The 61,301-nt window shown below is 38.6% G+C and overlaps 2 protein-coding genes and 1 non-coding gene across 3 annotated transcripts in view; 2 read left to right on the top strand and 1 right to left on the bottom strand.

Moving 5' to 3' along the window:
• Window positions 1-1,112: 1,112 nt before the first annotated feature.
• LOC136156563 (U4 spliceosomal RNA) lies at window positions 1,113-1,253 on the bottom strand. The gene has a single exon (XR_010661075.1). It is a non-coding gene; the product is annotated as a U4 spliceosomal RNA (small nuclear RNA).
• Window positions 1,254-3,756: 2,503 nt separating this feature from the next.
• LOC136168607 (hepatitis A virus cellular receptor 1-like) lies at window positions 3,757-23,013 on the top strand. The gene is made up of 10 exons (XM_065936279.1): window positions 3,757-3,869; window positions 4,277-4,331; window positions 6,407-6,739; window positions 9,178-9,262; window positions 9,440-9,669; window positions 10,693-10,788; window positions 13,898-13,953; window positions 18,501-18,615; window positions 19,498-19,534; window positions 22,100-23,013. Exons 2-10 carry the CDS (start codon window positions 4,289-4,291, stop codon window positions 22,149-22,151), a joined length of 1,047 nt encoding a protein of 348 aa, XP_065792351.1. The 5' UTR covers window positions 3,757-3,869; window positions 4,277-4,288; the 3' UTR covers window positions 22,152-23,013.
• Window positions 23,014-53,816: 30,803 nt separating this feature from the next.
• The window catches only part of LOC136168591 (mucin-2-like), a 17,373-nt gene continuing 9,888 nt past the window's right edge, over window positions 53,817-61,301 (top strand). Inside the window, exons 1-3 of the mRNA XM_065936246.1 lie at window positions 53,817-54,046; window positions 56,533-58,836; window positions 59,875-59,970. Coding sequence (XP_065792318.1) covers window positions 56,748-58,836; window positions 59,875-59,970 — 2,185 coding nt within the window. The 5' untranslated portion in view covers window positions 53,817-54,046; window positions 56,533-56,747. The remainder of the gene's footprint in view (window positions 54,047-56,532; window positions 58,837-59,874; window positions 59,971-61,301) is intronic.

The raw sequence follows: 61,301 nt of genomic DNA, 5'->3' as shown, positions 1-61,301 counted from the left end.
GAAAGCAGCTTTGTATGCAAATAAGAAGATATATGAAATAAAAATGCATTTTATTAAGGAAAACAAAAATAATTTTGTTCTAATGCTAGTTATTTCTAAATAAGAAAGAAGACACAGATAATTATAAGTATAGAAATGTGTTGGTTTGAGAGGAAAAAAGAAACTTTAGAAAAGATTTTATGTTTGGGCAGAACTAAGGTTAGAATTAATTTAATTGGGCAAATGAATTTCAATATTAAAGGTAAAATGGCACAAAACCTGAATTTGGTTTCTCTCTATTAAGAGGGAAGAGTTTTCTTAAGAATATTGATCTACTTTTTGTAACAGATTGTTAATTTTCTTTGTATTTTAAGTAATTTTTTAAAACTTTCTCTATTTGCCTTTGAAATATTTTATTATTTCTTGGTTAAGTGATTAAGTATTGTTTCATAGTGATCTCTGATGCCACCTGACCAAGTGTTTTTTAAAAGCCTTTCAATATTTTTGGCAAACTTGTGAGAGATCAAATTCTACTTGAAGCTCGTTTGATCTTTAGCTTACTTTGAGATTTTCCAGAAGGTCCTGAAACACCTGAGGGAATTGTTTTCTCTATATATCAAAGATGAAAATATTAAACTAACTAGGCCTATAGAGTATGTTAAATTGCATGGGAAGCATTTCAAAGGAATGGTGATAAACGTCATCTTTAGGCTATATTGGACAGGAAAATGTTTTAGATACTCTAGAAATTATTGGAATTCCTAAGAATCTGGTATGTCTTAGTAAAATGTTATCAGTCTTAATTCTGATTGTTATCTTAAAGCATTCTGTCACAGGAGTAAAAAATTTGCCAATTGCATTACAATCGGATCTTTAACAATGTCTTTAAAAATCTTTGTTGTTCACAGACAGTTATTGTTTGATCCTGATACCTTTGCAAAAATGCTTCATTTTCAAGAATATTCACAGAAAGGATTTTTGACAAGTGCAGGCTTTAAAAAGCTTTTAAACTGTTAACAAAAGATAAAGAATTAGTTACGTAGGACTGAGTGAACTGATGAACTTTGTTACAGATTTTATGGTTTTTCTGGTCTGAGATATTACTGCTTGTTATTTATTTATTATTTTTTTAGTCTCCGTAGAGACTGTCAAAAATTGCCAATGCCAACTATATTTCAAGTCGTCACGGCGGGGTATTGGGAAAAGTTTTCAATTAGCAATAATCGCGCCTCGGATAAACCTCATTGGCTACGATACTGCCACTGCGCAAAGCTTTACTGCTTGTTAATTTGTTTTCCAGATATAAGGAAACCTTTCCCCTTAAACTAATTATGACTTCCAGCAATTTGGTTAGTGATACTTTTGTAAGCAAAATTGAAACATTTATCTTTTCTTCTTACCTGATCCCTCCAAAATTGTAAACCCTTAGGTTGCTAGCAGACTTATCAAGTATATAAGAAAGTCCACCACCTGATAGTTGTAAGAATCTGAAGATACTCTAGAACACTGAGAAGAGAGAAATTAATCCAGATCTATAGGTATCACAGGTAGGATCTGATGGCTTGCCCTTGGGATGACTTTTCTCGCCTTAAGAAAGAAGCCTTTTAAAAATTCAATCTGAGATTCTTTATTAATGTTCAACTTAAACCAATTTTTAAAAGGATTGTATGATCAATTACACTTATATAAGTAATCAGGCCAAGTTTACTGAAAGCAGACTTATTTTTGCAAAAAAATTACTCTTAATTTGCCTATATTTGATAAATGTCAGCATAATTTTAGACAGAAAAATTACATATATGGATATTAAATTCTAGTATTGTTAATTTTGGTCTGTATTTACTGCCCAAGACTCACTTCGGAGATAGACCCCTGTTGTTAGTTTACATTATTGTAAAGTTTACTTGAATTATTAAAAGGATACTGTAGGTTTGTTTTTGAATCTTATCACGGTAATTTGTCTATGAATATTAGATGCCCCATGAGCTATAACCAGAAAATTATGCATTTTGGAAAGGCATAATTTAAAGGACTGTCTCCAACCTCGATCAAAGGACACTTGTTAGATACTCTTGATTAGCTCATGAACAGAACAAACGAAAGAAATTGACTTTTGGATTTGTATTTTCTACTTAGGATGATTTCTTGCACTGGAGTCCTTAGACTCACCTTAAAACAAAGTTCAAACAGAGGAGAAACTACACTCACACCAAGACAAAGAGAAGATAACATCAGAAGTGGACAGTTATCCCTAGATTCCGAATCTGACCTGTATGATTAGTTACAGTGTTTTCAGCATAATAGTTACATTAGATAATAATGTCATATTATATAATTATAGAAATATTGATATAATTATATATTATAATTATTTTTGATAATTTCTTGTACCTTTTCATAAATGCATGTTGTTGTTTTTTTTTATCATGGTGTAAGTCTTACACAGAGTTTAAAAATTAATCCAACTGTTAGGCTTATGATCAGTTATCTAATCTAGTACTTCTGGGTTACCTTGGTGGATTTCTCCTCTCCACAGGTCTAATTGGATGACCCTTAGGAAGTTTATTCCAGAAGAAAGCTATAGTTCTGTTTGGGCAACTATTGATATTCCAGACAGGACTCCCTCACTTGGCCAATCAGTGGTGCCAAGCTCAATAACAACAAACTAAATTTCAGTCAGCAAATATAACTTCCGATTATTAGGAGGGACCCTCCTTCAGTTACAGGGTGGATTTATATGATTCCCACCAGATTATTTAAATCATTTAAGTTTAAAAGCTGCCTTACTTTGAGAACGGTTAAACTAAGGATAATCAACCTAATAACACTAGGGAATTAGGCTGGATGCCTTGTGAACAATACAAGTATTTCATTCCCTTTAAGACAGTGATTTGTACAGGACAGATTGAGTCAGATGAGCTGGTAATATACTGGATCACACCTATTGAAACTCTTGGCCTGAATATTTACTTATGACCCTAGTGCTGCTACGAGCTCTGTTACTTGCATTTGGCCTATTTTACAAGATTGTGATTTCTTGCATTACTAAATGTGTGACTAAGCCTCAGATAAAAATGATGACTAGGCAACTTGGATATATACATTTGTTTAAGAGCTATACATGTGTATATTTATTTATGAACTCAAGATTATAATAGTGTAGCTCTACATACAGGAAGAAGCAACATGGGATTCTGCTTGAACCAAAACAGATTTGAAAGACATGTGGTCCAAAGTCCTTTGTCTACTCTTAGCAGTGCCTAGTCCAGTAATACCACACTGAAGATCATCAGAATACTGGCCTGAGAAAAGGTATTCTCTGCACTATGGGATAGAGTGGCCATGAACTGCCTCCTAAATCATGGTTGAATTTATGACCATGAGGGGGCACTGGCAGCTAAGGAGTGTCCCTAGCCATCTGGTTCTGTAAGAATTAAGTCACTAGCCCCTGTAGTCACTGATACTCAATATAACCTGAAAGGAATTCAGTGCAGTGATCCAAAAAGAAGTCCTCTGTGCTCTGGGAAAACTGGTAAAACAAGCCTTCAGATAGTTAGATGTTTGCAGGAGAAACTTTTATGAATCCAAGTTTCATCTTCCTGTACTTAGAAAAATGCTAAAGGCATTAATTGAGGTATTTGTTTCTTGTACCTAGTGGCAACCTTCTACTGAGATGTTTGATTGTTCTCCAAAATCACTTATAAGCTTATCTCTCCACCCCTCTTGGGCGTGGCTCCTCAGAGCTATCTGAGAGGCAGTCTCCTGAGCCATAAGTGAAAATCACAACTCTGAGTTCTTAGCTCAGTGGACATTTGATGGTTTGACTAAGGCTGGGGACTAGCCATTGTGACCACAAAGGAAGAAGTACCCTCCTCTCGCCAGAAAGCCAGGTGACTCATCTTCAAGGCTAAGGATAAGTGTAGCTTTGCCATGGGAAGTCTGGGCTTGCTCTGGTGTTCCTGCTGAGCCTTCCTCTCCTTTCCTTTGTGTTTGCTCCCTTGTCTCCTCTGTCAGCACCTAGAGTCAGCGTGGGCTCTAAGTGCAGGAAAGGAGCTGTGTAAGTAGGGATGTTTCAGAGGGCAGCTGTGCTTGTCTGTTGGAAGGGGCAGAGCTCTCAGCCACCTGGAGCAGACAGAGAGTGGAAGCATTTGCAAGTGTGGTCTTGCTTCCAGCAGGCAGGCTTATGGGATTCACCCTGTAAGGGTGAAAGGAGAAGGTGCCATCTGAGAATTAAGACTTGTTCTGATCCCATCTGATTGAGGGCCACACCAAGCAGTCTGCTTTCTCTTTCCTTCAGGCCAATAGCATCATGCATCCTTGGGTAGCCATCCTGGGCCTCCTACTCCTGCCAGGTAAGTGAATAAGTGGATTGTGCTCTGGAACCCCAAGGATGTAGGGGGTGGTGTAGGGGTTGTGTGAGTGTGGTGGAGGAAAGTAGATGTTAACACCTAGGACTTTGCCGAAGGTAATGGGATCCACTAGTGAGCAAAGAACCAAGCTGAAAACTTAAGCCTAAGAAATTGCTTAATGCTAAGAATTTAAAAATCTATGGGTAGGTGAATAAGGCATGCTGCAGTACAGTACAGCTTATGTTGCCGTTTGTGTTTAAAATTAAAAAAAAGAGTAGGTAGATGGTTGTGTATGTATGAACTACTCAAGTATATGTAAGAAAGCGTAACTGTGAACGAGGGTAGGAAGACGAAATGGGGATGGGTGGGAAGAAGACAAGTCCTTTATTGTACCTTTTGTATTTTTTGATTTTTTTAACCATGTGTAACTGTTTCTTTTAAAAAGAAACAGTATTTGAACTTCCCTGGTTTTCCAGTGGTTAAAACTTCCTGTTTCCAATGCAAGAAGCACGAGTTCTATCCCTGGTGGGGGAACTAAGATCCTACGTGCGGTGCCGTGTGGCCAAAAATTTTTTTTTAATGAATAAACAAAAAAATTTAATTTTTAATAAACACAATTATTTATCTCATGTCTTAACATTCTGTGAGATAGGGGAAATTTTTAGGAATAACCATAATCATTAAAAAAAATCTCTAGAGGTAGGAATATGAGGAAAAGTACATTTTAAAATTATATTCTGTAACAAATTTCTATAATCAGCATAAATTACCTTTATAATTAAAAAATGATATTAAGCAAAATTAAATATAATCAGAATTATGGTAATGAAAACTATACTTATTTTATATAACAATGAATGTTTTATTCCCAGAGCATTTCCCAGACTTACAACCCAGTTCTAACTATGACTGGTTGTTGAATCTCAGATTTCTTTTAAGGACCACTCAGACTTCATTTGGCAATACAGTGTTTTAAAACACTACTGCAGGAGAGAGTTTTCTTGCCTGTTTGTGTTTAAGAGGTGAAGTTTACTGTTTGATTGAATATTGTCCAATTGTTTGATTTCCCCTGGCTAACTGGACAGTGCTCCATTGCAGGACAGTCATCAACTCATGAGACGGGATCCCTGCTTGAATGCTTTTTAATCATCCTAAATCCCATGCTGGGCTTCCCAGGTGGCTCAGTGGTAAAGAATCCACCTACCAATGCAGGAGACATGGGCTTGATCCCAGAGTTGGGAAGATCCCCTGGAGAAGGAAATGGCAACCCACTCCAGTATTCTTGCCTGGGAAATTCCATGAACAAAGCTGTCTGGCGGACTACAGCCCATGGGGTGGTAAAGAGTCCAATACAACTTAGCAACTAAACAAAACTAACAAAGCCCATTATAAGCCTCCGTTCCTTCTGAGAGTATTATAAACCTTTTTTTCTAAAAACTGATTTCTAAAGAATTTACTCAGCTTCTGCCTTCTAGCCAATGATGCTGTAAGTAGAATATTCACTGTTTTTTCTTTAACTTAGAGAAGATTTGTGAGGTGAACTTTTTTGCATAGCCATTTAAAAAATTGCTATGAAATTGAAAATCAAAATTTTAAAAGCTATACAGTTTTTAAATCAGATTTCAACTGAGACAGTGATTGAATCTAGAGGAGAGGAAAAGCCACCTGTATGTATTAAAATTTAGTAAGCAGATACCTGCCAAACACAGGATGAAATGCACACACACTGACGCATTACTAGAGCATTGTTTGTTTCATACCTTTTGGAGAGGAATTGGAATCATATTCACCAAAAGACTGAACATATTTATCCTGATACTTTCTCTCATAAATCTGTCCTATTAGGAAGTAATCCTGAATACAGAAAAATATTCATATTATGTTTCATCCTCAAATATATCTGGTTAACAATAACACTGCTAAAGAATATGTTTACAAGAAAAATGCATATATTAAACTCAAAAACTCAAAATATGGTTAGATAATTTCAAACCACATAAGCTATATAAAGAACAAACTGAAAATAAAATTAAAGTTAAAATTTTGAGATGCATGCTCTGGTGTCTCTTTATTTACAGATGCTGTAATCTCTTACCACCGAGTGACTGCAGTGGCGGGTCAGTCTGTCACTCTACCCTGCTACTATAATGGTGAAGTCACAAGCATGTGCTGGGGCCGAGGAGCATGTCCTTGGCTTAATTGCGGAACTAACATCATCTGGACTGATGGCTACAGAGTCACCTATCGGAGGGATGGACGTTACCAGCTAAATGGACATATTGGTGGAAGAGATGTGTCTTTGACCATAAACAATGCTGCCCTGTCTGACAGTGGCTTGTATTGTTGCCGAATTGAGGTGAGAGGGTGGTTCAATGACATAAAAACCACCCGAGAGTTGAGGGTAAATCCAGGTGAGCTTATCTTCCTACTTCTTTGATCGCTTCCTGTGGGTTCCCGGAGATAAGAGTTTTCTGTTTGAAATTAACTTTTCCTTTAGTAGGGAAAGAAAAGTTTCCTATGATCTTGTTTTCTAATAACTCTTCAACTGAATATCTTGTATTTGTGTAGAGTGAAGTGTTAAGACTAACCTTGATTCAAGACCATAGGCTAGAGGTTCTTCCCAGTCAGCAAACTGTCTCCTGAAGCAGTGCTTCAGGAATAGTAGTTGGTTCATGAAAAAGCATTCACTGTTCCACACTGAGATATAGTGAGTATTTTTATGGAGCTGAATTTCTTCTTCTTGAAAATCTGACCTTTTCTCTGAGGTCATTTCTTCAGAGAATTTTCAAATGTTCTTTCTTAACATGTTAAGACTCATAGACAGTTTCACACATACAAAACAGGTAATATAAGGTCCTGTCAAATAGATGTATCATTTGGTTTTGACAATTGTCAATGTGATTTTGTTGCATATACATTGAAAGAGCCTATATAGTTTCATCCCCTTCCTCTGCCCTTGGATTTTTTGAAGCACAATTCATACCACATCATGGCTCAGCAGGTAAAGAATCAGCCTGCAATGTGGGAGATCTGGGTTCGATCCCTGAGTTGGGAAGATCTCCTAGAGAAGGGAGTGGCTACCCACTGCAGTATTATGGCCTGGAGAATCCCATGAACTGTATAGGCCATGGGGTCACAAAGAGTTGCACCCAACTGTGTGACTTTCACTTTCACTCACATCATATCACTAAATGGCTTGTTTAAAAATTAAAATCGCCCTATTGCAATATGAGAATATTTTCATCTCATGAGTTGTTCACTTTTGGCTTTTAAGAATTTTGTGAAACCCAAAAGTCTGGGAAGTTTATGTTTTTCTATGTTGATGTAGACATTTTAATTTTTCTTACCACTTGGTGAAAGGAGCAGGTTCTAAAGGATTTCCTGGTTTCTGGTGCTCTTTGATAGTAAGTATTCTCCCACTAAAGTTTCTAATGAAAACAGAACTCAATACTCAGAGCCTTTATAAGCTAGGTCTCTTTTTTAATTTAAATGAAATTGATATTTCAACTTCATAATTTTTCCTATCTTCATCAAGGACACGTAGGTTATTTGATGAAGGCAAGTAAAAGAAGGTCAATTCTGATGCAGAAAATAGCTGACTCTGGGGAAACATCTTGGAGTCAATTTAAGAAAGCCAAAAGAAGCTGGTGCTATACACATGTGGCAGAAAGCTGTGTGTGGAGAAGAGATTGTTTTTGGAGTTGTGAAATTATATGATTGGTCTGGCCGAAGAAAGAAATTAATAGGGGACATTTATAATGCTTATAAATTCTTTAATAGATGAATATTTGCAAAGTTACTGCTCTGTCCAGTGGGAAACGGATTCCTAACTGAGCCAAAATGACTCTCTGCCTCCAACCCAATACTTTACTTAAGTTTTCTTGCACTTTTCACAGAGTGCGCTTACTTTCAACCTCTCCTAGGGCTCTTCCTCAGCAGCTTTTCCTAGCTTTAGTTTCCTACCTTCTTCCTTAGGAAATATTTACTCCTGAGCAAGACACGTTAGTGAAACAAACTGATTAAATTTCCTCCTTGTTATACTCCTTTGATCAGGTTTTTTTCTTGCTTCTTCTTTTTTTTTAGCTTTCATTTCAAACTGAAGGGAGGGGATGGAGACTGCACAGTTCGTCAAAATCTTTAACTACACTATTAGACCCAGGTCAGCAAACAATAGTCATAGGACCAGATCAGATTATAAAATAAGCTCACCAACATTTTTTTTTTTAATAAATCAAGTTTTATTAGAACACAGCCCTATCCATTCATGTATATACTATCTATGACTGTTTTCAGGGCTTCCCAGGTGGCAAATGGCATCTGTGTTATCTAGCATATGTTAATGATGTGGATTAATCCACATTTAGGATGCAGATATGTTGGGAGGGTACCCATAGAACTGACAGAAGCGAATGCTATTTATTTGGTCAATATTCTGGTTCTTGAGAACTACTATTGTGTTCTAGTCATGTACTGCTGAGGGGACAAAGATAACTTCATGCTCTAGACAATTTTTCTCTCCCTTATAGATGTTTATGAAGATATGTAAATCTGATATGTATGACTAGTCTTTACAAAGTGCTTCAACACAAATCCCGTGTGTCCTTTTTTTTTTCAACACCTCCCGCAATATCATCCTTTAAATGCAGCTGTTGCCTTGTTGTGACCATGTCTTCACTCCCTCCTCAGTCACAGGTTCTAGTTGACCAATGACAAGAACTTGGAGTTCATGGGAGATAAGTGCTGAGTTCTGCCTGGGGACAGCCTCCTTGGTTGTGTTGATGCACAGGCCCAGCATGAGTCTCTTGTTTCCTGCTGCTTGATGAATCCTTGCTTTCATGTTGATTTCTAGCTCCACCTACAACAACAACGACCACCACCACTACTACAACTACAACCACCACCACTACTCCAAGAACCACCACAACCACCACCACTACAAGCATTACTACTACTCCAAGAATGACTACCAGTATTCAAACAACCACCACTACTACCCACAGAACAACCACCAGGATTCCAACAACCACCACCAGATCCACCACTAGTCCAAGAGCAACCACCACTACAAGAAAGAAAAGCATTACTACTACTCCAAGAACGACTACCACTATTCCAACAACCCCCACTACTACCCCCAAAACAACAACCACCACAACTCCAACAACCAGCACCACCACTACTCCAACGACAATGGTCACCCCTGGTCCAACATCCACCACCATTGCTATGCCATCTACAATCAACAGCACTACTCCAACCATGACGGTCACCACTGTTCCAGTGACAGCGAGGTCCTCTACTTCTCTTCCAATGCCAGCAGCCACAAGGTACCTCCAGTCAGGTAAGCAAAAGTACTTCTAAGTGCAAGAGTTTTTAAAGTAGAGGATATGCTACATCCAGGGCACTATGCTAAGGCAAATGTACAATCTAGGGTTGGGATTCTTAACAGGTTTCCTAACCTGACTTCACAGAATCTGTGAACCACTTGTACCCTCTTATATTCATCTTTTGTATCTTTAAGCATTTTCAGAGTGAGAGGAATCTGTGGTTTTTATTAGATTCTCAAAGGAATCATTAATAGCAAAAAAAAAAAAAAAAAAAAGCCAGACGACTGGTCATGGACATCTACAAAGGATGGTGCATTCAGCCCAGTTTAACATAGAATTATGAAGAAAAAATAAGGATGCCAGAACAGTGAATTAGATTCTGTCTTACAAGGAGCTCTGAATAGAGAACATTTGATCCATTTTGAAGCCTAACCCAACATTTGGGGATAAGATTTCAGTGAAGTTAATGCTTACTCTGTTTCCTGTGTCAGGAAACATTGCTAACTGCTTTATGAGTATTAGGTTCCTTAATTCTTATGACAACCCCAGGACTGATGCTAAAGCTGAAGCTCCAATACCTTGGGCACCTTATGCAAAAAGCTGACTCATTGGAAAAGACCCCAATGCTGGAAAGTTTGAAGGCAAAAGGAGAAGAGGGTGGCAGAAAATGAGATGGTTAGACAGTATTGCTGACTCAATGGACATGAGTTTGAGCAAACTCCAGGAGACAGAGAAGGACAGGGAAGTCATGGGGTTGCAAAGAGTCGGACATGACTTAACAACTGAACAACAAAAGAAATATAAAAAGTGAAATAATTAATTACGTTGTTAAACTCTCAGATCATTATCTAGATCAGATTTATTCATGATAATGAAATGCCTACATAGCAGGATAATACGTCAAGGGCATCTATTAATATATTTCTAAGAGAGTCAAAGGGTAATTTCTGATTTTGCTTTGTTTGTTATTTCTGCTGGGGGTGTAAATTTTCCTCCACCAATTGAACACTATTTTTCCGTTCTTGTCATTCCTATAGCTTCTTTATCTTCTCCAACTCAGACAGCAGAAACCCAGCCTACTACCGTGTATGAAACAAACATAACCAGCTCACCATGGCACTCTTGTTCAGCAGGTAACGTCAGTTTCTTTTCTGAACACCTGGGAGCTTTCAAATTTTGATAAATGTTAGCACATTGTTAAGAGCACATATTCTGAAATAAGAGAAGTGTGATGTCAATGCCATATGACTATTCCACTCAGCTATGCATCTTAAAGAAATATCTTATTACCCTCTTTGAATCTGGTTTTATCCTTTGGAAAATTGATGGAATATCATTTATTCTTACAAGCATTATTTGAGGTAAAGATCTTGGGACATATTTACAAGGTAAGTGATAGTGTGGCCATTATGACTGTTACTTAGAATGTCCAGAAATATGTACTTTTGAGTGACATAGGCAGCTTGTATGATTTGGGACCATCCACATACATATCCACATTTTTCTAATTAAAATGAATCAGCCTTGCCTTTAAACTTATTTCTAGGCATGCTTCCCTGGACAGAGCCTTAAAACAATTAAATCCTAAGTAGTCCAGACCAAACTGGTCACCTGTTTATGCTTCCTCTAAGCCCCAGAAACTACACAGAGCCAGGAGGCTCCCCCGCTGCCTTGTCGAGCTTTCATTTCACATGGACACTTTGAGTTGGGTTGAAGACATGGACACCAGAACCAAAGAGGCAGGTTCCACTAGGATTGTGCTAATCCACTCCAAAAGTCTCCCAGTTCTCCCTTGTTTTGGAAAGTCCATATTCTATATTCTTTTGAGATGTAAGATTAGTCTGTTTTTCCTATAATGGGGAAAGATGATATTGAATTGTCATCTTTCCCAGCTAACTCTGTTACCCATGGTGGCAAATTTAGAGAGTGCCACATGTGACCCCTTTGTAATGCAGAACGGGCTTATTTGTCCATGAACCTGTGAAACATCCAAACAAGGTCAGACTTTGTAAGACCTGTGGGTATGATTTATCATGCCCAGGAGTTGCTAATCTGTAGCAGACACCCAGGGTGGCCATCTTTGCCAATCAGTCAAGGAAGCTCTTAATTGAAAAATGGACATGCAGCAGGACTCAAAGAGGGACCAATTTAATTGGGATTAGCTAATAGTGACATTTGGTTTTGAAAGTGGAATCCTTGGTATGAACTGTTTCTGGGCACAAAAACAAAGAGAAAGCAGATAAAAATACATGTTAGAGCAGGTGGAGCAATAGTACCCCTCCTCTTTTAGGCTAAGAGGAAGAACAAAGTAGGAAATGGGAAATTGTTCTCTAAAATATGTCACTAAAATCTGGTCAAGGTAGACTTGCCAGCATGAAACAGACATTGGAGCAGCTGTGTCCCCATGACTTCTGTGACCACTGCTGTCTTGGCAGCATCTCTGAGGCTCTTCAGCCAAATCCTCACAGTGCCCGAGTCACACTTCAGTGGGTTAAAGCCTCACAAAGCAAAGAATGTTAGTCCAGAAGGAGTTTTGGTTTCATATGGCCTGCACCTACCTTTTCAGATGCATGTGCCAGCAAATTGTTGTATAGTATCTTATTTAATTATCTCAGGGCAGGTTTATTTCTTGCTATTGTTAGACTGATGAGGACATATAGTTCTACTTTGGAGACAAACAGCTTCCACTTCAACTATCCGCCCATGGGCAGTTTCAAGCTGCATGCCCATGGACAAGTTGTTTCATTCCTCACTACATGTTTGTAAGGAATGAAGGACATGATATTTGCAAAATCCATTGCATGGTGTCCCTTCCCCATTGCTCCTATTGTTATATAGCAACATAATTGTGATACCTGATATTTGTTTAATATGGTGTTAAGCACCTTACATACATCATCTAATGTGACAACATTATGAGACGCGTGCTATCAACAGCTTGTAGTTCAAGGTTACCCCAGCTAGAAATATAAAACATACATTTACATGCATATATATATAATGTGTATGTAAATGATATTGATCAAGGTCACATTGGTAAGCGACATGTCAGTACTGAAGTCAAGTTTTATCTGACTCAAGTCCTTGCTATTTTTTTTACTCCATCACTCTTCTATAGCTTAAGGATTTAAGGTTATAACATAAATCATACCCATAGGCTAGACTGTAGGTACTGTCTTTATCTCTTGATGAAGTAGTGTTGGAATGTTTAAATTGTGGATACAGTAATGTAAAGTTTGAGAACTTAGGGGGATGTGGTTAGTTCATTTTCACTACCATTAGAAAATGATGGTATTATAACTCTGTCAGTAGTATGGGAATCTCTGAGACCTGCAGTATTTTCATTGAATGGGAATATAATGTGTGCGGTGGTTATGAGCTGAGGCTCTTGTCTTTTAGTAGAGTTGGAAACTTCAACCATTTCAGCACCTCATCTAAAATTTTGGATTAAGAAAATTGGTATAAGGATGTAAAGTGCTTGTCTATAATAGATACTCGGTAAAGCGAGAATCCTGTATTTGACCTATATTTGCTTAGAAGGGACAACAGTATATGTTCTGTGTGACAAAAGAGATATTTCAAAACACTATTAAAATTTGGACATTCAAAACTTTAAGGCATAATATCCTTTTATATTGGGATTTTAGGTATACTGGTGTTGGGAGTGATGTAACGTATTTTCTAAAGCAGATTTGGATCAGTTTCTGGGCACACTGGCATATAATGTAGGAGTTGGATGCCACCTGTTTGAGGTATCTTAGTGGATTTCACTCACATTTTGAGTATAAAACCAATGTAATGTTCATTTTGAACAGAGTGGTTCTGCTCTTTGGATGTGTAATGACCTCTGAGCACTCACTGGAAGTTTCTGAGCTTCCATGAAAATATTGATTATTTATCTGTAATTGGTAATTTTTAACCTAGTTCTGAGAATGGGTCACTCTGAATTGTCTAAAATTTCAGTAAATTTTCTGTGAGCATGCATTTTTTTTTTCCATAGGGAGAAAAAAAAAGGGTTCATTTTCAAAGGGTCCATGACAAAATGGTTAAGAAGCACAACCTTACTACTTAAATTAATAAATGTTAGTAACTTGGTATTAACTTGGGATGTCTACAGCATTAGGCCATATGATTATTCAACTTTCCCTTCGTTCCCAGAAGGCAGTGTGAAAATATTTGGTGCTTGCAGGGAAGTTCAATATCTTTTTGTAATTCTTATTAATTTTCTTTCTTGTTGAGCAGATGGAAATGGCACTGTGACACAGTCTCCAGATCCCCATTGGCATAGCAATCAACCTGTAAGTATATTCCTTCCTATTTTATTGGCCTGATTCACTTATACATCTCTTCTGGAATAAAGTTACATTTAGAGATTATTATTGTCAGATTAGTCCACAGATTGATTTTTTCTAATTTAGAAAATAAAGGAAGAAAAGAATTTGACTCTTCAATAGGGATACTTTAATTAATTTAAAAAATCTATATAGATGCACTAGTTTGTTAGAAATACCTGAAAAGTGATATTTTACTCTAGACACACATATACACCCAGGACAGAGTTTCTCCTGAGCAGAAAATAAGAAAAAAGGAGTGAATTATTTCAGGCATAGTGAATTAACATTCAGTTCAGTTCAGTTCAGTCACTCAGTTGTCCGACTCTTTGCGACTCCATGAATCGCAGCACGTCAGGTCTCTCTGTCCAACACCAACTCCCAGAGTTTACTCAAACTCATGTCCATTGAGTCGGTGATGCCATCCAACCATCTCATCTTCTGTCGGCCCCCTCTCCTCCTGCCCCCAATCCCTCCCAGCATCAGGGTCTTTTTGAATGAGTCAGCTCTTCACATGAGGTGGCCAAAGTACTGGAGTTTCAGCTTCAACATCATCCTTCCAATGAAACCCAGGACTGTTCTCTTTAGGATGGACTGGTTGGATCTCCTTGCAGTCCAAGGGACTCTCAAGAGTCTTCTCCAACACCACAGTTCAAAAGCATCAATTTTTCGGCGCTCAGCTTTCTTCACAGTCCAACTCTCACATCCATACCTGAAAATGTGTATGGAAAAACCATTGGAAAAACCATAGCCTTGACTAGACGGACCTTTGTTGGCAATGTAATGTCTCTGCTTTTTAATATGCTATCTAGGTTGGTCATAACTTTCCTTCCAAGGAGTAAGCGTCTTTTAATTTCATGGCTGCAATCACCATCTACAGGGATTTTGGAGCCCCCCCAAATAAAGTCTGACACTGTTTCCACTGTTTCCCCATCTATTTCCCATGAAGTGATGGGACCAGATGCCATGATCTTAGTTTTCTGAATGTTGAGCTTTAAGCCAACTTTTTCACTCTCCTCTTTCACTTTCATTAAGACGCTTTTATGTGTTCCCTGGTGGTCTAGTGGTTAGGATTCGGCGCTCTCATTAAGACACTTTTTAGTTCCTCTTCACTTCCTGCCATAAGGGTGGTGTCATGTGCATATCTGAGCTTATTGATAGTTCTCCCAGCAATCTTGATTCCATCTTGTGCTTATTCCAGCCCAGTGTTTCTCATGATGTACTCTGCATATAAGTTAAATAAGCAGGGTGACAATAAACAGCCTTGATGTACTCCTTTTCCTATTTGGAATCAGTCTGTTGTTCCATGTCCAGTTCTAACTGTTGCTTCCTGACCTGCATACAGATTTCTCAAGAGGCAGGTCAGGTGGTCTGGTATACCCATCTCTTTCAGAGATTTCCACAGTTTATTGTGATTCACACAGTCAAAGGCTTTGGCATAGTCAATAAAGCAGAAGTAGATGTTTTTCTGGAACTCTCTTGCTTTTTTGATGATCCAGCGGATGTTGGCAATTTGATCTCTGGTTCTTCTGCCTTTTCTAAAACCAGCTTGAACATCTGGAAGTTCACGGTTTACCTACTGCTGAAGCCTGGCTTGGAGAATTTTGAGCATTACTTTACTAGCGTGTGAGATGAATGCAATATACGGTAGTTTGAACATTCTTTGGCATTGACTTTCTTAGGGATTGGAATGAAAACTGACCTTTTCCAGTCAGCTATTTCAAATCCTGAAAGATGATGCTGTGAAAGAGCAACACTCAATATGACAGAAAATTTGGAAAACTCAGGAGTGGCTACAAGACTGAATTAACATTACACACCAGGAAAGACTTAGATCATTGTTAGAGAAATAATATGCCTTGAATTGATGTAGTGGAATTGGGGCCATCCCCCCAAAAGTATATCAATGAAAGTGTGATTCCTTAAACATAAGCCTCCTAATAAACTTTTCCAACCCATTTTTCCTCCTATAGAGAAATTTTGAGGCCACTGCTGAGTCTTTCTATATATAATCCTACCCATATGATGACATATTAAGGTCCTAACGTCTTCAACAACTTTGTGATTCTATAATTTGTTCTCACACTTTTCCCGCAATTAGCTTGGGAAAAATCCAAGGGACTATAGTCTCATGATGTTAGCCTCATCTTTGTGTGTAAGTTAGAAGAATTTATTAATGAGAGTTTTACTTTTGGCTCCCTTGGGTGAAACAAGTTTTCTTTCACTATGTGCAAATAACACTTAGAAGCAAAAACTTGAACAGATTCTGGTATGAGAGTAATTTTGATTGCAAGTGGTGAGAAGTTGCAGCATGGACATTGTAAGAGAAATTCAAGTTCAAGCAAAGTGGGGTTAATGTGACATCAAATGGCCTTATATTGCATAACTTAGTGTAATGAGAACACTACCAGGTAGGAATGATATGAAAGATTAATCACTCTGATGAGATGGGTACTGATTGATCTGATGGATGTGGGCTGAATTTGTTTGTGCTTGTTAAATAGCAGAACTGCCACCATGTAAATGTCCTGTCAGTCAGACTTATGCTAGTTTAGAAAAAAGAAACAAACACTCTGAATGATAAGATTGTTTTTGACCTCAGTTACCTTCAGGACAGGTATATTTAGTAGCAATTAATCTCTTCTATATAATATAAGCAATATAGAAGCAAATTCACAATAGGTGGTAGCCCAATCCTGGGCTTTTTGTGTCTTGACTGTGAAGATATCAAGGCGTCTCCCAGGTATCTTGAAACCAAGCAGCATATATTTCCACCCAGTAGGTCAACTTCTTGAGCTGCATCTTAAGGAGAGAATGAACATATACATAAAGATGTATAAAACAAGATATACATTGCTGCTGTTTATTATCATGAAAATGTGACAAACAACCTAAACATTCCATAATAGGAGATTAATTACTTATCAGTTAAGCATGCCCATTTATTGCCATTAGCAATATTGTCACTGCAGTGTACTTACTGCCGTGAGAAGACAGTGTCAACTCTTAATTGAAAAAACTAAGTTTTCAAATAGCATTGGGACTTCCCTGACAGTCCAATGATTAAGAGTCCATGCCTCCAATGAAGTAAGTACAGGTTTCGATGGCTGATCAGGGCACTAAGATCCCACATGCCATGTAGCATTGCCAAAAATGAAAAAAAAAAAATATATATATATATATATATATATTTAGTATATATAGGTTATAGATACAAAATAAATGATGTAGACACTGTAGCATGCATTGAATATGGTAACTGTTTCTGTTAAGAAAAGTACTAGAAAGATAAAATTCTAGAAGTGTATGTAATGAAAAATGGTAATAGTAACTATTTCTGGATGTTGAAATTATGGTTGATTTTTGTTTTTCTTTCTTTATCCTGAGCTACATACTCTAAAATAATTTCCAGTTTTTATGCAGCATAATATTTTTTAAAAAGCAAGCAAAGACTGCTTCCTGTAACCCTGTGTTCTTTCTATCTGCTTTACATCTGACAAGTAAGGTGGTAACACAGCTTTTCCCTCCCAAGGCACTGAGTGTTTTCCATTTAGGCAAGGACAGCTCAGAGGCTAGGTCACCCTCCTCTGTATTCCTCACAGTGTTTATCAGGAGGTACCTGAAGTACCTTTCCCAAAACCCTATTTAATCTGTATTTGACAGAAAAAGAGGTTTGGAGAGGCTAAATAACTTGCTAGGGTCACAGAGCAACTAAATAAAAGTTAATTTGGGATTCTGACTCCAGAGATTAAACTCTTAGGCAGGAGGAGACTTGAGGCTTAATCTTTTTCTCTGATTTTCCACTTCCTTTCTGTTAAAATACCTACCTGGTGGGACATCTTTAGAATTAGAATTAAGCTATGTAAAGGAGGCAAGCATGATGGCCTGGTATGTTTTGGGTTTACTCTAGGACGTGATGATCCCTCACACTAGGAATTTTTTCCCCAATTGCACAGCATTTTAATTATTAAGCAGAGCCATGAATCTGAGCAGCCTTTCATGCCCATTTACAAGGACATAGAATCTTGAATTCTAGTTCAAAAAGGTGTTTTAATTAAAGGCCAGTTTCAGGAACTGAACACATTCAGATAGCACCACCATGGTAACTTGTATAGGGACCAAAATTGTTTTTTATTAGCATCATAAGAGGATTATTTATGAAAGGAGCTTATTATTTTTATAATATGTATAAATTATAACAATAAAGCACACTCATTTGAAGCATACAGTTTGAGTTTAACAAATCTGTACCCCTCTCTAAATACCACCGCAAGTAAGATGTAAACATTTCCACCACCGCCAAATACAGTTTGAATTTTGAGTTGTCTTAAATTTCATCATAAGGCTACAACTTTACATCGTTTGATCTTACCCCTCATGATCCAGAACTAGCCAGGGGCCAATAAACAATAATGTGTCTGGGTATATTATTTTCTGAGATGTTATCTGCTTATAACTCTAACAAGATGGTTTTATTTTTCTGTTTTGTGTTTGATCTGCTGATGTTTCTGTAGCCTGCGGCGCTGGCACAAGAAACACGGATGAGCACCAACAAGGGAGTCTACATTGGAATCTCTGTTACCATTTTGGCATTGTTGCTCATGTTTGTGGCTTTCTGGATTAGGAGAAGTAAGTCACCTCAGGACTGAAATATTGAGGAATATTCTTGAGCCCATAGGAGTATTCTTGAGCCAAATGCATGTAGCTGTACATTCCATATGATATCAGTTTCACGTAACTTTCTTGGTTCTTACCTTGTTCTTTCCTTATTTTTTATTTATCTTAAATTGATTCTTCCATAAACATGATATTTAAGTTATTCATAGGAGAAATTAAATATGGAGAAATAAGCACTGGTTGTGTAAAGCTGATTTTGGAAGTCAAACACCACTGTAATATACAAAATTTGTCCCTCCCATTTTGTTCTTTTCCAATTCCCTCAATAACAAATTTTTAGCCCTATGGGGGTTAAAACTGTTGATGGTTTTATAACACCCACTTAATAGAAGAAGCACAAGAGACATTTAGGAGGGTACATGATTTCAGTGCTAGGAGAAGAAAAAGGGTTTCAGATGACAGTTATCCAATACCTCCTGGTCTCCTTCCACTAGTTGTGTGTATGTGTGTGTAAAACCTGTCATCTATGAGAGAAGTGCAATATTCAGATTTTTTTCAGTGAAATATAATGGCATAAATGTAAGCTAGGGCATGTAGGTCAATACACTAAACCTGCGAATCACAAGATACTTTATACCAAGGGGCTTACTTGGCTCCTGGAGATTCAAGAGAAACTACCTGGAATTATCAGGTTAGGGTCCAGATTGATTTTTTTTTCTCCTTCTTTTTAAAAATTTTCTTTCTTGTAAATGACATTTTTTTTTAGACTCTGTGAGCTGCACTGATTTTGCTCATATTAAAGTAATAATCGTAATAATATATTGGTTCGAAAAAAAATTCATGAACTCTTTGGCCTGCATGTTTAATTTTCTCTTCATTTCCCCCTCAATTTAGGATATTTTTGCCTGGGTAGCAAAGTGGAGCTACTACGGTAAGTTTGAAATGGTTTGTGTTAGTAATACCTTTTGATGTTCTTACTCTAGTAAACATAAGGAAAATTTCTCTGTCCCTCTCCTCTTTTCCTTCTTAGTTCTCCATTTTATACTCTGGATCCTGAAAAATCTAGTATATAGAACACCTCCATTGCTGTTCAACCTTCCAGTGATGATTTTAGCATCTCTATGGTGCTGCTGCTGCTAAGTCGCTTCAGTTGTGTTCGACTCTGTACAACCCCATAGACGGCAGCCCACCAGGCTCCTCTGTCCCTGGGATTCTCCAGGCAAGAATACTGGAGTGGGTTGCCATTTCCTTCTCCAAGCATCTCTATATTTCCCTGGAATTGTGTCATAACTACTATAGAAATAACACCTCAAACCTTATCTCTTATAGCACGTGAACTAAATTGCAGATATTGTTTCAGGGATCATTTGAATGGGTTGTTTAGTTCAGTGCTTCATTTATTGCATGTCTATTGAATCTATTATATTCAGAAAAGACGAGCAGAACAGACAGGAGACATATAAATGAATAAGCAGGGCCTTATAGAACTTCCAGAGAAATATCATGGGGAATACAGGAGCAGGGCAGTAGGCTATGTGAGTGAGCTCCAAAGAAGCAGAAGGCAGCTCTGCAAAAATCTAGAGGAAGACACCTGCAGGCTGAAGACCTGGTAAGGCAGGGGGAAGGGACATGCCTCCAGTTCCCCACGGTTCCCACCTCCCCTATTGTTCCATAACCAGCCTGCTCTGTTCTTTTTTGTTAGCTGTCTGGCCTCACAGGCATTTCAATTTACAGTTTTTGCAAATCTACCCCTTCACGCAATAAAAAATTAAATCTTCTTTGTAAGCATCCCTGGAGTCATTTTCCCAAACATCTGTAAAGGTAGGAAACCACTCCCTACTTCCAACCATATAAACTGTTTCATCTGGTCCATCTTGGGCTTTAAGCTAAGTTTTTCTTTGATTCTGAATTCGTCCCTCTTTAACTGCCATCCATTATTCTTAGTTCTCTTTCATTGGATGTTTGTACCCAATCTTTCCTACATCTGAGTTAATCACATGAAGCAAGTAAGTAAGTACAGTCACTCAGTGGTGTCCAACTCTTTGCGACCCCATGAACTGTAGCCTACCAGGCTCCTCTGTTCATGGAATTTTCCAGGCAAGAGTACTGGAGTGGGTTGCCATTTCCTTCTCCAGGGGATCTTCCCAACCCACAGATTGAACCCAGGTCTCCAGCATTGAAGACAGACGCTTTACCGTCTGAGCCATCAGGGAGGCCCTAATCACATGAGGCAGTACACAAAATACGCCTTGAATAATCTCCAGCAATAGCAAGTGTTCCATAGACGCTGGATTTTATATTGCAGACATGCCCTTCACAGTAATAAACCTGTGACACAGGCACTAGTATTATTCTCAGTTTACAAATTAAAAAACATTTTTCGAGCTGTTAAGTGGCATCCAAGGTCACATCACACAGCAGGTCTCTTAGAGTCCAAAACCAGACTTTTAGGAGTTTTTGACTGTCGGCTTCCAAGACTGGAAAAAACATAAATACACCCTACAAACAAAAGCATGAATGATAATATACTATTAGTTCATTTTTATTCTTTCAATGTTTACTTCCTTAAAGTTTCAGTTTTTAATCATCTAATTAGAAAAGAAAATATTTATTGTAGAAGATGCTGTATAATATAGAAAAGCAAACAAAACCGAAACAAAAAGGTATATTTCCTCATGATGTTACTTTTCGGGCACTATATCAAGTTGACTCATTTTGAGCTGCTGACACCTAAGTGGTTTCCACACATATATGACTAATCTGTTTAAAGATCAGAGCTGAGTGAAGATTCAGTGCATTTCATATCATTTCTGGACAGGCTTAGGTAATAAAAATAGTGACTACAGGCAACTTCTATAAAAGCATTGATATCAAAACTCCACAAATGACCTTTGTGTACACTTGATGTGTGAGCATTCATGTTATAAAACTCACCTAACCCATGGCTTTCTAATTTTGACTGTTAAGGCAGACTGTGAGTTTTGATTCTGATCTAGAACACAGTTAGGTGAAGCAATAGTATTTTACTACATCTGATATGCTCTGATATTTTGTATACTTATATATATTTATCTTAAATACAGGATACATACCACTAAATGACATTTGCTAAAGGGTCACATTCCTTAGCTAGAAAAGTACCAGCCAAACCATTTCCTGTCCATCTTTGAGACTGTGCATCCTGGTTTAGTACTTCAGTTTGATGTGTGGTATTTGTCTTCTTGGATTATAAATTTTTGTGTTCTATTGCACGAGTGTCTTGAAAGAGACCAGTGTGAGTTTTTTGAAACGAAAAGGTGTGACTTTCTATCTCCTTATAAAAAATAATTTCCTGTAACTTCATATTCACAATTCTGGAACTTCTATTCATTTCATAGGATGTTTGAATGGGGCTCTGAGAAATGCACATACCCAGGCTTGACTGAACATAAACAAATATGCTGCTCATACTTGAGAAGTGGTCTTCTTTTCTCTTACTCATGTTATTCTTTTACAGCGTGATTCCATTGAAAGATTCTCACATTGGAGCTTTGAAAATGCAGCTCTGAAGCCTATCCAAGCAGAAGACAATGTGTACATTATTGATGACTATCACTAAGTCCTGGATCCAGATTCTAAGGTGTTATGCCCTTGTCTGTAGAAGACAGTGACCAGATACCATGTCAGAGTCCATTCAATCAGCTGCACAATTTCACAGTCAGTTTCCCATGGCATTGCTATGAGTTAGGGACACTGGGTAGAGTGATGCTAGCTCAACTGTGTAAAGTCAACCTCTGTCACAGAGTCCTAATTTTTATACTAAATTGGCTCCAACTTTCTGATCATTGCAGAGGTCTCTTCAAAAGATTAAACATACTTCTTAGAATTGTACATTCTCTTTAGATCTCATGAATCTGTCCATCGTGAATTCTCATTGGGAAGATAGAAAAAAAAAAAAAAAAAACACTTCTACCTCAGTTACCAAGGCTGTCAAGAATATCTGAATTCAACTTAGAATCAGAACATATAGTCTGAGACTTAAAGAATGTAAGATGCAAGCATTTCATGATTGTCCATTTTTCTTTCTTTAAAATCCAAATGTGATAGTCCTCATGGTCCCAAAGGTTTCAATTCATGATGTGTACAGATTTTTGTTTACCCAATAGAAAGTGGAGGTGAGTGTGATTTTGCCATTATAGACAAATTTGGTTTCTCAGGGTTTTGAAATACAGGGCATTAAATGCTTTCTTTGGGGGGAGGATGGTATTTGAGCAGTTTGAAGAAGCAATGGTATTAAGGAGACCATGAAGACACCAGGAGAAGAAAATCAATAGTCATATAATTTATGATATTTTGCTACATCAGTGCCACATTTCTAGGTGTTTATGTTGACAACTGGCAGGCTCTGGTTTTTAGAATGAGGCAGGGCAGAAATAAATACAAGGAAAAAAGAGAGGGAGGGAGTAGCAAAACAAGCTTTCTGTTTTAGAAAATAGAGTTTGCAAGTATAATAATATTGTTTGAGAGTGTTACCAGTGTCTACAAAATGCTAAACTGTCCTGAAACCACTTTGATTTTTAAAATTGTTTTGGAAGGATAAAAGGTCTCTTTCATATTGAATCAATACCTGTGTTATATTTCTTTCTCACAACTCAATTAAATTTTGGTTTTCCCAGAAGTATTAGACAAAGGCTAAATGTAAGGATAATTTTAATCATGTAGAAGCATTTCTACATGAGCAGTTAAAAGACTGGAGATTAATTTCACTTTGAGTAAACCCTGAAATAACTCATGCTTGAGTAGCTTGGGGGACATTCAGAGCTACTCACACCAAAGTGGTCCATGAGGGCTGGATGCTTGTTTATTTTTTCCTAAATATAAATTTACTTATTTTAATTGGAGGCCAACATTAAAAAGAATGCATTTGAATCAGTTCTAATGAGATGTATGAAACTGGAGCCCATTATACAGAGTGAAATAAGGCAGAAAGATAAAGACCAATACAGTATACCAATGCATATATATGGAATTTAAAAAGATGGTAACAGTAACCCTATATGCAAAACAGAAAAAGAGACACAGATATACAGAACAGACTTTGGGACTCTGGGAGAAGGCAAGGGTAGGATGTTCTGAAAGAATAACATTGAAACAAGTATACTATCATGGGTGAAACAGATCACCAGCCCAGATTGGATGCATAAGACAAATGCTCAGCGCTGGTGCACTGGGAAGACCCAGAGGGATGGGATGGAGAGGGAGGCGGGAGAGGGGATCAGGATGGGGAACACATGTAAATCCATGGCTGATTCATGTCAATGTATGGTGAAACCCACTACAATATTGGAAAGTAATTAGCCTCCAACTAATAAAAATAATTTTTGAAAAAGTATTCCTTTATAAACAATAAAAGAAAATAATTGGAGGCTAATTACATTACAATATTGTAGTGGTTTTGCTATACATTGACATGAATCCGCCACGGGTGTACATGTGTTCCCCATCCTGAACCCCCCTCCCACCTTCCTCCCCATCCCATCCCTCTGGGTCATCCCAGTGCACCAGCCCAGAGCACCCTGTCTCATGCATTGAACCTGGACTGGCAATTCACTTCACATATGATAGTATACATGTTTCAATGCCATTCTCCCAAATCATCCCACCCTTGCCCTCTCCCACAGAGTCCAAAAAACTGTTCTATACATCTGTGTCTCTTTTGCTGCCTTGCATATAGGGTTTTTGTTACCATCTTTCTAAATTCCATATATTTGCATTAGTATACTGTAGTGGTGTTTTTCTTTCTGGCTTACTTCACTCTGTATAATGGGCTCCAGTTTCAGCCACCTCATTAGAACTTATTCAAATTGTATTCCTTTTAGTGGCTAAGAAATATTCCATTGTGTATATGTACCACAGCTTTCTTATCCATTTGTCTCCTGATCTAGGACATCTAGGTTGCTTTCATGTCCTGGCTATTATAAACAGTGCTGCAATTAACATTGGGGTACACGTGTCTCTTTCATTCTGGTTTCCTCGGTGTGTATGCCCAGCAGTGGGATTGCTGGTCATATGGTAATTCTAGTTCCAATTTTTAAAGGAATCTCCACACTGTTCTCCATAGTGACTGTACTAGTTTGCATTCCCACCAACAGCGTAAGAGGGTTCCCTTTTCTGCACACCCTCTCCAGCATTTATTGCTTGTAGACTTTTGGATAGCAGCCATTCTGACTGGCGAGAGATGGATGGTACCTCTTTGTGGTTTTGATTTGCATTTCTCTGATAATGAGTGATGTTGAGCATCTTTTCATGTTTGTTAGCCATCTGTATATCTTTTTTGGAGAAATATCTGTTTAGTTCTTTGGCCCACTTTTTGATTGGGTCGTTTATTTTTTTGGAATTGAGCTGCAGGAGTTGCTTGTGTATATTTGAGATTAATTCTTTGTCAGTTGCTTAAATTGCTATTATTTCTCCCATTCTGAGGGCTATCTTTTCACCTTGCTTATAGTTTCCTTTGTTGTGCAAAAGCTTTTAAGTTTCATTAGGTCCCATTTGTTTATTTTTGCCTTTATACTAGTACTCTGGGAGGTGAGTCATAGAGGATCCTGCTGTGATTTATGTCAGAGAGTCTTTTGCCTATGTTCTCCTCTAAGAGTTTTATAGTTTCTGGTCTTACATTTAGATCTTTAATCCATTTTGAGTTTATTTTTGTGTATGATGTTAGAAAGTGTTCTAATTTCATTCTCTTACAAGTGGTTGACCAGTTTTCCCAGCACCACTTGTTAAAGAGATTGTCTTTTCTCCATTGTATTCTTGCCCCCTTTGTCAAAGATAAGGTGTCCATAGGTGCGTGGGTTTATCTCTGGGCTTTCTGTTTTGTTCCATTGATCTATATTTGTGTCTTTGTGCCAGTACCATACTGTCTTGATGACTGTAGCTTTGTAGTAGAGCCTGAAGTCAGGCAGACTGATTCCTCCAGTTCCATTCTCCTTTCTCAAGATTGCTTTGGATATTTGAGGTTTTTTTGTATTTCCATACAAACTGTGAAATTATTTGTTCTCGTTCTATGAAAAGTACCACTGGTAGCTTGATAGGGATTGCCTTCAATCAATAGATTGCTTTGGGTACTATACTCATTTTCACCATATTGATTCTTCTGATCCATGAACACGGTATATTTCTCCATCTATTTGTGTCCTCTTTGATTTATTTAACCAGCATTTATAGTTTTCTAAATATAGGTCTTTTGTTTCTTTAGGTAGATATAGTCCTAAGTATTTTATTCTTTTCATTGCGATGGTAAATGGAATTGTTTCCTTAATTTCTCTTTCTGTTTTCTTATTGTTAGTATATAGGAATGCAAGGGATTTCTGTGTGTTGATTTTATAGCCTGCAACTTTACTATATTCATTAATTAGGTCTAGTAATTTTTGGTGGAATCTTTAGGGTTTTCTATGTAGAGAATCATGTCATCTTCAAACAGTGAGAGTTTTACTTCCTTTTCCAGCCTGGATTCCTTTTATTTCTGATTCTGCTCTGATTGCTTTGGCCAAAACTTCCAAAACTATGTTGAATAGTAGTGGTGAGAGTGGGCACCCTTGTCTTATTCCTGACTTAAGGGGAAATGCTTTCAATTTTTCCCCATTGAGGATGCTGTTTGATGTGGGTTTGTCATATATAGCTTTTATTATGTTGAGGTATGTTCCTTCTATTCCTGCTTTCTGGAGGGTTTTATCATAAATGGGTGTTGGATTTTGTCAAATGGTTTCTCTTTATCTATTGAGATAATCATATGGTTTTTATCTTTTAATTTGTTAATGTGGTGTATTACATCGATTGATTTGTAGATATTGAAGAAAGCTTGCATCCTTGGGATAAAGCCCACTTGGTCATGATGTATGATCTTTTTAATATGTTGTTGGATTCTGTTTGCTAGAATTTTGTTAAGGATTTTTGCATCTATATTCATCAGTTATATTGGTCTGTGATTTTCTTTTTTTTTTTTAATCATTAATATTTGTGTATTTATTTTTTAAAAATTAATTAATTTTAATTGGAGACTAATTACTTTACAATATTGTAGTGGTTTTTGCCATACATTCACATGAATCAGCCATGGGTGTACATGTGTCCCCCATCCTGAACCCCCCTCCCACCTTCCTCCCCATCTTATCCCTCAGGGTCATCCCAGTGCTCTGGCCTTGAGTACCCTGTCTCATACATTGAGCTTGGACTGGTGATCTATTTCACATACGGTAATATACATGTTTCAGTGCTATTCTCTCAAATCATCCCACCCTCGCCTTCTCCCACAGAGTCCAAAAGTCTGTTCTTTACATCTGTGTCTCTTTTGCTGTCTCGCATATAGAGTCATCATTACCATCTTTCTAAATTCTATATATATGTGTTAATATACTGTATTGGTGTTTTTCTTTCTGACTGACTTCACTCTGTATAGCAGGCTCCAGTTTCATCCACCTCATTAGAACTGATTTAAATACATTCTTTTTAATGGCTGAGTAATATCCCATTGTGTATATGTACCACAGCTTTCTTACCATTCGTCTGCCGATGGACATCAAGGTTGCTTCCATGTCCTAGCTATCATAAACAGTGTTGCGATGAACATTGGGGTATGGGTGTCTCTTTCAGTTCTGGTTTCCTTGGTGTGTATATGCAGCAATGGGGTTTCTGGGTCGTGTGGCAGTTCTATTTCCAGTTTTTTTTTTTTTTTTTCTTTCAGATTTTTAAGGAATCTCCACACTGTTCTCCATAGTGGCTGTACTAGTTTGCATTCCCACCAACAGTGTAAAAGGGTTCCCTTTTCATTTTCTTTTTTTGTGGCATCTTTATTTGGTTTTGGTATTAGGGTGATGGTGGCCTCATAGAATAAGTTTGAAAGTTTACCTTCCTCTGCAATTTTCTGGAAGAATTTGAGCAGGATGGGTGTTAGCTCTTCTCAAGGTTTTTGGTAGAATTCAGCTGTGAAGCCATCTGGTCCTGGACTTTTGTTTGCTGGAAGATTTCTGATTACAGTTTCAATTTCTGGGTTTGTTATGGGTCTTTAAGATTTTGTATTTCTTCCTGGTTCAGTTTTGGAAGGTTGTACTTTTCTAAGAATTTGTCCATTTCTTCCAAGTTGTCCATTTTATTGGCATATAGTTGCTGATAGTAGTCTTTTATGATCCTTTGTATTTCTGTGTTGTCTGTTGGGATCTCTCCATTTTCATTTCTAATTTTGTTGATTTGATTCTTCTCCCTTTGTTTCTTGATGAGTCTGGCTAATGGTTTGTCAATTTTATTTATCTTCTCATAGAACCTTGCTATGGTCTCTTTTGTTTCTTTTGCATTTATTTCTGCCCTAATTTTTAAGATTTCTTTCCTGCTACTAACCCTGGGGTTCTTCATTTCTTCCTTTTCTAGTTGCTTTAGGTGTAGAGTTAGGTTATTATTTGACTTTTTTCTTGTTTCTTGAAGTAAGCCTGTATTTTATGAACTTTCCCCTTAGCCCTGCTTTCATAGTGTCCCATAGGTTTGGGGTTGCTGTGTTTTCATTTTCATTCGTTTCTGTGCATTTAATTTTTGATTTCTTCTGTGATTTGTTGGTTATTCAGCAGCATGTTGTTCAGCTTCCATGTATTGGAATTTTTAATAGGTTTTCTCCTTAACTGGTATCTAATCTTACTGCATTGTGGTCAGAAAAGATGCTTGGAATGATTTCAGTTTTTTCTAATTTACCAAGGCTATATTTATGGCCCAGGATGTGATCTTTCCTGGAGAAGGTTCCATGTGCACTTGAGAAAAAGGTGAAATTCACTATTTTGGGGTGAAATGTTCTATATATATCAGTTAGGTCTAACTGGTCTATTGTATCATTTAAAGTTTGTGTTTCCTTGTTAATTTTCTGTTTAGTTGATCTATCCATAGGTGTGAATGAGGTATTAAAGTCTCCCACTATTATTGTGTTACTGTTAATTTCCCTTTTCATACTTGTTAGCATTTGTCTTACATATTGTGGTGCTCCTATGTTGGGTGAATATATATTTATAATTGTTACCTCTTCTTGGATTGATATCTGATCATTATGTAGTGTCCTTCTTTGTCTCTTTTCACAGTCTTTGTTTAAAGTCTATTTTATCTGATATGAGTATTGCTACTCCTGCTTTCTTTTGATCTCTATTTGCATGGAGTCTCTTTTTCCAGCCCTTCACTTTCAGTCTGTATGTTTCCCTTGTTTCAAGGTGGGTCTCTTTATAGATAACATATATAGGGTCTTGTTTTTGTATAAATTCAGCCAGTCTTTTTTGTTGTTGTTGTTTTTGGGGCTTTCAACCCATTTCCATTTAAGGCAATTATTCGTAAGTATGATCCCGTTGCCATTTAATTTGTTGTTTTGTGTTCGAGTTTATAGACCCTTTCTGTGTTTCCTGTTTGGAGAAGATCCTTTAGCATTTGTTGAAGAGCTGGTTTGGTGGTGCTGAATTCTCTCAGTTTTTGCTTGTCTGTAAAGCTTTTGAATTCTCCTTCATATCTGAATGAGATCCTTGCTGGGTGCAGTAATCTGGGCTGTAGGCTATTTTCTTCCATCACTTTAAGTATGTCCTGCCATCCCCTCCTGGCCTGGAGAGTTTCTATTGAAAGATCAGCTGTTATCCTTATGGGAATCGCCTTGTGTGTTATTTGTTGTTTCTCCCTTCCTGCTTTTAATATTTGTTGTTTGTGTTTGATCCTTGTTAATTTGATTAATATATGTCTTGGGGTGTTTTGCCTTGGGTTTATCCTGTTTGGGACTCTCTGGGTTTCTTGGACTTGGGTGACTATTTCCTTCCCCATTTTAGGGAAGTGTTCAACTATTATCTCCTCAAGTATTTTCTCATGGTCTTTCTGTTTGTCTTCTTTTTCTGGGACTCCTATGATTCAAATGTTGGAGCATTTAACATTGTCTTAGAGGTCTCTGAGGTTGTCCTCATGTCTTTTAATTCTTTTTTCCTCTCTGCTTCATTTATTTCTAACATTCTATCTTCTACCTCACTAATCCTATCTTCTGCCTCCCTTATTCTACTGTTGGTTCCCTCCAAAGCTTTTCTGATCTCATTTATTGCATTATTTATTATATATTGACTCTTTTTTTATTTCTTCCAGGTCCTTGTTAAACATTTATTGCATCTTCTCAATCCTTGTCTCCAAGCTATTTATCTGAAACTCCATTTTGTTTTCAGGATTTTGGATCATTTTCACTATCATTATTTTGAATTCTTTATCAGGTAGATTCCATATCTTTTCCTCTTTGGTTTGGTTTGGTGGGCATTTATCCTGTTCCTTTACCTGCTGGGTATTTCTCTGCCATTCCATCTTGTTTATATTGCTATGTTTGGAGTGGACTTTCTGTATTCTGGCAGTTTGTGGTTCCTCTTTATTTAGAGGTTCCTCTCTGTGGGTAGGGTTGGATGGGTGGCTTGTCAAGGTTTCTTGGTTAGGGAAGCTTTTGTCAGTGTTCTGGTGGGTGGAGCTGGATTTCTTCTCTCTGGAGTGCAATGAAGTGCCAGGAGTGAGTTTTGAGATGTCAGTGGGTTTGGTGTGACTTTGGGCAGCCTGTATATTGAAGCTCAGGGCTATGTTCCTGTGTTGCTGGAGAATTTGTGGTATGTCTTGCTCTGGAACTTGTTGGCCCTTGGGTGGTGCTTGGTTTCAGTATAGGTATGAAGGTTTTTGATGAGCTCTTATTGATTAATATTCCCTTGAGTCAGGAGTTCTCTGTTGTTCTCAGGATTTGGACTTAAGCCTCCTGCCTCTGATTTTCAGTCTTATTCTTACAGTAGCCTCCAGACTTCTCCATCTATACAGTACCAATGATAAAACATCTAGGTTAATGATGAAAAGTTTCTCCACAGTGCGGGACACCCAGAGAGCTACACAGAGTTACATGGAGAAGAGAAGAGGGAGGAGAGAGATAGAGGTGACCAGGAGGAGAAGAGGGGGAATCACAAGGGGAGAGAGCAAACTAGCCTGTAATCACCTCCCTATGTGCTCTCCACAGTCTGGATCCCTCAGAGATGTTCATGGAGTCACACAGAGAAGAGAAGAGAGTAGAAGGAGACAGAGGTAGCCAGGAAGATAAAATGGGGAATCAAAAGGAAAGAGACAGATCCAGCCAGTAATCTGTTCCCTAAGTGTTCTCCACAGCTGAGAACACATAAAGAGATTCACAGAGTTGGGTAAAGAAGACAAGGGGGAGGGAGGAGATAGAGGCGACCTGGTGGAGAAAAAGGAGAGTCAAAAGGGGGAAAGAGCAATCAGGGCAGTAATCTTGCTCCCAAGTAAATATGGGTACTGAAGATTGGGTTCTTAAAGGTACAAAATTGATAACAAATACCTAAAAGCAAAGATGAAAATTCTAGAGGTTAGATTCTCAAAAATACAATATTAGAAAAACAAAAAAAGTCACACAAATTATAAAATATATATATATGAAATTTGATTTAAAAATAGGGTCTTTTTTTAAAATAGGTAATAGTAGGTTATAAAAATGAAAATTAAAGGAGTAATAGAGGACTTGAAAATTTAAAAAATTTAAGAAAATTAAAAAATGATAATAGTAAAAAAATGTATCTAGGACTTTCTCTGGAGCTGTTGTGGACAGTGTTGGGTCAGCTCATTTTCAGATGGTCTCTTGATCCGGCTTATATGTCTCAGGATCTCTAGGCCCCTTCCTATGCAGTCGGTGGTAACTACAGGGTTTTAACCTATTGCACCTGTCACTTCCAAAGCGCTTCCCTCTGTTTATTTTAGCTTCTTCTGTTTGCTAGTCTCTTCAGTGTCTAATTTCTGCCCTGACACAACGGGGCGGTGGTGGTCACTTTTTTAGGCTCATAAGTTCATTCGTGCTATGGCGAGGGAGGAAAACTGCAAACAAATATCGCTGGCCTGTGTGGGGAGTGCTCGCAGTGTCCCGCCACACTGGGTTTGCCCCTGCTCATGGCGTGTGTGATTTCCCAGTCTACGCTGCTCAGGCTCTAGATTGCTCTGCAGGGAACTGTCTGTGGCGGGCCCTGGGTTGCATGCACTTCCCAGGTCTAAGCCGCTCAGGTTCAGGTTCTGGGGTACTCCACAAGGCGCAGACTTGGTTGGGCCTGCGTTTTCTGCCCTTCCCAGGTCTGAGCAGCCCAGATGGCCAGGTGTTTGGTGAGCGGAGTTGCCCCCCCATTCGAGGCTGCGTTTTAACACCTCCCCTGTCCCAGACCCTCTGTTTTCTGGGGGTACAATGGGCGCGCCTTCTCAGGTGTGACGTGTGTCTCTTCTGGGGAGCTTATCTCTGGTTGTGACCCTCCCAGTGGATGTCGACCATCCAGAATCCCAAGAAGTCTTCGTTCACAATGAATCCTGCTTGCAGTTTGGTAGAGGATGCCTCTCTGGAGTCGCAATTGCCCCTTTCCGGCTCTGGCTGCCCTCGCCTGCCTGTTTCTGGCGCGGGGCAGGCTGGTCCACAGCAGTCTAACTCTGCTCAGTCCTTTGTTCTCTAAGCGGGCCTGGCAATGTCTTATGTTAGGACTTTTCTCGTGATAGCTATCCCACAGTCTGGGAAGCTATCTCAAAGTTAGTTCCTCAGATTGCCCTCGGGCCATGTAGGTCCAGTCTTTACCCTAAGCAATGCAGCCTGCGTCTCCCTTTCCAGCCCCTGCTTGCTAGTGGCCTATGGGAGCATCTGGGCTGTTTCTCCGCTGGGAGTTGCCATTAGGCACGTAATCTCCTTTTGAAGAAAATGGGCTGCCTTTCTGGGTTCCTGATGTCCTCTGCCAGCATTCAGAAGTTTTGTGGAATTTGCTCAGTCTTCAAATGTTCTTTTGATGAATTTATGGAGTGGAAAGTGGTCTCCCATCCTATTCCTCTGCCATCTTAGGACCATCCCCAAAATGTTTTTTCCTGGCTCTGATTCTTATCTCTGGTGGTTACATTTCTCAAATGTTAAGTATTTGATGGTGCGTCTCTCTCGCTATGATAAGGAACTGTTAATATAGGAACCAACCCAAAACTAGGTATTATAATTATTAGATTGTATCGATTAGAATGAATACTCTTTATTGCTTTCAAACCACAGGATTCATAATAGCTCATTTTTAATCAGTGCTTACTATGTCACGTTCATGTTTTTATATTTATCATCGTCACCATCTTATAAGGTAGGTAGTACTCTTTTCCCCATTTTTCACAGCAGAGGAGAGTAACACTCACAGACGGTAAACTTTCAAGGTTTTCTCAAGGTTTCAGAATCAGTAAGTGGCAAAGCTGGAATTCAGATTCAGGCAGATTGATTCTAGTACCTGTTTTCTTATTTTGTAAAGAAGATAAATTTTTTTAAATTCATGAATCAGCAATCACTTCCTTCTATGCATTTTCTATCTTATTTATTTCTTAAGTGTGGTTCTTTAAAGAGGAGTAGTAGGTTCCTTTAACACTGGTTCCTGGTCAAGTTTGCAGCATTTGCTATTTTCCTCCATTGTGACACTCAGTAAACGTTTTACTTCTCAGTTACTTATGTTTATTTTAAAAAAATAAGTATAATTTATATGCAATAAACTGTATATTTAAAATGTGTCCAACTTAATGAATTTTTGTAGATGATTTCACTCAGGAAACCATCACCACAATCAATGACCAAACACTTCCGTCACTCCAAAACCCTCACGTAGTTTAATAATGTGATATATTCTCTTCTCTTTGGGGCAGAGGCCAAGGCCTTATACCTAGTAGCATTTTCCTTCGTAAATTCTTAGTCAAGCTCCTTCTGCTTATGGTGTGACTCTTTTTCCAGAGAAAGTAGTGATGTTTAAAAAAATTTTTTGAGCCATGCAGGTGTGGTTGTGGTGGTAGAATGTCTGTTTAAATAGCCACATTATTTTTTAACATAATTGTTTTTTGGGTGGGTTACCTTTGGAAAATATTTTGTTAGAGCTTTATAGTCTATACTTAACAACATGCCTCATGACAATCTGATATGTTGTCCTTTGTAATTTCTACATTTCATGCCTTTTAAACCTACCTCATGTAAAATAAAATAGTTTACACTCCAATTCAGTGTTTAAATTTATGTTCATTTGGCTAGTTCTGAAATAACCATATATCTATATATCTATATCAAATCTGTTTTTAATTTTGTTATCCAGTTTTACCTGCCATTCCTACTCATTTGAATGCTGAATTTAGTTCTTATTCTGGAAATCTTTAAGTAGAAAGTAACACCTGTATAAATATAAGTGAAGGTTGTTATGCTAATAATATTGATTTTTGATTCATGTTTTTAATCTCAAAGTTCACGATGGCATCTTAGCAAAAATGTCTTGACCTTAGTGTTGCTTTAGTCTGAGGGCTGAGGCAAGGAGCCGATGAGGCAGCAAGGAGCAAGTGAAGGGGCTTTGAAAGCTTCTAGCTGCCCAGGCCTCAGTGAAGTCTTTGCAGAGTGGGCACCATTCCTGTTCTCTGAGCAAGCCTCCTACTCCAGCAACAATTCCTGGTACCTAAGCAGCAGCCAGACAGCTTCTAATCACCAAGGGAGAAAGGAGTTTCGGAATTGATGGAATTTCAGGTGGGAGCTAAGGAATATGATATTTTGTAACCTTAGTTGCCTTATTTGAAGCAAATGTGTTTACAAGGAACTGTGGGTAGGCAAGTTTCTTTATAATAAGTGCTTTGAGACTCTAAGTAAGAATCTCTAAGCAGAAGATACATCTTGTTAGAGTGCTTGTTTCCCTCATTATTTTTTTTTTTTAGATTTTATTTTGAAATAAATTGAGATTTGCAGAAAAATTACAATGATAGTACAGAATTCCTGATCTCAGCAGATTTTTTTAGGTTGTTGTTAACAGCTTACATCACCATGGTACCACTTGTCAAAACTAAGAAATTAAGATTGACACATAATATTAACTAAAGTATAAATTTTGCTTGGATTCCTTCTCTGATTTTTAAAATTTTAAATTAAGTGCTTTCTGAAAAATAATTAAAGGTGGAAATTCCTATTTCCTGTCCTTTCCATCAAAGTATTTCTCCAGTCTCACTCCCCAGGAACAGTCGTAGGTCAGCACTGTCCAGTAGAAATGCAGTGTTTTTGTTTTCTTTCTTATTTTTGTTTTTGTTTTTTTCTTCATTTTAAGTCTTCACAGTTCAGTGAGTATTTTCCATTTAGAGGACATCTCCATTCTGACTAGTCACTTTTTAAGGCACATGTGGCTAGTGGCTCTAGATTTAGGAAAGTTCTGGGCTATTCTCTTAATTTCTCTCTCTCTCTTTCACTCATACACAAACACAGTAACCTAATTTTTTTTCACTACTTACAGAAGCTCATCATTCCCTGTGAGAATGGAACAGCCTTTACTTAGACAGCTATGTGGTATTAAGTAGGACAAAGGTGCTGAATCTATTAAATCACTTCCCTACACATAGATGTTTAGTTCCCCCCCCCCATTTCAAATATACAAAAAACCTATGTGCATTTGTACATTTCCAATATTTATGATTCTGGACATGGAATTGCTGTGTCAAAGAATGTGATTATATTTGAAGTATCATGACAATAGAACAACAGCATATTTTTAAAGAAATATACCATTCAGTATATGTCTAAATGTATGTTTTTTCTGAAGGCAGTCATTTTAGAAAGCAATTTATTTCAATAGTGTTCCTTTCACTTGAAATAATTCATTTTCTATTTTTGACGTTTGAGGTTTTGAAATTTTAAAATGGTGACATTCTTTAGAAACATAGCTAATTAACAAACAGGATTCTGTTGTCAGTGTGGTAACTCCCAATGTTCACTACAAATACAGTGCCTTGACAAAACTTTTGACAAAGCTCAGTATACATTTTGAATAAATTCTACTAGCTCAGGAGTTCAACTGGTGTCCAAGTCTTGCAGTGGGCTTGGTTTGGAAGAGTACTGAGTCCTTCAGAAAATTCCCTTAACCTTATCTGATGACAGCCCAGTGCTATCATGTTTCTTTTGTTTTCTGACCCACCCATCTTCCCTAATGGATGCAGAGGAAATGACTTGCAATCATGGATAATGCAGCAAGGCTCAAAGATAAAAGTGAAAGTTTTCACCCCTAAACAAATCTCTGATGTCAGTGTTTTTAAGTAGAAAAGGTTGTTTGGGTTTTGGGGAGGAATGAAAAGGACCCACCGTCTCATAATTTGGGGAGATGTTCTGTTTGAAACTAGGCAGCGCCTCTAGCTGTGTGAGCAGGAGCTCACTCAGCTCACATTCCATTTTCTGACGTCCTCTCACTCACAACTTCAAAACCTGGGACATCAGTGGACATGGTATTAATATGTGAGAGAGGCTTGGGGCACAGTGTAACTCGACTCCTGTATTTTAAATTGAAGTACAGTTGATTTACAGTATTATGTTAGTTTCAGGTTTATAGCAAAGTGATTCACATGTATATGTGTGGATGTATTTCAGATTCTTTTCCATTATAGTTTATTGCAAGACAATGAATATATTTCCCTATCGTGTGAAATGTAAGTCACTCAGTCATGTCTGACTCTTTGCAGCTCCATGGACTGTGGCTTGCCAGGCTCTTCTGTCCATGGGAAGAATACTGTGAATGGGTAGCCATTCCCTTCTCCAGGGAATCTTCCCAACCCAAGGATCTAACCTGACTCTCTTGCTTGCAGGCAAATTCTTTACCATCTGACTCACCAGTTTCCTATGCTATACAGTAAATTTTGTTGCTTGTCTATTTTATGTATAATAGTGTGTATCTGTTAACTGTATACTCCTACTGTAACTCCCAGCTTCCCCTTTGGTAACCATAAGCCTGTTTCCTATGATGACTTCATTCATACTGAAAGTGGTGGCTTGTTTTCCTAAACTTTTAAGGGTGGAGACTGTGGATTTGCTTTATCTACTTAAAATGTTCCACTGGTTAGTATGGGATGCTTGATGAATATTTGGTGAAATAAATGGAAATTCCCTGGTAGTTCACTGGTTAAGACTCTTAACTTTGATTGCAGAGGCTGTGGCTTTATATCCCTTGTTGGGGAATTAAGATCCCACAAGCTGAGTGGGGTGAACAACAACAACAACAAAAAACATTGGTGAAATAATGTTAGTTGAGGAAGAGGAACAGTGGAGTAGGGGTAGGTAAACCTGGCTTTCACTTCTGCATTGGTCCCGAATGACTTCTGTTGGTCCTCTCCTCTATTTCTCTCTGGTCTTCAGTTTATTCACATACAAATCAAGAGGTTTGGTCCCAGGTAGTTAAAGTCCCTTCTTGTTTAAACAGTCACAAAATTCATATGACTTTTCAGGCCTAAATTCTGACCCTAAATCAAGACCTGGACTGAATCTTTTTAAATCATCCTACCTCAAAAAGAAGAAAATCCTAGAATAAAACTGCCTACAGAGGTGAAGGACTTGTACTTGGAAAACAACTGAAGATAATACAGATGGAAAGTTATATCATGATCTTGGATTGGAAGAATTAATATTGTTAAAATGTTCATACTACCCAAGGCAACAACATATGCAACAACATACTACCCATTGGCAACAACAGCTTGGGTGTATTTGGAGGGTATTATGCTTAGTGAAACAAGTCAGAGAAAGACAAATACTGTATTACTGAAATCACTTATATGTGAAATCTAAAAGACAAAACAGAGTAGTCAATATAATTGAAGAGGAAACAGACTCACGAATATAGAGAAGAAACTAGTGATTACCAGTGGGAGAGGGAATGGGGGAGAGGAAACAATGGCAGGGGGTTAAAAGATATTAACCACTAGGTACGAAATAAGCTACAAGGATATATTGTACAACATGTATTGTACAACAGCCAATACTTTATAATAGTTGTAAATGGAGCATAACCTTTAAAAATTGTGAATCACTATGTTATACACCTCTAACTTATATAATATTGTACATCCACTCTACTTCAATTAAAAAATAAAAGCAGTCTAGCAGAGAGCAAATTCTATACCAGCTCACTAAAATCTCCCGGTAATCTACTTAGTGACTGGATCAAATCTAGCAAAAAACCTGGCAGAGTAGAGAAGTTTAACTTCTAAAGATACTCCCCAATATTCTCTGGAAAGGTGTGGCAAGGAGATAAGGACTAACAAGAATTCCATCTTTATCCATAAGGAGAAAAGAGACAGAATCAGTGACAGACCACCAGAGAAGCTGGAAAGCTACCTCCTAACTCACCTGTAAGTACAATCCTCTGGAAAGTACTGTACTTCTCTTCACAGAGCAAAGGGATGTATTGACTGAGTCACACAGCTTTTGTTTGTTTTTATGGTCCCCCTGCATGGCTTGTGGGATTTCCCAATCACAGATCGAATCCAAGTACATTGATGGATGTACTTACATCCACCTGTAAGTACAATCTTGTCTTACACTGAAGAGAAAACTGGAACTTTGTTGCTTGAACTTTCTCTGTAAAATATGGAATCTTAATACAATGAAGAATGAACCAATAGAAATTGGGTAGTTCATATAAAATGGATTTGTATCTCTTGAGAGAGGAATCCTCATTTAAATAGAATCATGGACTTACACATTGGAATTGTTTAAGCTTTTCCTGGGCAACATCAGTGAGGAAAAGAGAGAGGAAAAGAAACCTGAGCAGAAATGTGTGGTACCTTTGGAGGAAGGAATACTCATTGAGGCTCACTTGAAAGCTGTGTGAGAAATTCCATGAGAGTTTAGCGGTAGGACTCAGAGGTTCCACTGCAGGGGGTGTGGATTGGCTCTGTGATTGGGAAACTAAAATCCCACAAGGCAGGCAAGGGGAACAAACAAACAAACAAAAACTGTGTGAGTTAGAGTCAGTACATCCCTTTGCTGAGTCTCTCCTTATCTGTTAGATGGGTGTTATATAGTATAAAGGAAATGTGAAGGAGTATGTGTATCTCTGTGAATAATTTTGTTCATCAGTATCTGTGGTTTGTAAAGTTAAAATATTTCTAAAATGTAAAGGAGAAGACTGATATTTGCTTCTGACTTTTGCAGGTTTAATAGTATTCTTGTATGTGTTAGAAACTTGATCTTGCAAAGATTAGCAAGTACAAGTTTGCCTTGGAGTTTTGTTAGGCTTGGGATAGAAGGAAGGGTGTGGCTAGCTAGGGAAGCTTTTTTTGGGCAGCTTTTAGAGTTTCAGCTTTGGTCTTAGGAAAGGCCTGAATGCTTTAAGATGGGGAAGATAAATGATGGGATTATTTGAATACTGGAGAAGATTTAAAAAATAGCTATCCCCTGATGTGGATTCTTCCTCATGGTGGGCAACTGCAGAGAGCTGGAGAGCATTGGCCTCCTGGGCTGGTCTTGCTTTCATGACCCCTTGCTTCCAGAGGCACCTCAGCACTTCCAAATGGTCATGTTTGAGTCCCTCGTCCATTTGCTCTTGAAGATGTGCTATCCCCAGTCATCTCTAAGTAGAATCCCCTAATTGGACAGTGAATTCCGTCCCTCTATTGCTCCATGCATTTTTTCCTTGCCTAAATCAATTCTTCCACTCAGTCATCTCCAGATCATAAAAATATGCTGTTATTTTTATCATCTTTCTCTTAACCCTACTCCAAACTACCCCTTCCTTTTATTTTTTGTCACAAATTTCCTTGAAAGAGTTCCCTGGCTTCAATTTTTAGTTCTCTTTTGATTTTCCCTTTCCTTGTAAGCGCTTTTTCTGAGATGTACCATAGATTGTGAAAGTGAACAGTCATTCAACTATTCTTTACTGAAAGTGCTTTTATGAAGGTCATTAATGATCTCCAGCTTGCTCTGTCCTATACACAAATCTCATTTCTTTCCTCTGTGGCATTTGATTCATAATCATTGCCTCTTTGTTAATGCATTTGTTTCCCTTGGCTGCAGTAGAATCCCATTTACTTTTAAGATTTCCTCCTGCTTCATTGGCTTGTTTCTATGTGTGTGGTGGTGCCTCTTCCACCTCCACGTTTGCACAAGGCCCCAGGTCCTAGTACCTAAGCCAAGGACATTCCCTGAGCATCAACTCTGGTTCATGGCTTTAAAATCCTATTTCTATGCTGATGTCTCTCAAATAAATATTTTCAGCCCAGATCCTCTCCCCTGAACAGTTTTCACTTGGGTGTCTGAGAAATCTCAAACTCAGCATGTCTGAAGTCCACATTATTTCCTCCCAAACTTTTACACACAGCTACCCTGATCTCATTTGATGGTACCTCCAGTCTTTCCAGGGCTTCCCTGGTGGCTTAGAGGGTTAAGCGTCCGCTTGCAATGTAGGAAACGCAGGTTCAAGCCCTGAGTTGGGAAGATCTCCTGCTGAAGGAAATGGCAACCCACTCAGTATTCTTGCCTGGAAAATCCCATGGACGGAGGAGCCTGGGAGGCTGCATCCATAGGGTCACAAAGAGTTGGATGTGACTAAGTGACTTCACTTTCAGATCACATCACTTGAAGTAATCTTTCAGCTGTTACTCCACACTCTGCAGAAAGTCCTGCTGGTCCTGTGTTGAAACAACCAGGGCTTGAGCTGCTCTCCCTCCTCTCTTCTGTTAAAAACATAATCATACCTCTTGGTTTTATGGAAGGGTTGATTTTTAGCAAGTAGTTCAGGGCACAGCATGTGTGAAGGCTCATCAACAGGAGGAAGCTTGTGTTCAAGTAGGTCGAGGAAGCTCTAAGACGTTGGCCTCCTCCAACCAAGGCCTTCTTCAGACTGAAGCACCCCCAGACAGAAATATTGCAGTAGATTTCAGACAGGTCCTCATGCTTCTCACCATAGTGGCCCCTGCATTCCTTCTCAAAGGTGAGTCTGATCCTCTCATTCTCTGTGCCTGCACTGGGGCTTCATTGCCTATGGAGTAAGCAGCTAGAAATTCATGTCTGCTGCCTGAGCCTTATATCTCAACTGGGACGTATCTTCAAGGGGTCACAAAGTTGATTCTAGAGTAGCAACTGTTGGATAGCTCAAATTGAAAAATCCATTGTGCTGTTTGGGAGCCTTGAGGACATACCAGGGGCTCCCGGGGGAGAGAGCTTGTCTGAAAATTCAGTCCTATGGAATTGTACACTTACTGCACATCACAGAGCCTTGGTTCTATGTCCCTGTCTTGGCTCTTACTCATCATTTCTTCCACTTAAAACATCCTTTGCCTATTTCCCATTCTCCAGTTGTGAAGCTCTTATGGCACATTTTGAAGAGACTTCCCCCCATCCAAACCCCCAGCCCCTGCCAATGAACAGCCTCTCTCTGTGCCATTGTACTTTCATACTTTATTCAGCCAATACCTGTTGAATCCCTAACAAGTGTTCAGGGATAGAGAATGAAAGGGGGAGGCCTATATTGAAGGGATTTATTTATAGTCTATGTCGAGTGCCATCCAACATAGCAGCCATGTTTGTCTATTTAAACTTAAATATAAATCACATTAAATGGAAAAAATAATTAATTCTTTGATTGTAGTGGCCAAAGTACAAGTGCTTGCACAACACTCATAGAGCTTCAGCATCATAGAAAGTTCTATTGGATATTAGTGTACAAGAGGGAGGAGAGATCGATTTCTCTCTCTCTCTGTCTCTCTCACTCACACACAAATACATCATAGGAAACAAGGTAAATAAATGTAGAGAACTGAATAAAAGGCATTGACTGGTTGGCTACTTTAGATAGAAGACCAAGGGACTGTCTGAGAAGGTGAGATTTAAGCAGGGATCATAATGAATAGAAGCAATTTGAAAATGATGTGGTGAAAGAATAGGGATCTAGGGAGAAGCACCAGTCGGGAAAAGGTCCCAAAGTAGGGATACACTTGAAGGAACTCCAGTTGTTGGAGTCCTGTGGGCAACGAGAGAGTGGTAAAAGAAATCGGAGAGATTGGCGGGGGCTAGGGCTTTGTAAATCTGAGTAAGGAGTTAGATTTTTTTTTTCCCTGAAAGGACCATAGGAGGGTTGTAAGTCAGGTAGTGATGTAGTCCAATTATAAGTTTATCATTTTTATCATTCTGCCCAATTTTATTAGTTGCTTCCTTATCCCTGTCTCTGCCTGATTGTACAATTCTGGATATTTTTCTTCCTTGAGGAAATGAATCATGCCGTGTTACTGTCAATATATTATTAATAAGAGTGTTAGAATTGAATTAAATTAGAACATTTTTATCACTGATATACTGGACTTTGGTCATGTCTCCCAGATAAATAAGGCATGGCCTACTTTTGTATGAGGCCTTTCAGATTTCCCCCCCTAGCCTTTGGTGCTGATTGAAGTGGGGTCAAGAGTGTCTGAAAAAGAGGAAAGCGTGTATCCAGAAATAGGTACTCCTTGGCAGAACGCCGCTCGTCACCTCCTTGAATTCCCGTGTGTAGCACCATGAAGCTGCGCTGTGCTTAGTTGCTCGGCTGTGTCCAACTTTTTGTGACCCCTCGCAGGACTATTATAGACATATAATCATACCTCTTGGTTTTGTGGGAGAGTTGACTTTTAGCAAGTAGTTCAGGGCACAGCATGTGAAGGCTCAGCAACAGGAGGGAGCTTGTGCTCAAGTAGGACGAGGAAGCTTTGAGACTTGGACCTCCTCCAACCAAGGCCTTCTTCAGACTGAAGCACCCCCAGCCAGGGCTCCCACAGCCTTGTTTCTCATAATAAAAGTTCTTATGAACTTTTATAAAGTAGAGATAGAGCAAGTATTTTCAGTGCTATTCTCCAAATGAGGAAATCTAGTGACAGGGCTGTGATCTGAACCTGTCTAGTCCAGACTCTGCTTCCTGAAACATTCTCCTGATATCACTCAGTAAGATGTGGCCTGAGACATCCTGTGGAATGAATGGATAGGCATAATTATTTGCATTTTTGCTTAATTCTTGTGGCTTCTAAAGAATGTTGCTCCCCACTTGGCTCTACCAGGATTGAATCTGTAGCCACGACAATAGCTGACTTTCAACACACCCTGAAAGGAGTTCAGGGCAGAGATCAGGAATGAGGCATTCTGTGCTCTGGGAAAACTGGCGGAATAGGCCTTCAGATGATATTTTCAAGAGAAAATGTTATGAATCCAAATTTCTTTCATCTTTCCATCCTTAGAAAAACCCTAAAATCAGTTAACTGAGATGTCTGTTCCTTGTGACTAGCAACCTTCTACTGTGTGCCCTTGACGGCACAGCTTCAATATCACAGACATGCCGACAACCCCTCCCTCCACCCGAGGCCATCTCCTTGTACTCAGTAAGTCTCCAAATAAAACAGAAACTCACAGGTACACTGTGCATTATTATTTCAGTTGACCGTTTTGGGGACCATGAAAAGACACAGACCAGACTTTCCTTTGCTTGAACTTTATGAGGATCAAGAGCCCTTGGTACTTCTAAGACCAGCAGGGTCTCCTGTGTCTGTCTTCATCCTCGACGAGTCCAGATGAATCTGAGTAGACCTTTCTTGGTTCTCACGTCTCCTGATTATTGACTGATGATCCTGAGTTTTATTTGGCAGTGTATAATTGATAGCTGCTCCCCTCTCCCCCACCTCCCCAAAGTTGGAACGCATTGGGAGTTTGGTTGAAAGAGACTGGAGAAATCTGGATTGGCTGATTAGGTGGGAAGTTGGACTTGATTCTCCTAGGAGAAGTTTGCATTTCTCTTCTGGTGCCTTGAGATGTAAAGACTTTACCAGGGCCCTCAGGAACTAGTATCTAGGCCATCTCTAATTTCTGAGACTAAGAAAAGAAGGCTAAGAAACCTTTTTAAAATCTGGCAAGTAAACAACTCATTCCAACTGTTAGTTAAAATGCTATGTATTGTAATACCTGATTCATGACTAAGTTTTAAAAATGAAGCTATGAAATCTCCAGTTGTATCTGTCTGTATCTCTGTGTGAGCCTTATAGATATGATGTGTCTACCTCTGGAAAGCATTATCAAAATTAACTTGTAAATGACCTCTCTTTACTTGACTTAAAGAAAATTAAATACTTACATAGATTCTCAGAAATATAAAAGAAATTAACCTGAATGAATTTTAGGTTCATGTGAACTAAGAAATACTCAATATTTAATATTTGAAGTAAAAGTAAAAATGTGTCAGTTCAATTAATATAGACATGTTTTTAGAGCCATCAACATTAAATGTAATTCTTTTATTATACCTAGATTTACTATAATAAGATCTTATTGTCAGCAAGAAAAATAATTTGGTATGATGAAATTTTTTATAAAATATAAGTCTGTTAACTGTAAACGAGATAAGATTTTAGGTAAACTCTTTAGATATAATCATGTTTTAACAATGTCTACTTATAACTAGTCTCTCTAAATATTTGGCAACTTCTAACTTTAGCATTTTCCTACATTGAGTTGAATGATGAAAGTTTATTAAATATCAAGTTCCCTTCCAAATAAAACAAGGTAGCTGAAACATTAATTACTGAATGTAAACATCATTTTGTAAAGAAACTAAAGGATCAGGACTATTAATAAATGCATTTGGTGCCACATTGAGACATTTCTCTAAGAAAGCACATGTATTTTAGAAATTATGTTCTTTAGTAACTTAGTCCAACTCTTTGCAACCCCATGACTTCAGGACATCATGTTTCCCTTTTCTTCACTGTCTCCTGAAGTTTGCTAAAATTCATGTCCGTTGAGTTGGTGATGCTATCTAACCATCTCGTCCTCTGCTGCCTTCTTCTCCTTTTGTCTTCAATCTTTCCCAGCATCATGATCTTTCCAATGAGTCAGCTCTTCGCATCAGGTGGCCAAAGTATTGGAGATTCAGCTTCATCATCAGTCCTTCAATGAATATTCAGGGTTGATTTCCCTTAGGTTTGACTGGTTTGATCTTCCTGCAGTCCAGGGGACTCTCCAGAGTCTTTTCCAGCACTACCATGTGAATGCATCAGTTCTTCAGTGTTCAGCCTTCTTTATGGTCCAATTCTCACATGACTACTGGAAAAACCACAGCTTTGACTATATGGACCTTTGACCTCAAAGGGATGTCTCTGCTTTTTAATACACTGTCTAGGTTGGTCATCTTCAAGGATGGATTCTCCTGCTATCTTCTAAATAAAACAGAGCTGTAACACTGATTTGTCTAAGAGGTATGACACGGTTTGTCCAAGACCCAAGAGCTGTGATGTTCAAGGTCTTTAACTTCCATTGCTCCATATTATTGTTGTGACGAGACAAGAACTGAGGAACATACACTTGCCTGACATCTATGGTGCTGTGACTTGGGTTTAACCTGGCTGAAACAACCTCTGTGCAGAAGAGGCCAACAGCAGGAGCCCAACTCAGTGAAGCTCCTGTGGTAGAAGCAGGACACGAAGAAATCCCAGAGCAAGGGAAGTGACAAGAGGCCCATCGTGCTGGAAATTGGGACAGCGAAAAACGAACTCAGCAGAAAGCTCATGCGGCTCAGCCTCAGATTCCAGAACTCCGGTTAAGGTAGAAGGTCCTCACTCCTATGGTTGGAGGGATATGCCTAACAAAATCTTAATTCCTTTACAATCTCTCGTGTCTTGTTTCCTTGAACCCCTCGTGAACAGGCATGTAGCAGTGGGTGCAATTGAGGGACTCTGGAGAGGCTACTCTTTGGCATGTCCCAAAGGCACTATCTGCTGGTCCCCAGTAGCTGTTACCCAAGTCTGTGGGGGTACTTCTGTCCTTACTCTTCTCTGTGCCAAGAATCAGGCCAATGAAAACTGTGAGCACTGGTCAGATATTTAGCAAATTTTCTGGCAGGCTATGGAGGGGATTCCTTGGCACGTTTTTCCCACTGCTTTTTTGTTCTGTCATTCAGCTTTATCCCAGGACTCCAGCCCAGTCAAAAAGTAAGAGGTAGATTTGTTAAGATTCAGAGAGAAGCCATGCTTCAGGGTGTGGGCTATTGCAGAGGGGAAGGGCTCAGGCCATGGAATGTGGTCTGGATACGTTTTGCAAGTGCATTCATATGCTAATGAGTGGGAGGATCATCTAGGCCATTGGGGAACCACCCACCCCTCCCTCTTTTGGCAGTGCCCAGCAGCAGGGCTTCCCTGGTGGCTAAGAGGGTAAAGCGTCTGCCTGCAATGCTGGAGACCAGGGTTCGATCCCTGGGTTGGGAAGAGCCCCTGGAGAAGGAAATGGCAACCCACTCCAGTACTCTTGCCTGGAGAACCCCATAGACAGAGGAGCCTGGTAGGCTACATACAGTCCATGGGGTTGCAAAGAGTTGGACACGACTAAGCGATTTCAGACTTTCAGGTTGGTCACAGCTTTTCTTCCAAAGAGCAAGTGTCTTTTAATTTCATGGCTGCAGTCACCGTCCACAATGATTCTGGTACTCAAGAAAAGAAAATCTGTTACTGCTTCCACTTTGCCCCCTTCTATTTGCCATAAAGTGATGGAACTGGATACCACGATCTTCAGTTCAGTCTCTCAGTTGTGTCCGACTCTTTGCAACCTCCTGCAGCACACCAGGCTTCCCTGCCCATCACCAACTCCCAAAGCTTGCTCAAACGCGTGCCCATCCAGTCTGTGATGCCATTCAACCATCTCATCCTCTGTTGTTCCCTTCTCCTCCAGACCTCAATCTTTTCCAGCATCAGAGCCTTTTCTAATGAGTCAGTTCTTCACATCAGGTGTCCAAAGTATTGGACCTTCAGCTTCAGCATGAGTCCTTCGATTGAATATTCAGGACTGATTTCCTTTAGGATTGACTGGTTGGATCTCTTTGAAGTTCAAGGGACTCTCAAGTGACTTCTCCAACGCTACAGTTCAAAAGCATCAATTCTTTGGCACTCAACTTTCTTAATGGTCCAACTCTCACATCCATACTTGACTAGAGGAAAAGCCATAGCTTTCACTAGATGGACCCTTGTTGGCAAAGTAATGTCTCTGTTTTTTGAATATGCTGTCTAGGTTGGTTATAGCTTTTCTTCCAGGAACAAATGTCTTATAATTTCATGGCTGCAGTCACCATCTGCAGTGATTTTGGAGCCTAAGAAAATAAAATTTGTCACTGTTTCCACTGTTTCCCTAACTATTTGCCTTGAAGTGATTGGACCGGATGCCATGATCTTCATTGTTCGAACACTGAGTTTTAAGCCAGCTTTTTCACTCTCCTCTTTCACTTTCATCAAGAGGCTCTTTAGTTTCTCTTTGTTTTCTGCCATGAGGGTGGTGTCATCTGCATATCTGAGGTTATTGCTATTTCTTCTGGCAATCTTGATTCTGGCTTGCGCTTCATCCAGCCCAGCATTTCACATGATGTACTCTGCATGTAAGTTAAATAAGCCGGGTGACAATATACAGCCTTGATGTGCTCCTTTCCCAATTTTGAATGATCTTAGTTTTTTCATGTTGAGTTATTATAAACAGTATTTCAAGTTTACCAGTCTATGGGATGCTAAAGTAAAAGAAAGTATGTAATTGCTTGCTTCTCAGTTTTCACTAGAAATTAAGGTTTTTGAAAGTGGATAAATTCAGGACTTCTCTGGCGGTTCAGTGATTAAGACTGTGCTTTCAATGCAGGGGCCTGGGTTTGATCCCTGGTTAGGGAACTAGACCCCATGTGCCCCAACTAAGAGTTTGCATGCTGCAACTAAAGATCCTGCATACCCCAATGAAGACCCAATACAGTCAAATAAATAAATATTTTTTAAAATTTGAAAATTCTAAGTAATTAGACTATAATGTTAATATGGAAAACATCTTTGTATGCAAGTAAGAAGAAAATATAGGAAATTAAAATGCATTTTATTAAGGAAAAAGAAAATAATTTTGTTCTACTGCTAGTTATTTCTAAATAAGAAAGAAGACACAGATTATTATAAGTATAGAAAACTGTAGGTTTGAGAAGAAAAAAGAAACTTTAGAAAGGATTTTATGTTTGGGCAGAATTAAAGTTAGAATTAATTTAATTCTTAAATTATAAATATAATTAAATTATAATTCTTAAATTATAAATAATTAAATTAATTAATTTAATTGGGCAAATGAATTTCAGTATTAAAGGTAAAGTGGTACAAAACCTGAATTTGGTTTCTCTCTATTAAGAGGGGAGAGTTTTCTTAAGAATATTGATCTGCTTTTTGTAACAGATTGTTAATTTTCTTTGTATTTTAAGTAATTTTTTTAATAACTTTCTGTATTTGCCTTTGAAACATTTTATTGCTTCTTGGCTAAGTGAATAAGTATTGTTTCACAGTGATTTCTTATGCCACCTGACCAAGTGTTTTTTAAAAGCCTTTTGATATTTTTGGCAAACTTGCCAGAGATCAAATTCTACTTGAAGTTCACTTGACCTTTAGCTTACTTTGAGGTTTTCCAGAAGGTCCTGAAACACCTAAGGGAATTGTTTTCTCTCTTTATCAAAGATTAAAATATTAGACTAACCAGGCTCATATAGTATGTTAAATTGCATGGGAAGCATTTCAAACAGATGGTGATAAACATCCTTAGGCTATATTGTATGGGGACATGTTTTAGATACTCTAGAAATTTTTGGAATTCCTAAGAATCTGTTACGTCATAGTAAAATGTTATCAGTCTTAATTCTGATTATTATCTTAAAATGTTATGTCACAGGAGTATAAAAGTTTGTCAATTGCATCATAATCGAATCTTTAACCATGTCTTTAAAAATCTTTGTTGTTCACAGACAGTTGCTGTTTGACCCCAATGCCTTTGCAAAAATGCTTGATTTTCAAGAAAATTCACAGAAAGGATTTTTGACAAGTGCAGGCTTTTAAAATCTTTATAAAACTGTTAACAAAAGATCAAGAATTAGTTACATAGGACTGAGTGAACTGAAGAACATGGTTATAGATTTTATGGTTTTTCTGTTCTGAGATATTACTACTTGTGAATTTGTTTTCCAGATATAAGGAAACCTTTCCCCTTAAACTAATTATGACATATAGCATTTTGGTTAGTGATACCTTTGTAAGCAAAATTGAAACATTTATCTTTTCTTTCTACCTGATCCCTTTAAAATTGTAAACACTTATGTTGGAGAAGGAAATGGCAACCCACTCCAGTACTCTTGCCTGGAAAATCCCATGAATGGAAGAGCCTGGTAGGTTACAGTCCATGGGTCGCAAAGAGTCGGACACGACTGAGCGACTTCACCTTCACTAGGTTGCTAGCAGACTTATCAAGTAAATAAGAAAGTCCACCTCCTGACAGTTGTAGGAATCTGAAGACACTTTAGAACACTGAGACAAGAGAAATTAATCCAGATCTATAGGTATCACAGGTGGGATCTGATGGCATGCCCTTGGGATGACTTTTCTCGCCTTGAGAAAGAAGCCTTTTAAAAATTCAATCTGAGATTCTTAATAAAAAGTTCCACCTAAACCAAATTTTAAAAGGATTGCATGATCAATTATACTTACATAAGTAATCAGGCCAAGTTTACTGAAAGCAGAGTTATTTTGCAAGCAAATTACACTTAATTTGACTGTATTTGATGAAAGTCAGCATAGTTTTAGAGAGAAAAATTACATATATGGATATTAAATTCTAGTATTGTTAATTTAGGTCTGTATTTACTGCTCAAGACTCACTTACAAGATAGATCCCTGTTGTTAGGTTACATATTGTAAAGTTTGATTGAATTATTAAAAGGACTCTCTAAGTTTGTTTCTGAAGCTTATCACTGTAATTTATCTTTGGATCAATATCAGATGCCCCATGAGCTATAACCAGAAAACCATGCATTTTGGAAAGGCATCATTTAAAGGACTGTCTCCAACCTTGATCAAAGGACACTTGTCAGATATTCTTGATTAGCTCATGCACAGACAAATGAAAGAAATTGACTTTTGGATTTGTATTTTCCACTTAGAAAGAGTTCTTGCACTAGAGTCCTTAGATTCACCTTAAAACAAAGCTCAAACAGAGGTGAAACTACACTCACACCAAGACAAAAGAAGACAACATCAGAAGTGGACAGCTATCCCTAGATTCCCGATATGACCTGTATGATTAGTTACAGTGTTTTCAGCATAATAGTTACATTAGATAATAATGTCATATTATATAATTATAGAAATATGGATATAATTATATATTATAATTATTTTTGATAATTTTTTGTACTTTTTCATAAGTGCATTTTTTTTTATCATGATGTAAGTCTTACAAAGTGTAAAAATTAATCCAGTTGTTAGGTTTATGACCAGTTACCTAATCTAGTACTTCTGGGTTACCTTGGTGGATTTCTCCTCTCCACAGGTCTAATTGGATGACGCTTAGGAAGTTTATTCCGGAAGAAAGCTACAGTTCTGTTCGGGCGACTATTGATATTCCTAGACGACTCCCTCACTTGGCCAGTCAGTGGTGCTTCCTTGACCATGGCTATAATATGAATTTTCTTTTAACGTTACTCAAGCTGAATAACAACAAACTAAATTTCAGTCAGCAAATATAACTTCCTGATTATTAGGAGGGACCCTCCTTCAGTTACAGGGTGGATTTATATGACTCCCACCAGATTATTTAAATCATTTAAGCTTAAAAGCTGCCTTACTTTGAGAACGGTTAAACTAAGGATAATCAGGCTGGATGCCTTATGAACAATGCATATATTTCATTACCTTTAAGACAGTGATTTGTACAGGACAGATTGAGTCAGATGAGCTGGTAATATACTGGATCACACCTAATTGAAATTCTTGGCCTAAATATTTACTTATGACCCTATTAATGCTACTAGCTATGTTACTTGCATTTGGCCTATTTTACAAGATTGTGATTTCTTGCGTTACTAAATGTGTGACTAAGCCTCTGATAAAAATGATGACTAGGCAAAAAAAAGATGACTAGGCAACTTGGATATATATATTTATTTAAGAGCTATATAAGTGTATATTTATTTATGAACTCAAGATTGTAATAGTGTAGCTGTACCTATGGGAAGAAGCAACACAGGGGATTCTGCTTGGACTGAAACAGATTTGAAAGAAATGTGGTTCGAAGACTTTTGTCTACTCTTAGTAGTGCCTAGTCCACTAATACCACACTGAAGATCATCAGAATACTGGCCTGACTGAGAAAAGGTATTCTCTGCCCTATGGGATAGAGTGGCCATGAACTGCCTCCTAAGTCATGGTTGAATTTATGACCATGAGGGGGCACTGGCAGCTAAGGAGTGTCCCTAGCCATCTGGTTCTGTAAGAATTAAGTCATTAGCCCTTGTAGTCACTGTTACTCCATATATCCTGAAAGGATTTCAGTGCAGTGATCCAAAATGAAGTCCTCTGTGCTCTGGCAAAGCTGGTAAAACAGGCCTTCAGATGTTTACAAGAGAAAATTTTATGAATCCAAGTTTCATCTTCCTGTACTTAGAAAAATGCTAAAGGCATTAATTGAGGTATTTGTTTCTTGTACCTAGTGGCAACCTTCTACTGAGATGTTTGGTTGTTCTCCTCCAAAATCACATAGAAGCTTATCTCTCCACCCCTCTTGGGCGTGGCTCCTCAGAGCTATCTGAGAGGCAGTCTCCTGAGCCATAAGTGAAACTCACAACTCTGAGTTCTTAGCTCAGTGGACATTTGATGGCTTGACTAAGGCTGGGGACTAGCCATTGTGACCACAAAGGAAGAAGTACCCTCCTCTCACCAGAAAACCAGGTGACTCATCTTCAAGGCTAAGGATAAGTGTAGCTTTGCCATGGGAAGTCTGGGCTTGCTCTGGTGTTCCTGCTGAGCCTTCCTCTCCTTTCCTTTGTGTTTGCTCCCTTGTCTCCTCTGTCAGCACCTAGAGTCAGCGTGGGCTCTAAGTGCAGGAAAGGAGCTGTGTAAGTAGGGATGTTTCAGAGGGCAGCTGTGCTTGTCTGTTGGAAGGGGCAGAGCTCTCAGCCACCTGGAGCAGACAGAGAGTGGAAGCATTTGCAAGTGTGGTCTTGCTTCCAGCAGGCAGGCTTATGGGATTCACCCCATAAGGGTGAAAGGAGAAGGTGCCATCTGAGAATTAAGATTTATTCTGATCCCATCTGATTGAGGGCCACACCAAGCAGTCTGCTTTCTCTTTCCTTCAGGCCAATAGCATCATGCATCCTTGGGTAGCCATCCTGGGCCTCCTACTCCTGCCAGGTAAGTGAATAAGTGGATTGTGCTCTGGAACCCCAAGGATGTAGGTGGAAGCGTTGGGGGTATGTGGGTTTGGTGTAGGGGTTGTGTGGGTGTGGTGGAGGAAGGTAGAGGTTAACACCTAGGGCTTTGTCGAAGGTAATGGGATCCACTAGTGAGCAAAGAACCAAGCTGAAAACTTAAGGCCAAAGAAATTGCTTAAATGCTAAGAATTTAAAAATCTATGGGTAGGTGAATAAGGCATGCTGCAGTACAGTACATCTTATGTTGCCATTTGTGTTTAAATTAAAAAAAAAGAGTAGATAGATGGTTGTGTATGCATGAAATACTCAAGTGTATGTATGAAAGCGCAACTTTGATGAGGGGGGAAGAAATGGGAATGGGTGGGAAGGAGACAAATCTTTTATTGTACCGTTTTGTACCTTTTGATTTCTTTAACCATGTGTAACTGTTTCTTTTAAAAAGAAAATATTTGAACTTCCCTGGTTTTCCAGTGGTTAAAACTTTGTGTTTCCAATCCAGGAAGCACGAGTTCTATCCCTGGTTGGGGAACTAAGATCCCACATGTGGTGCCGTGTGGCCAAAAATTTTGTTTTTAATCAATAAACAAAAAATGAATTTTTAATGAAATTATTTATCTCATATTTTAACATTCTATGATATAGGGGAAAGTTTTAGGAATGGACATAATCCTAAATGAAAAAAAAAATCTCTAGAGGTAAGAATATGAGGAAAAGTACATTTTTAAATTATATTCTGCAACAAATTTCTATAATCAGCATAAATTATCTTTATAATTCAAAAATTATATTCAGCAAAATTAAATATAATCAAAATTCCAGTTTAAAAAATTGACTTATTTTATATAAAAATGAGTGTTTTCTTCCCAGAGCATTTCCCAGACTTACAGTCCAATTCTAACTATGACTAGTTGTTGAATCTCAGATTTCTTTTAAGTACTACTCAGACTTCATTTGGCAATACAGTTTTTTAAACCACAGCTGCAGGAAGGCATTTTCCTGCCTGTTTGTGTTTAAGAGGTAACATTTAATATTTGATTGAATATAGTCCAATTTTTTGGTTTCCCCTGACTAACTGGACAGTGCTCCATTGCAGGACAGTCATCACCTCATGAGAAGGGATCCCTGCTTGAATGTTTTTTAATTGATCCTAAATCCATGATGGGCTTCCCAGGTGGCTCAGTGGTAAGGAATCCACCTACCAATGCAGGAGACATGGGCTTGATCCCAGAGTTGGGAAGATCCCCTGGAGAAGGAAATGGCATCCCACTCCAGTATTCTTGCCTGGGAAATTCCATGAACAGAGCAGACTGGTGGGCTACAGTCCATGGGGTGGCAAAGAATCCAATACAACTTAGCAACTAAATAAAACCAACAAAGCCCATTATAAGCCTCAGTTCCTTCTGAGAGTATTATAAACCCTTTTTTCTAAAAACTGATTTCTAAAGAGTTTACTCTTTAGAGTAAAGTAAGTAGAATATTCGCTGTTTTTTCTTTAACTTAGAGAAGATTTGTGAGGTGAACTTTTTTGCATAGCCATTTAAAAAATTGCAATAAAATTGAAAATCAAAATTTTAAATGCAATACAGTTTTTAAATCAGATTTCAACTGAGACAGTGATTGAATCTAGAGGAGAGGAAAAGCTACCTGTATGTATTAACATTTAGTAAGCAGATACCTGTGAAACACAGGATGAAATGCACACACACTGATTCATTACTGGAGTGTTGTTTGTTTCACACCTTTTGGATAGGAATTGGAATCATATTCACCAAAAGACTGAACATATTTCTGCCCTTTATCCTGATACTTTCTCTCATGAGTCTGTCCTATTAGTAAGTAATCCTGAGTACAGAAAAATGTTTATAAGATATTTCATCCTCAAATATATCTGGTTAATAATAACATTAGTAAAGAATATGTTTGCAAGCAAAATGCATATGTTAAATTCAAAAACTCAAAATATGGTTAGATAATTTCCAACCACATAAGCTATATAAAGAACAAACTGAAAATAAAATTAAAGTTAAAATTTTGAGATGCATGCTCTGGTGTCTCTTTATTTACAGATGGTGTAACCTCTTACCACCGAGTGACTGCAGTGGCGGGTCAGTCTGTCACTCTACCCTGCCACTATAATGGTGAAGTCACAAGCATGTGCTGGGGCCGAGGTGCATGTCCTTGGCTTAATTGCGGAACTAACATCATCTGGACTGATGGCTACAGAGTCACCTATCGGAGGGATGGACGTTACCAGCTAAATGGAAATATTGGTGGAAGAGATGTGTCTTTGACCATAAATAATGCTGCCCTGTCTGACAGTGGCTTGTATTGTTGCCGAATTGAGGTGAGAGGGTGGTTCAATGACATAAAAACTACCCTAGAGTTGAAAGTAAATCCAGGTGAGCTTATCTTCCTACTTCTTTGATCACTTTCTGTGGGTTCCCAGAGATAAAATTTTCTATTTGATATTAACTTTCTTTTCCTTTAGTAGGGAAAGAAAAGTTGCCTATGATGTTGTTTTCTAGTCACTCTTCAACTGAATATCTTGTATTTGTGTAGAGTGGAGTGTTAAAACTATCTTGTATTTGTATAGAGTGAAGTGTTAAGAGTAACCTTGATTCAAGACCATAGGCTAGAGGATCTTCCCAGTCAGCAAACTGTTCTTTAAGCAGTGCTTCAGGAATAGTAGTTGGTTCATGAAAAAGCATTCACTGTTCCACACTGAGACATAGTGAGTATTTTTATGGAGCTGAATTTCTTCTTCTTGAAAATCTGACCTTTTCTCTGAGGTCATTTCTTCAGAGATTTTTCAAATGTTCTTTCTTAAGATTTTAAGACTCATAGAGAGTTTCACACATACAATACAGGTAATATAAAGTCCTGTCAAATAGATGTATCAATTGGTCTTGACAATTGTCAATGTGATTTTGTTGCATATACATTGAAAGGGCCTATATAGTTTCATCCCCTTCCTCTGTCCTTGGATTTTTTGAAGCAGAATTCACACCATATCATGGCTCAGCTGGTAAAGAATCAGCCTGCAATGTGGGAGACCTGGGTTCGATCCCTGAGTTGGGAAGATCCCCTAGAGAAGGGAATGGCTACCCACTGCAGTATTATGGCCTGGAGAATCCCATGAACTGTATAGTCTATGGAGTTGCAAAGATTTGCATGCAACTGAGTGACTTTTGCGTTCCCTAAGCAAAAGTATCACTAAATTGCTTGTTTAAAAACTAAAATCGCCCTATTGCCATTTGAGAACATTTTCATCTTAATAACTGTTCACTTTTGGCTTTTAAGAATTTTGTGAAATCCAAAAGTCTGGGAAGTTTATGTTTTCTATCTTGATGTAGACATTTTAATTTTTCTTACCACTTGGTGAAAGGAGCAGTTTCTAAAGGATTTCTTGGTTTCTGGTGTTGTTTCATAGTCAGTATTCTTCCACTGAGTTTCTAATGAAAACAACCCAATAATCAGAGCCTTTATAAGCTAGTTCTCTTTTTTAATTTAAATGAAATTGATATTTCAACTTCATAATTTTTCCTAACTTCATCAAGGACACTTAGCTTATTTGATGAAGGCAAGTAAAAGAAGGTCAATTCTGATGCAGAAAATAGCTGACTCTGGGGAAACATCTTGGAGGCAATTTAAGAAAGCCAGAAGATGCTGGTGCTATACACATGTGGCAGGAGGCTGTGTGTGGAGAAGAGATTATTTTGGGAGTTGTAAAATTATATGATTGGTCTGGAAGAATACTTTTTTCAAGTGATGAAGAAAGAAATTAAGAGGGGACAATTACAGTGCTTATAAATTCTTTGATAGATGAAAATTTACAAAATCACAGCTCTGATAAGTGGGGAACAGGTTCATAACTGAGCCAAAATGACTGTTTGCCTCCAACCTACTTAAGTTTTCTTGCTCTTTTCACAGAATGAGCTTACTTTCAACCTCTCTTAGGGCTCTTCCTCAGCAGCTTTTCCTAGTCGTAGTTTCCTAGCTTCTTTCTTCGGAAATATTTGCTCCTGAGCAAGACACATTAGTGAAACAAGCTGATTAAATTTCCTCCTTGTTATACTCCTTTGATCAGGTTTTTTTCTTGCTTCCTCTATTTATTAGATTTCATATCAAACTGGAGGGAGGGGATTGAGACTGCACTGCTCTTCAAAATCTTTAACTACACTATTAGACCCAGGTCAGCAAACAGTAGCCTTAGGGTCAGATCAGATTATAAAATAAGGTTACCAACAGGTTTTTCTTTTTTTTAATAATAAAGTTTTATTAGAACACAGCCCCATCTATTCATGTATATACTATCTATGACTGTTTTCAGGGCTTCCCAGGTGGCATATGGCATCTGTGTTATCCAGGGTATGTTAATGATATGAATTAATCCACATTTAGGATGCAAATATATTGGGAGGGTACCCTTAGAACTGACAGAAGCGAATGCTATTTATTTGGTCAATATTCTGGTTCTTGGGAACTACTATCTGTGTTCCAGTCATGTACTGCTGAGGGGACAAAGACAGCTTCAGGCTCTAGAGACTTTTCCCTTCCTCATAGATATTATGAAGATATGCAAAACTGATAGGTATGACTAGTCTTATGAAGTGCTTCAACACAAATCCCATGTGTCATTTTTTAATATCAACACTTCCCACAACATCATCCTTTAAATGCAGCTGTTGCCTTGTTGTGACCACATCTTCACTCCCTCCTCAGTCACAGTTTCTAGTTGACCAATGACAAGAACTTGGAGTTCATGGGAGATAAGTGCTGAGTTCTACCTGGGGACAGCCTCCTTGGTTGTGTTGATGCACAGGCCCAGCATGAGTCTCTTGTTTCCTGCCGCTTGATGAATCCCTGAATTCATGTTGATTTCTAGCTCCACCTACAACAACCACGACCACCACCACCACCACTACTACAACAACAACAACCACCACTACTCCAAGAACCACTACCACCACCACCACTACTCCAAGAACAACCACCACTCCAAGAAAGACAACCGTTACTACTACTCCAAGAACGACTACCACTATTCAAAGACCTATATCTACTACCCCAAGAAGAACAACTAATCGACAAACTATTAGAATGACCACTACTACCCCAAAGACAACAACTAGAAGGACTCCAACAACCACCACCACCACTACCCCAAGAACTACCACGACTACAAGAAAGACAATCATTACTACTACTCTGAGAATGACTACCACTACTCCAAAAACCACCACTACTACCCGAAAAACAACAACCGCTACAACTCGAAGAACCACCAGGACAACTACACCAAGAACAACCACCACTACAAGAAAGACAACCATTACTACCACTCCAAGAATGACTACCACTACTCCAAAAACCACCACTACTACCCGAAAAACTACAACCACTATGACTCCAACAACCACCACCACTATTATGCCAAGAACAACCACCATTACAAAAAAGACAACTGTTACTACTACTCCAAGAACGACTACCACTACTCCAAAAACCACCACTACTACCCGAAAAACTACAAAGACTACGACTCCAACCACCACCACCACTACTACGCCAAGAACAACCACCACTACAAGAAAGACAACTGTTACTACTACTCCAAGAACGACTACCAGTACTCCAAAAACCACCACTACTACCCGAAAAACTACAAACACTATGATTCCAACAACCACCACCACTACTACACCAAGAACAACCACCACTACAAAAAAGACAACCGTTACTACTACTCCGAGAATGACTACCACTACTCCAACAACCACCACTACTACCCGAAAAACAACAACTACTAAGACTCCAACAAACACCAGCACCACTAATCCAAGAACAACCACCGCTACAAGAAAGACAACCATTACTACTACTCTGAGAACGACTACCACTACTCCAAAAACCACCACTACTACCCGAAAAACTACAAAGACTACAACTCCAACCACCACCACCACCATTACTCCAAGAACAGCCACCCCTACAAGAAAGATAACCGTTACTACTACTCCGAGAATGACTACTACTACTCCAACAACCACCACTACTACCCGAAAAACAGCAACCACTACGACTACAACCACCACCACCACCACCACTACTCCAAGAAAAACCACCACTACAAGAAAGACAACCGTTACTACTACTCCGAGAACGACTACCACTACTCCAACAACCACCACTACTATCTCCAAAAAAACAACCACCATGATTCCATCAACCACCACCACCACTACTCCAAGAATAACCACAACTACAAGAAGGAAAACCATTGCCACTACTCCAAAAATGACTACCACTACTCCAACCACCACCACCACCACCACATCTACTCCAAGAACAACCTCCACTATGAGAAAGACAATGTTTACTACTATTCCAAGAGTGACTACTACTATTCCAGCAAACAAAACTACTACCCCCAAAATAACAATCACCAGGAATCCAACAACCACCATCTCCACTACCACTACTCCAAGACAAACCACCACTACAAGAAAGACAACCATTACTACTACTCCAACAACGACTAACACTCTTTCAACAACCACCACTACTACCCCCAAAAGAACAATCACCATGACTCAATCAACCACCTACACCAGTACTCTAAGAACAACCACCACTACAAGAAAGACAGCCTTTATTGCTACTCCAACGATTATGAATATTCCAACAACCACCACTACTACTTCAAAAACAACCAACACTACTCCCACTACCACAGACACCACCACCACTACTCCAAGAACAAATACCACTACAAGAAAAACAACCATTACTACTACTCCAATAACGAGTACCACTATTTCAAAAACCACCGTTACTACCCCCAAAACAACAACCACCACGACTCCAGCAACCACCAACCCCACCACCACTACTCCAAGAACAACCACCACTACAAGAAAGACAACCATTACTACTACTCCAACAATGACAACCACTATTCCAACAACCACCACTACTACCGCCAAAACAAAAACCACCACAACTCTAGCAACTACCACCACTACTCCAACCCCAATGGTCAACACTGCTCCAAACACCACCACCACTGCTGTGCTAAAAACAATCACCACCACAACTCCAACCATGATGGTCACCACTGCTTCAGTGACAGCGAGGTTCACTACTTCTGCTCTTCCAATGCCAGCACCCACAAAGGACCTCCAGCCGGGTAAGCAAAAGTAATTCTAAGTGCAGAAGTTTTTAAAGTAGAGGATATACACCATCCAGAGCACTGTGTTAAGGCAGATGTACAATCTAGGGTAGGGATTCTTAGCAGTTTTCCAAACCTGGCTTTACAGAATCTGTGAACCACTTGTACCATCTTATATTCATCTTTTGTATCTTTAAGCATTTTCAGAGTGAGGGACCTATGGTTTTTATTAGATTCTCAAAGGAAACATTAATAGCAAAAAAAAAAAAAAAAAAAAATGTCAGACCAATGGTGGTGGACATCTATGAAGGATGGTGCATTCAGCCCAGTTTAACAGAATTATGAGGGAAAAAGAAGGGTGACTGAACAGGGCCAAGTGAATCAGATTCTGTCTTACAAGGAGCTCTGAGGAGATTATTTAATCCATTTTGAAGCCTAAGCCAATATTTGAGGATGAGATTTCAGTGAAGTTAATGCTTATTCTGTTTCCAATGTCAGGAAACATGCTAACTGCTTTATAAGTATTAAGTCCCTTAATTCTTACGACAACCCCAGGACTGATGCTAAAGCTGAAGATCCAATACTTTGGCCACCTTATGTGAACAGTTGACTCATTGGAAAAGACCCTGATGCTGGGAAAGATTGAAGGCAAAAAGAGAAGAGGGTGGCAGAGAATGAGATGGTTAGACAGTATCGCTGACTCAATGGATATGAGTTTGAGCAAACTCCAGGAGACAGAGGAGGACAGGGAAGCATGGCATGCTGCAGTCATGGGGTTGCAAAGAGTCAGACACGACTTAGCAACTGAACAACAAAAGGTGTATAAAAAGTGAAATAATTCTGTTGTTAAGCTCTCATTTCATTATCTAGATCAGATTTATTCATGATAATGAAATACCTACATAGCAGGGTCATACGTCAAGGGCATCTATTAATATATTTCTAAGAAAGAGTCAAAGGATAATTTCTGATTTCGTTTTGTTTGTTATTTCTGCTGGGGGTGTAAATTTCCTCCACCAATTGAACACTATTTTTCCATTCTTGTCATTCCTATAGCTTCTTTATCTTCTCCAATTCAGACAGCAGAAACCCAGCCTACTACCGTGTATGAAACAAACATAACCAGCTCACCATGGCACTCTTGTTCAACAGGTAACATCAGTTTCTTTCCTGAACACCTGGGAGCTTTCAAATTTTGATAAGTATTAGCACATTGTTAAGAGCACATATTCTGAAATAAGACAAGTATGAGTTCAATGCCCTAATGGCTGTTCCACTCAGCTATGCAACTTGAACAAATGTCTTGTTACCCTCTTTGAATGTGTTTTTATCCTTTGGAAAACGGGTGAAATATTACTTATTCTTACAAGCATTATTTGAGATAAAGATTTTGGGACACAGTTATAAGGTGAGTGTTAGAATGGCAACTATGACTGTTACTTAGAAAGTCCAGAAATGTACATTTGAGTTACATGAGCTTATATGATTTGAGCTTATATGATTTGGGACCATCTACATGCATATCCACATTTTTCTAATAAAATTAATCAGCCTTGTTTTTAAACTTATTTCTAGGTGTACTTCCCTGGACAGAGCTTTAAAACAATTAAATCCAAACTGGTCCAGACCAAACTGGTCACCTGTTTATGCTTCCTCTAAGCCCCAGAAACTACACGGAGCCAGGAGGCTCCCCTGCCGACTTATCGAGCTTTCATTTCACATGGACACTTTGATTTGGGTTGAGGACATGGACACCAGAACTAAAGAGGCAGGTCCACTAGGATTGTGCTATTCCACTCCAAAAGTCTCCCAGTTCTCCCTAGTCTTGAAAAGTCCATATTCTTTTGAGATGTAAGATTAGTCTGTTTTTCCTATAATGGAGAAAGATGATACTGACTTGTCATCTTTCCCAGGTAACTCTTTTATCCATGGTGGTAAATTTGGAGAGTGCCGCACGTGAACTCCTTGCTAATGCAGAACTGGTTTATTTGTCCATGTGCTTGTGAAGCATCCAAACAAGGTCAGATTTTGTAAGATTTGTGCATTTGATTCATCATGCTCAGGAGGTGCTAATCTGTAGCAGACACCCAGGGTGGCCATCTTTGCAAATCCGTCAAGGAAGCTCTTAATTGAAAATGGACATCCAGCGGGACTCAGAGAGGGACCGATTTAATTGGAATTAGCTAATAGTGACATTTGGTTTTGAAAGTGAAATCCTTGGTGTGAACTGTTTCTGGGCACAGAAACAAAGAGAAAGTAGATAAAAATACATGTTAGAGCAGGTGGAGCAACAGTACCCCACTCTTCTGGGTTAAGAGGAAGAACAAAGTAGGAAATGGGAAATTGTTCTCTAAAATATGTCACTAAAACCTGGTCAAGGTAGACTTGCCAGCATGGAACAGACATTGGAGCAGCTGTGTCCCCATGACTTCTGTGACCACTGCTGTCTTGGCAGCATCTCTGAGGCTCTTCAGCCAAGTCCT

This window comes from Muntiacus reevesi, chromosome 1 (genome assembly GCF_963930625.1).
Source record: "Muntiacus reevesi chromosome 1, mMunRee1.1, whole genome shotgun sequence".
NCBI classification, from domain to species: domain Eukaryota; kingdom Metazoa; phylum Chordata; class Mammalia; order Artiodactyla; family Cervidae; genus Muntiacus; species Muntiacus reevesi.
This window is presented reverse-complemented; position numbering and strand designations above follow the sequence as displayed.

What these genes read in the sequence shown, in the direction of transcription:
- LOC136168607 (XM_065936279.1), top strand. Translation starts at nt 4,289, where the DNA reads ATGCATCCTTGGGTAGCCATCCTGGGCCTCCTACTCCTGCCAG. An exon ending in CACAAGGTACCTCCAGTCAG is followed by an intron (nt 9,670 to 10,692) that starts GTAAGCAAAAGT and finishes TCATTCCTATAG; the next exon opens with CTTCTTTATCTTCTCCAACT. An exon ending in ATGGCACTCTTGTTCAGCAG is followed by an intron (nt 10,789 to 13,897) that starts GTAACGTCAGTT and finishes CTTGTTGAGCAG; the next exon opens with ATGGAAATGGCACTGTGACA.